Source organism: Polyodon spathula, chromosome 7, assembly GCF_017654505.1.
Source record: "Polyodon spathula isolate WHYD16114869_AA chromosome 7, ASM1765450v1, whole genome shotgun sequence".
NCBI lineage: Eukaryota > Metazoa > Chordata > Actinopteri > Acipenseriformes > Polyodontidae > Polyodon > Polyodon spathula.
In genome coordinates this window covers 44,390,260-44,445,467 of record NC_054540.1, presented here as the reverse complement: position 1 = coordinate 44,445,467, position 55,208 = coordinate 44,390,260, and the positions used below count along the sequence as shown (strand labels likewise).

Genomic DNA, 55,208 nt, shown 5'->3' with positions numbered 1-55,208 from the left:
ATGTACATTTCTCTTGTTATGGGCAAAAGATAGAAAACAGAATTTGCAAAGTATCAGTTTTGGATTAAACAGTTTTGATGATCAAGGAAGAAATTGCTGGCCTGGAACTCAACACTTATGTATTAAGTTAACATCTAACGCTATAATGATAAAGATCAAAAAACCAAAAAAACCAAAACAAAAACAACAGATTTTCTGCACGCCCTCTAAATATTTATATATATATATATATATATATATATATATATATTATATAATATATATATATATGTTATATATTATTTAAAATAAGACTTAGGTCAATATAACACATTTAAATAACTAAAATGTTACTTACTTTACATTCTAACACTCACAACGGAAACATCAGCTCATCCAGATTACAAATGACATCATCCCTTACCCCTCAGAACTCGGTCCTGGGGACTCTTGTAGTTCTGTTTACATGGGTTTTACAAATAATAGAAAAGCTGTCAGTCAAGTGCAGGTACACCATGACTGTACTGATTCCCTGTGATGATTATTCAATTACTGCCTCTTAATTCCTGCAGCAAAGATGGGAATCCACAGTTATGTGTTTTCCTGCAGCCTCAGTAGCACCTACCAGTCAAGCCTGTAGCTTGTACTGTCCTGTTAAGACTGATACTGACCTGAAACATTACTGATCAGAATTGATGTATTACAGAACAGAGGGCAATTCATGAGGAATTAGGCACACAAAGGTGTACTACATATGGCATGTTTTCTACACGCACAGCATACGGTGCAGCTGAATGACGTGAGGACCTACACTGAAATATCTTCTAAATATTTGTATGTATAAGATGCTTCCAGTTGACACAAGGTTTCCTTAATACCTTGAGAAGGATATCTGCTTTCTGCAATCACCTAATTCGTTGTGTAAAACTGCAGATTTTTCAATTCTACAATGGCTCGATCTGTTTGTGAACAAAAGCATGCACCTGTGTTGAGGTGGACTGAAGCATTACAAGATGCCATCGACAGGTTTAACTGAAATATTAACCATAAAAACTCAATGAATTAGTTAATTGGGAATTAAAATAGATCTTGTTACTACAAAATGTTTTTTGTAATGTGAATTAAGGCATACAGTACTGTACAGAGATTCACTTTGAGGTAATTGGCTTCCTAAATACAAGAAAAAAAAAAAAAAAGCTTGAACGCTTCCAGCCCCTGCTAAGGGTTCCCTTTGATTGAGAGATCTCACAGGACCTCTGTCAGAGGGGAGATATAGATTAAACTGGTCTTCAAGTACACTCCACGCTCCAGGTTTGTGTTTCATCCTTTTGTCGCACTACATTTTACACCAATCTTCACCAAATGTTTACCATACACTCCTACCCCCGCTGTTGAGGTTTGAACTGTGTTTTGCTACAGTCTCAGTTTTATACAAATACTAACCTTTCTGGTTCTGTTTGATTATTACACATTTAGAGGCTGTAGAGAAATCCCTGCAGCTACACACCGTTTAAAGCCAGAGGCTGGCTGTCGGTGCTGTTTTCTGGGCACTGGAAAGCAATGCATGTTTAAAATAAATATGTTACAAAAAGCTGTACAGTTACGGGTGCTCAAGGACCAGGGTTGAAAAGCACTGATTGAATAGACCTACAAGTGAACTAATTCCGTTGCAGTGCCAAGTAAGTCTCGGGTTCTTGATGAATTCACATTTTTTTTAATATTTATTTTTCTTCAGAAGAAAGGCACCCCAGTTTATCAACCGCCTTCTGCATACTGTACTGTACCTTGCTCACTCAAATCTGACATTACCACTTCCCAACATAACTACAGTAGATACAGGTTGGTGCTCAAAGTCCTGGCTTTAGATCAGATTGCAAATACCTGATGCAGGACCCATCAAAATCTGGCGCACATCTGCTCAAACTGGCAAAGGATTGTCATCCACATCATATTTAATGCATTGTCTCTACAGAGCTGGAAAATAACTTTTTTCTTTTTGCACAAAAACTAAGTAGCAGACAAAAAAAAACGTTTAAAATAACTGGGGCTACTGCACCCCTCGATGGAGTGTTGGCCCATTTCACAGTTTAACAAAAACTAAAAACTGCAGAGACCATTCTGAACAGCAACAATGATTTCCCTTAAAAAAGCAAACAGCAGCAAGTCATTCCAAGGCACATTAAAAAAAAAAAACAATACACCTTTCACTACCAAGAACAAACACCTGCTAACAAATGCATGCATCCCTCCCCTCCCCCTCCCTCAAAAAATAATCATCCCAGTGCCTGTGTTCTAGCACAGGCAGTGATGCATTGAGTTTCCTGGCCCTGAAATAAATGAGTTTAAATAAAAACACCCTAAATCTGTAAAGCAATACTCGGTAGTGAAATGGTTTGTTTTTTCTTTTCTAAATGAAAGTGTGGAAGCCAGCCAAGGCTCAGTGGATTTTTTTAGTTCTCAGTCTGACAGAGTCCAGAAGGTACTGGTAGGAGTGCACAGCGCAATAGAACAGCCCTGTCAGGATCTTCCCGTGGAGCAGCGTCAGGGTGGTCTGGTGTCCCGTCGCCCACACTCGGTACCAGGGCCCGTAGAAGGGGTCCGACACGGCCGGGCACAGCATGTTGTTCAGATTCACTTGGGTCACCTCAAAAGAAAGAGGAGGAATAGGGATTACCAACAGAACTGGACAAGAGTCATCCCACTAGGTCTGTTTAATCGTTTATTTTAAAACGCTAACCAAGTGTCTCTAACCATGTCGCAGTCATCTATACATTTTAAAATCGAGAAAATGCATTTCTGTCTATATTACACAGGTGCACCTTGTGCTGGGGACAATAAAAGGCCACTATAAAATGTGCAGTTTTGTCACACAACACAATGCCACAGATGTCTCAAGTTCTGAGGGAGCGTGCAATTGGCATGCTGACTGCAGGAATGTCCACCAGAGCTGTTGCCAGAGAATTGAATGTTCATTTCTCTACCATAAGCCGCCTCCAACGTCATTTTAGAGAATTTGGCAGTACGTCCAACCAGCCTTACAACCGCAAACCTGCGGGATCATCTGAGACCAGCCACCCGGACAGCTGATGAAACTGTGGGTCTGCAAAACCGAAGAATTTCTGCACAAACTGTCAGAAACCATCTCAGGGAAGCTCATCTGCGTACTTCTCATCATCACCAGGGTCTTGACCTGACTGCAGTTTGGCGTTGTAACCAACTTCAGTGGGCAAATGCTCACCTTCGATGGCCACTGGCACGCTGGAGAAGTGTGCTCTTCACGGATGAATCCTGGTTTCAACTGTCCCGGGCAGATGGCAGACAGCGTGTATGGCGTCATGTGGGCGAGCGGTTTGCTGATGTCAACATTGTGAATAGAGTGCCCCATGGTGGCGGTGGGGTTATGGTATGGGCAGGCATAAGCTACGGACAATGAACACAATTGCATTTTATCGATGGCAATTTCAATGCACAGAGATACCATGACGAGATCCTGAGGCTCATTGTTGTGCCATTCATCCGCCGCCGTCACCTCATGTTTCAGCATGATAATGCACGGCCCCATGTTGCAAGGATCTGTACACAATTCCTGGAAGCTGAAAATGTCCCAGTTCTTCCATGGCCTGCATACTCACCAGACATGTCACCCATTGAGCATGTTTGGGATGCTCTGGATCGACGTGTACGACAGCATGTTCCAGTTCCCGCCAATATCCAGCAACTTCGCACAGCCACTGAAGAGGAGTGGGAGAACATTCCACAGGCCACAATCAACAGCCTGATCAACTCTATCCGAAGGAGATGTGTCATGCTGTATGAGGCAAATGGTGGTCACACCAAATACTGACCACTGATCCTTGTCCCTACCTTTTTTTTTGTTTTTTTTTTTTAAGGTATCTGTGACCAACAGATGCATAGCTGTATTCCCAGTCATGCAAAATCCATAGATTAGGACCTAATGAATTTATTTCAACTGACTGATTTCCTTATATGAACTGTAACTGTAAATCTTTGAAATTGTTGTATGTGGAGTTTATTTTTTTGTTCAAAGTGTATATTTCTTCTGTATGGAAGTGCTCCCCACTTAGTTAGCAATGCCCCAAAAATATTGAATACTAAAAATATTCCTTAAATAAACTGTATGAATATTGTACTAATTGAATTTACAAGATGATATCTCCAAGTGTTTAAACTGGACATCCTTACTGTAACCAATGAAACTGTAATTCAAGGGAATCTATGAAACCATTATATTATATAAAGTTTTACCCCAATTGCAATACTACGGAAACAGAGAGCTAATAATGAATAGAACAGCTGCTAAAACACATCAATCAAAAACATGTATGCATGTATCTTGTCCTGGGGTGGACAGTGGAGTCCTTCTGTTCCTCTTACCAGTCCCAGGGTCTGCAGGAAGGTGAAGTGATAGAAGAACAGGAGTCCAGAGGAAAGCAGAGCCCACGAGAAATCCCCTAGAGGCTCTGCCATGTACACACCTGCAGAGGAAACAGACTTCAATACCACTGCTCACACCAAACGCTTTCGAAAAACAACCTCAACAATACATCTTGCCCCAGTGATTTGAACTGAAATAATCCCAACTGCATTTGATACACTTCCCTCGACTCACACTAGATGGCAGTACCAAACATTATGGCTAGTTTAGACCCAGACGTAGATGATTTTGCCAAGTTTCTCAACCCTACATTTCTGTAACTGTCACATAAGCTAACTTGTTTTTAGCATTTAAAAAATTGCTAAATACATTCAATAATTAAAGTATCAATCAATCAAATTTATTTTATATAGCCTTTCATGCCAAGGCATCCCAAAGCAATTCACATTACAAATACAGTGGCTCTCAAAAGTATTCACCCCCCCCCCCCTTGGACTTTTCCACATTTTACTGTGTTACAACATGGAATCAAAATGGATTTAATTAGAGTTTTTGCCACTGATCAGCACAAAAAAGTCCATAATGTCAAAGTGAATAACAAAATCTACAAATTGTTCTAAATTAATTACAAATACAAAACAGAAAATAACTGATTGCATAAGTATTCACCCCATTTGCTATGACACACCTAGATAAGCTCTGGTGCAACCAATTGTCTTTAGAAGTCACATAATTAGTTGAATGGAGTCCACTTTTATGCAATTCAGGTGTTTCACATGATTTCAGGTTAAATACACCTGTCTCTGGGAGGTCCCACAATTGGTTAGTACATTTCCTAACAAAAACTACATCATGAAGACGAAGGTACATTCAAAGCAAATCCGGAATAAGGTTCTTCAAAAACACGAATCAGGGGTAGGATATAAGAACATTTCCAAGGCACTAAATATCCCCCGGAGCACAGTAAAGTCCATTATTAAGAAATGGAGAGAACATGGCACAATTATGAATCTGTCTAGAACAGGCCGTCCTCAAAAACTGAGTATCCGGGCGAGAACAGCACTAGTCAGGGAGACCATCAATAGACCTATGGCAACTCTAATGGAGTTGCAGTCTTCCACGGCTGAGCTGGGAGACACTGTGCATACGGCAACAATAGCACAGGTGCTTCACAAAACTGGCCTTTATGGGAGAGTGGCAAAAAGAAAGCCATTGTTGAAAAAAACTCACATCAAATCTCGGCTAGAGTTTGCCAGAAGGCATGTGGGAGACTCTGAGACCAAGTGGAAGAAGATTCTATGGTCTGATGAGACCAAAATAGAGCTTTTTGGCCTCAACGCTAAGCGCTATGTTTGGCGCAAGCCTAACACCGCACATCATCCTGAGAACACCATCCCTACCATGAAGCATGGTGGTGGCAGCACCATGCTATGGGGATGCTTCTCTGCGTCAGGGCCTGGAAAGCTTGTGAAGATAAGAGGGCAAAATTGATGCAGCCAAGTACAGAGAAATCCTGCTGAAGCCTGCAAGAGACCTGGGACTTGGAAGAAGGTTCACCTTCCAGCAGGACAATGACCACAAACATAAAGCCAAAGCCACACTGGAGTGGCTTATAAAACAAGAAGGTCAATGTCCTGGAGTGGCCCAGTCAAAGCCCGGACCTCAATCCAATTGAGAATATGTGGAAAGAGTTGAAAATTGCTGTTCACCAAAGGTCCCCATCCAACTTGATGGAGCTTGAACAATTTTTCAAAGAATGCGTAAAAATTGCAGCGTCCAGATGTGCAAAGCTGGTAGAGACTTATCCAAATAGACTCATGGCTGTAATTTCCACCAAAGGTGCCTCTACCAAATATTGACTCAAGGGGGTGAGCAATCAATTATTTTCTGTTTTGTATTTGTAATTAATTTAGAACAATTTGTAGATTTTATTTTTCACTTTGACATTATGGACTTTTTTGTGTTGATCAATGGCAAAAACTCCTAATTAAATCCATTCTGATTCCATGTTGTAACACAATATAATGTGGAAAAGTCCAAGGGGACTGAATACTTTTGAGAGCCACTGTATTTGTAATGTGAAGTGCTTTGGGATGCCTTGGCATGAAAGGCTATACAAAATAAATTTGATTGATATATACTTTATTGAATGTATTTAGAAATGCTTAGGCTTTTTAAAATGCTAAAAATAATAGTTAGCTTATGTGACAGGTACAGAAACATAGGGTTGAGAAACTTGGCAAAATCATCTACTTTTGAGAGCCACTGTAAATATACTATACAATAATATAATATGACAAAATAAATATGTGTTTTAAGCTTTGGTTTAAATGCATTTATTGAGTCAGCTTTACGGATTTCAATTGGAATGGGAAGTAAATATAGTGGGCATGCTTTCCTTTTTTAAAATTAAGCTTCCCCAGTACAGTCCAAAGCTGTCCGAAGGGGCCAGGCGTCCCTCCCAGAAAGCGTGGCATGTGGTGAGCGAGTTCATGCCCACCGCAGGGAGAGCAGTGAGCAGGCTGGGAGGAATGCACAGGGGCTTTCACCCAGTACCCTCCACTTCCAAATGCAGTTGGCTCACCCTGTTACTGGCTAGCGTAGTTATGGGACAAGGTAGAGAAACAAACACAACCGTGTCCATGACTGCTTGTGGAAGTATGAAGCCTCCAGGAGAGGAAAGGCATTCAACCTGTATGAATCGGCCCGCTGCGCCGCCGAGCCCCATTCCAGCACTGCTTCCAAAACGTTCAGTAATTACTATCTCCCACAGTTACTGAGCCACAGAAAGGCCAATAATAAAATGTGTCATGAACTGCATTGTCTCCTTTCATTTAAATATCGGTTTCAAACACTGCTGTGGGGTAAAATAAAATGCAAATAGCTGAAGCCTCCCCGGCTCCCGCTGTCTCTTTATAGCGACGGCTTTGTTGTTAAGCAGAGGGCGGGTGATCTCATACCCTCAGGTCAAAGCATGGGTTGTATGTAAAGAACACAACTGAACCTGCACGAAGCCTGGGAAGGGTTACATATTTAAACAGCAAACTCTGAAAACCCACACAGTATTTTTCTAAAGGTTTACAGAAACGTCTTATGAGGATCTTCCAATTATTTTATGTACCGTAAACCCCTGTAATTGAATACTGTGAGTGGGAATAGAAGTAGAATACAAAAGTAAAATTCAAAGATGAAAATCAAGTAGGCCTTTTCACTGCATGAGTACTGTCTGTATTAAAGCAATTTAATATGTGGGGTTTTCAGATGTGTGTCCATACAGATGGACAAATATAAAAACAGACAGGCACCCCCATATACCCCAGACTCTAATACTCCCAATAACTTGATGCTAAACAATGTTAACACCAAGTTTCATCCCAAACGGAAAAGAGGTTTTCCAGATGTATGGAAGCATTTGAAGTGTGCGTGTGTGCTGCTCCACTGTGTGCATGTGAAGTGTGCATACGTGCTGCACCACTGTGCATGTGAAGTGTGCGTACCTTCTGCACCACTGTGGACATGTGGTGTGCGTATGTGCTACACCACTGTGTGCTTGTGAAGTGTGTGTGTGCGTGCTGCACCACTGTGCATGTGAAGTGTGTGTGCGTGCTGCACCACTGTGCATGTAAAGTGTGTGTGCGTGCTGCACCACTGTGTGCATGTGAAGTGTGTGTGCATGCTGCACCACTGTGTGCATGTGAAGTGTGTGTGCATGCTGCATTACTGTCGCCCTGCTGCAGGGAATCACTAGTTAGGGCTGGATTTTTTTTCACAGTATTATTATACAAAAAGTGTTCCTAAATATTTCTACTTGCCTGAAAAACAGTAAATGCTAAATTGTAGAATATTTCCTTTTTTATATCCACCTTTTAAATGTTTATCTACAGTGAATTATCAAACAAAATAAAAACATAAATAAATGTAAAAACAACAACACACATGTGAAATGTCTTCTTGTACTGGACAGATCGATCTTTATCAGAAATATTTCCGACCTTTGATGCGGCTGGTGTCTTTTTGTTGAAGACATTTTAAAAGGAATTGTGCAACCGTATGCAGTGTGTGTCCAATCATTTACCGGAAGGAAACCGGCTGCCAGGTTCCTAGATGCAGTGTAACAGGTAGTGTGTCAATAAGGCAAACGTTTGACAAGAAATATGTTTACTTACACTATTCTTTCAGAAATAGGAATTTTCATGGGGAAATATGTATTAACAGCAACGAGTACATTTCACAGAAATCGTGAAAAAAAACACAGCCTTAACTATAGTTTTAAAAAAGTACACAGCCATTTACACATGAGGTTTAAACTTCTTTTAAACACAGATTGACAGTCTTAAACAGGACCGCATTACATAATGAAAAAGAATAGCTAAATGTACATATTCAATTAAACAACCCAAGCCACTTAATGACCCACTCTGAATCCACCTCCTGACAATGTTTAAACTTGCAACTTTAAAGTCTGTTTCAAAGGTCTTTTCAAAATGGCCGCTCTAATGCACTAGGGGTTTGAGATTGGCCCTCTAGTCTAGGGTTTACCAGTCCTGGTCCAGGGGGACTCCTGTGTCTACTGGTTTTCAATCCAAATGAGTTCCCAATTACTTAATTGAACCCTTAATTGAACTATTCATTAGCTTAACTTGACCTTTTTAATTGTTTTCAACTTTTAAACAGCTGGAGATTTCAAGTTAACTATGCAGTTTTATATGTAACTTGAAATCGGCAACTTTTTAGGAGCCGAGAACAATTAAAAAGGTCTAATTAAGCAGATTATTAGTTAGGTTAAGGGTTCAAGTAAGTAATTGAGATCTCTGCTGGAATGAAAACCAGGAGAGACAGGGGTCCCTCCGGACCAGGATTTCAGGATTGGGAAACTCTGCATCACTGCAGGAAAAGCGATTCATTACAAAAAAAACAAAACAAAACAAAACATAGCAAGTGCTCTGTCTTTATTGCTGTGTTACCTGAATGACAATGTGGGCAATAATCTTTACACTATTAGTGCACTACTGCGCCCATTTTGAAAAGGGCTTTGAAACAGACTTTAAAGTTATATGTGTAAAAAGTTGTCAGGATGTTAACAATGAAAATAAAAATGCCAGGTACGTTATTTAAACAGTTGTAGAAACACGTGGGGATGTAGAACGCTACATATTTCGGAACCCTACTATGTGCCCTTTAATGTTCTGTTTTTCAAGATTCTTGCACTAACTCTCCCCAAACTAACTGTACCAGCTCTGCATGGCTGCTTCCTTCCCTGGACTGGTCGAGACAGGCTGGCATGAACATGACAAAGACTGATGTATCTTGTTTAATAAATGGGCCCAGCAAATGTTAATGCATTTTCATAAATGTAAAGTTATTTATGGTGCAACAGTGGCAAACATCCAATTCAATTATAATGTCTACTTCATAGACCATTCATTTCTAAGAAATATGTACAAGAAGTCGTCCAATGACATCCACTGACAGTTTATGTTTCTAAATTATATTTAATGCTGTTATGATTGATAGCTAATCACTACATTGGAGAAATAATGTATTTTATCATTTTATACAGATATGCTAATGATTTTATAACTTGCTCCGTGCACTTAACTACACAGCACCCTATACTCAGATACATATAATGCGGGTGTGACAAGCCTAATGGCTTTACAGAAGCAAGATCCAGTGCCATCTAGTGATCTGACACTTCAGGTGAAGCTTTTGTCATTGTTCCTGTTCATCAGATTAGTCGGACCGTCTCTGGTATTGTTCAAACCTGAAGATTAGGCTAAAAAATGGATATTAAAGGTTGGCATGCAGCTACCGACACAAACAACAAGGCACAAAACCCTGACCCACAAGCAGAACTGGAGGCATACATGGGAGCTGCTGTACATCAAGGTCAGTACAAAAGCCAAAAATGCTATCCCTCGTCCTTAATTATCTGGTATCCTTGCATGGAAAGATGCAGTACACATTCCCAACCTGACTGGGGCACTGCAGCCTGAAGTGCCCCTTTCCAGCTAGTGCCTTCCTTAGTTTCCCCGCTGGGAATGAAGTGGAGCAAGTCATGTATGTTACACTTCCCATTTTTCCATGTATCTGGAAAACTGCTGACCTAATTGTCATTTTATTATTTATCTCAAATTTCTGAGAATACCAGACTCTGGGAATATATGGAGGGTGTCTGTCAGTCCGTTCAGCCGGCTGTCTGTATGTCACACTTACATTAGGGTTAGTTTCCACAGTCATCAACAAGTTCATTTTACCACAAGATGGCAGCACCTCACCACCAATATTGCACTCTAAACCATGGCCGTAATCCCTGACAGACACCAAACTCTTTCTGAAATTAATACATTTCCAAAGAATAGAAATGCAAATAATATTTGACATGTAAAAGATATTTCATCTTCAAAATGCCACCCACTTCCAGAAAGCTGTTTCATTCTTTAAACTGTATCTTAATACACTTTTACATGTCATTCTGAGTACTGTGTTCTCGAAATATACTGAATTAAATCTCAGTTAAGTGCAGCATTTACTCTAATGCTAAATTACTGCTACTTTAATAAAAAACAAAATAAATGTAAAAGTAAAATTGCTTAAAATAGAAGAAGTGACTGGTCCCTCAAAAGCCATCAACTGACCTCCTTTCCTGAGCAGGTAGACTGTCACAACATACAGCATGATGTGCTGGATATAGTAGACCTCCATCTCAAAGGGAAGCTGTAGGGAGACAAGTAATGCAATCTCTTAGGCACTGCGTGTGTGTGAGATGACCAAACTATACAGGGGGAGAGAGATACATCAAAGCAATCTCTTAGGCACAGTGTGTGTGTGTGTGTGTGTGTGTGTGTGTGTGTGTGTGTGTGTGTGTGTGTGTGTGAGAGAGAGAGAGAGAAAGACATCAAAGCAATCTCTTAGGCACTGTGTGTGTGTGTGTGTGAGAAAGAGACATGACCAAACTATACAGGGGGTGAGAGACACATCAAAGCAATCTCTTAGGCACTATGTGTGTGTGTGTGTGTGTGTGTGTCATGGCCAAACTATACAGGGAAGAGGGGCACAGACAGAGTCAGCATGCTGCGACACACACTGCATCAGAACCAACGCTTCCTGGTACTCAGTCACTTTGAGTGCAGCAGGTCACATAGTTAGATTACTTCATAACTATACAAGTTAAACTGACCCGCAGCAAAGTGCTTACGTACCAGCAAGAGGCTACAACAGCTCATAGAGTTTTATTTGAAATAGTGATGGGCAAAACAGTCTACAGAAAGCAGGTTATCAATAATGTTTTTTAAACAGAAAATACTACTGTGCAAATAGGGTTTGTTTTTTAAATAGTGGACACCATGTTGTGATTGTGGTATAACCTTTTTTTTTTTTTTTTCCCATAACAATAAAGTGGAAATGTCACTGCTGCCTCAATCAACAAGCCTGTCAGTAACAAGACCCCAAAGCACGATTGCACATTCAAAATCCGAGCTCTCAGTATGAAGAAAAAACTGATGACCGGGAGATATAGAAACAGAATAATATAGAAGAATTACTATAAAAATGGAAAAGTTACCACTACTTTTATTTCATTTACTTTTAGTCTGGAATTAAAATGCATTAAAATAGTTTTTTTTGTTTTTTTTTCATTTATCTACACATCCTACCCCACAACTTCCAAGTGAAAAAAATATTCTAGAAATCTGTAGAAAATGTATTAAAAATAAAAACTGAAATAGCTTGGTTGGATGAGTGTCCACCCCCCTTGTAATAGCAATCTTAAATTAGCTCAGGTGTAACTAATCGCCTTCAAAATCACACACCAATTAAGTGGCCCCCATCTGTGTTAAACTGTAGTGATTCACATGGTTTCAGGATAAATTCAGCAGTTCCTGTACGTTCCCTCTGCTGGGTAGTGCATTTCAAAGCAAAGACTCAACTGTGAGCACCAAGGCGCTTTCAAAAGAACTCCGGGACAAAGTTGTTGAAAGGCTCAGATCAGGGGATGGGTATAAAAAAATGTCAAAGGCCTTGAATATCCCTTGGAGCACGGTCAAGACAAGTATTAAGAAGTGGAAGGTGTATGGCACCACCAAGACCTTGCCTAGATCAGGCCATCCCTCCTAACTGGATGACTGAGCAAGGAGGAGACTGATCAGGAGAGGTTACCAAGAGGCCAATGGCAACTTTGCAAGAGCTACAGGTTTTTACAACCAAGAATGGTCAAAGCGTGCATGTGACAACAATATCCCAATTACTCCACAAATCTGACCTGTATGGTAGTGTAGCAAGAAGGAAGCCATTACTCAAGAAAGCAAAAAGTTTTGTGGTCTGACGAAACTAAAACTGAACATTTTGGCCTAAATGCAAAACGTTATGTTTGGCGCAAACCCAACACAGCACATCACCCAAAGAACACTGTCCCTACTGTGAAGCAAGGTGGTGGCAGCATCATGTTGTGGGGATGTTTCTCATCGGCAGGGACTGGGGCACTTGTCAGGATAGAAGGGAAAATGAATGGAGCAAAGTACAGAGAAGTCGTTGAGGAAAGCTGAAACTGGGACGGAAGTTCACCTTTCAGCATGACAACGACCCAAAGCACACAGCCAAAGCTACACTGGAGTGGCTAAGGAACAAAAAGGTAAATGTCCTTGAGTGGTCCAGTCACAGACCGGACCTAAATCCAATTGAAAATTTGTGGCATGACTGGAAGATTGCTGTCCATCAATGCTCCAGAAGGAACGTGACAGAGCTTGAATAGTTTTGTAAAGAAGAATGGTCAAATATTGCCAAACCTAGGTGTGCAAAGTTGGTAGAGACCTATCCCAACAGACTCACAGCTGTAATTGCTGCCAAAGGTGGTTCTACCAAGTATTAACCCCAGGGGGGTGGAGACTTATCCAATTATTTAATCCTCATTTAAATGCATGAAACTCTGAGGCACTGACACAATAAAATGTGAAAAAAGTTCAAGGGGGTGTAGACTTTCTACAGACACTGTGTGTATGTATATAATATATCTATATATATCTATATATATATATATATATCTATATATATATATATATATATATCTATATATATATATATATTATACAGTGGTTTGCAGATAGTATTCACACCCCCTGCAAAGTTTTCACATTTTTTTGGCACCTGAGCGTACTCCATAACGCTTTCAAATTAGACTTTACATGTAGAAAACTACTCCAAGTTGATGGTTAAAAAATGCATATAGAATATAAACAAGTAAGATTTACAGAGAAAAACAAATTAATCTCAGTTGCATAAGTATTCAACCCCTTTGCTACTGCAGCCCTAAATCAGCTCAGGGGCAAATGATTTGGTTGAAAGGTCACAAAGTTAGTTAAGTGGAAGATGCATCACACCACCCAGACACTACCCAGATCAAACTGAGCAACCGGGCAAGCAGGAAACTGGTTTGGGAGCCAACAATGACCTTGAGAGATCTGCAAAGTTCTTGTCTGAAGTTCCGAGTCAGTGTTCACACATCAACAATAAGCCCGTCCCTAAACAAAGCTGGTCTCTATCGACACGTGGCAAAAAAGAAGCCATTACTCAAAAAGCCTCATCTTAAAGCATGTATGAAGTTTGCGAAAAAGCACGCAGATGATACTGCAGACATGTGGAAAAAGGTTTTGTGGTCAGACAAGACAAAAATTTAACTTTTCGGTCTAGATTCCAAGCGTTTCATCTGGTGCAAGCCCAACACTGCACATCAACCAGTCAACGCCATCCCAACTTTGTCAAGCACGGTGGTGGCAGCATCATGTTATGAGGGTGTGTCTCTTCAGCAGGGGATGAGAAGCTATCAGGATAGAGGGGAGAATGGAAGGTGCAAAATTCAGGCAAATCCTTGAGGAAAACCTGTTTGAGTCAGCTAAGACTCTGAAACTCGGGAGTATATTCACATCTCAGCATTGACAATGACACGAAGCACAAAGCCAAAGCCACACGGGAGTGGTTGAACAAGAAGAGAATTAATGTTTTGGAGCGGCCCAGTCAAAGTCCTGACTTGAATCTAATCAAAAATTTATGGCGAGACTTGAAGATTGCAGTCAATCGATGATCCACAACAAGCTTATCAGAACGGGAGCAATTTTCCACATGAAGAACGGGCAAAAATGTCACCATCCTACTGTGCAAAGCTAGTAGAGACCTATCCAAAGACTCGTAGCATTAATTGCTGCAAAAGGTGCTTAAGAGACTGAATACTTATGCAACTAGTAAATTTATTTAGTACATTTTCTTTGTAAGTTTTGCTGACATTTAACCTCCTCCTCAAATAAGTGTTCAGTTTAACCACTACAGCTTTGAAAAAAAAAGAAAGTTTGTTTGAAAAACTGCATAAATTATTTGTAATTCAACAAAATGTGACATTATTGGTAGGGGGTGAATACTTCTGCAAAGCACTGTGTGTGTGTGTGTGTGTGTATATATATACACTGAACAAAAATATAAACACAACATGCAACAATTTCAAAGATTTTACTGAGTCAATTGAAATAAATTCATTAGGACCTAATCTATGGATTTCACATGACTGGGAATACAGATATGCATCTGCTGGTCACAGATACCTTAAAAAAAAAAAAAAAAAAAAAAAAAAGGTAGAGGCGTGGTTCAAAAAACCACTCAGTATCTGGTGTGACCACCATTTGCCTCATGCAGCGCGACACATCTCCTTTGCATTTGATCAGGCTGTTGATTGTGGCCTGTGGAATGCTGTCCCACTCCTCTTCAATGGCTGTGCAAAGTTGCTGGATATTGGCGGGAACTGGAACACCCTGTCGTACACGTCGATCCAGAGCATCCCAAACATGCTCAATGGGTGACATGTCTGGTGAGTACACAGGCCATGGAAGAACTGGGACATTTTCAGCTTCCAATTTCAATATGATAATGCAGACACTAACTCTAGAAAAGTCTAGAAAATGCTAGATTGTAGGTGAACATTCTTAGAGAGTATAAAAGGGTTAGGCATAGGATGATTGCTGTCATTACCAATAAGTCAATATGGGAAAAAAGTAAAGAGCTATCTGAAGACCTTAGACAGAAACTTATTTATTGTCAAAGCTAGAAAAGGACACAAGAAAATTTCCAAGCATTTGAGTATCACAACTTCAACTATTGTTTCTATTATCAGGAAGTACAAGACTCATGGTACTGTGTCACCAAGACGGCTGTACTGGGTGACGTCAGATCATAACCAGGAACCAACAAATAAACAACAGAGAGGTGAAGTTTGGTGAAGCTGAGCGATTGTTTGAGCTCAGTATTTAATAATGAAACAGACAGAAAATAAACGGTTGTAAAGATAAACAAGACACAGGACAAGGCACTGGCAGCCAAAACAAAGAGACAAACAAAAACGAACTACACAAGCAAACACGGTGAGCTGCTATTATTATATACGTTACTTTTTTTACTTTCTCCTCTCCACACCCGTTCTCCACTCACCGAACACACAACCCCGAGTGAGTGAAAACACGCTGCTTTTATGCAGCTGTACCGAGACTCGATTGCTAATCAATCATTCAATTGGAGTCTCGGTACAACTGCACATAAATTAATAAAGTGCAATTCTCCGTGCTCACATATTATTACATGTGATTACTGTGCAATCCTTGTGCCTAAATACAATGACTATACACCAACATCAACACGCAACACGCAACACACAACACAGAAATACACAGGGGCGAGGCAACATGCCACACACTTGTCACAATGCTCCCTCGGTCTTGAAGAAAGAAGGTTTTCACCAAGAATAGGTAAAAGAATTGTAAGGAAAGTTAATAACAATCCAAGATTGACTGCTAAAGATATTCAAAGTGAACTGGCTGCAGGTGGGCCTGGGGTTTTCATTTCAGCCATAGGTTGAGCATTGCATGGTGAAGGTCTCAATTGTCACAGGCCAAGGAAAAAAACACTGTTAGGAAAACATCACAAAGACAATGACTTAATGTTTGCAAAAAGGCATTTGAATGATTGATATGAGTTCTGGTCAAAGGTTTTGTGGCGTGATGAAACAAAAATCAAGCTACTTGGTCATACTGATAGTTACGTTTGGAGAAAGTCTGGTGAGGCGTACAAAGAAATGAACACCATACCTACTATCAAGCATGGAGATGGTAACGCCCTTCTATGGGGCTGTTTCTCCTCTAAAGGCTCAGGAAATTTAGTTCCAATACATAGAAATATGGATTCCATAGCATACCAAAGCATTGGCTAATCATCTGAAACCCTCCGCTATAAAACTTGGTTTAAAGCGTAACTGGATGTTCCAACATGACAATGATCCAAAGCACACATCAAAATCTACTTCAGAATGGTAAACGAAGAATACAATCAAGGTTCCACAATGGGCTAGTCAATGTCCCGATCTAAAACTGATTGAGAATCTTTGGGATGAGTTGAAGAAGGCTGTGCACAAGAGAAGTCCTCGAAATTTGAATGAACTGGAACAATTTTGCGTTGAAGACAAAAGGACAGTAAACATACTTGCAAATGTGTGTTATATTTTTATTCAGACATAATGAAGTCCACTGGGTATAAAAAAAATTCAAAATAAAAAAAAAAATATTAGCAAAATAGTTTTCCATTCTCAAAAAGTATTTGAAATAGAAATAGTAAATACTATTTCTATTTTAAAATAGTTCTTTTGTGCATGGTAAAATATTTGTGTGCCCATTCCTGATTTGAAATATGTTGAATTAAAGGCTGTTGGAAAACTGCTTCCCGGGCATGGCGTTGAGAGGACGCACAGGCACACCTCTAGCAATCTCTCCCAAGCTTTGGAAATGCAGGAGAACACTTGCAGGCTGATTGTGCTTGGATTGCAACAGGTCACTATGGCAACACTGGTAAGAGGTTACTGGCACCAGGCTAGGGCTGTATGACTTGCACAATGGGTGGTTCAGGTAACTGTAACTGCAACTGAAGACACTGAGAAAGACATCTAGTCGAAACGTTTGGCATTGAATTTATTAAGTTACTTTTAGTATTTCGAAATTCAGGACAATTGAATGTTTAATAGTTATGGATGTTAACTAACTTACCAGCAGTAGTGCTTAGTATTTACTACAAGGCCACACCAACGTCATCTCCTCAACATTGAAAAGACTTTGAATAATAGACAAAGATAAGGTTATATTTTGCACTGCCACATTACTTCCGTTTCCAATCCAGTATTTGTTTTGAATGCTGCTGATGCTGAATTTACCAACAGCTCTGACACCAGTCTCCTTGGTTACCGGGTGCTTCTTTAAGGAAGTGATGAAATCATTAGTATTGCAGTAATATTATCTTGACATATTTAACTTGTGCTCAATTTACAGTACTGGCATTGCCATATAATCTACATGGATGTGGAAGCAGAACATTATTCACAGGAAAACAGGGACATTAGAGAACATAAGAGAGTTTACAAATGAGAGGAGGCCATTTGGCCCATCTTGCTCGTTTGGTTGTTAGTAGCTTATTGATCCAAGAATCTCATCAAGCAGCTTCTTGAAGGATCACAGGGGGTCAGCTTCAACAACATTACAGGGGAGTTGGTTTCAGACCCTCACAATTCTGTGTGTAAAAAGTGCCTCCTATTTTCTGTTCTGAATACCCCTTTCTCTAATCTCCATTTGTGACCCCTGCTCCTTGTTGCTTTTTCAGGTCGAAAAAGTCCCTTGGGTTGAGATTGTCAAGATCTTTTAGAATTATGAATGCTTGAATCAGATCACTGCGTAGTCTTCTTTGTTCAAGACTGAACAGATTCAATTCTTTAAGCCTGTCTGCACATGACATGCCTTTTAAACTCTGAATAATTCTGGTCACTCTTCTTTGTACTCTTTCTAGAGCAGCAATAATCTTGCAACCCTATTCACATTAGAGATGTAACCATTAATTAATTATCAATGACTGATCGTCACGGCTTTTATTTTGCCAGCCTCATTTAAACACTCATCATTTATGGTCCTGGTGCTGTTTGGTGCCTCACCTATCTATTATATTAGAGCACAGGCACGTTTCCAGTTGTAGTTGAAGGCTTTTGTTCAGTCTCTTTTTTTCTTCACAAAATGGTTAATATCCTGATACAATACCCATTACCCAGTGTACCCGAGTATAATGCCAGTTTCTCAAAGATAGACCTTTCAGCTCTTAAGTCAGGTCTAAGTATATAGCTTTTGAACAAAGACTTTTCATACCATAAAAAATATGGTGTAGGCATACCAAACGGTTTACAATAAACAGTTTTTGTTGTTTAGGAACACTGTGTTTATAAAGCTTTACAAAAACAGGAAAATGTAAATTATATTAAGTGGCAGCATTCAATAAGCCAGTTTCTAAATGACACTCCCAGATGGTTGAAGTCACAAGGCTGCCTGGACCTGCTCTCGTCTAAGCAGAAGAACAGATGTTATTTGCTTGTCGTAACTTCTGTGCTTTCAAATCCTCTTCAGGTTTTATAGACCTCAAAAATCCCACTTTCAGACTCTGAGGAAATGATTCAGCGGAAATCTGTTGAGACTCTTCCTTTCCTCATTGTTCTGAATCCTGTTGATGCAGGACTGCTGGCCTTGATGGAATGCCCACCCACACCAGCGAAACAGATCAAACACTCAGGAGCTTTACTGAAACACAGGCCTGAAGGGGCGCTCCAGACTTCATTACATTAGACACATTATACTCAAGGTTAGAAATCAGTGTTCTGACATTGCCAACTCATAACTGTGATATCATCGCAGTGGTTGATCTCTTACACAGCCATTGCGTGATGTCTCATCACTGGTTATTGCACATCTTATCTGCTACTGATATTACTGTACTTTATGATTGCTCTTACCAGTAATGTGATATTCTGCAATGTGGTATTTTATATGTGATACTTTGTACTGTGACATTTGTTACCTTTTGTAACAATTGTAAGTCGCGTCTGCTAAGAAATAAATAAATAATAAATGAACTGCTCTGGATCCCACAATCTTTAATAAGTTTAGGTCTATTTCTAATCTCTCCTTTCTATTTAAAGTTTTAGCAAGAGTGGTAGCTAACCAACTTAATACCTTCCTAGCAGTACATGATATATATAAGGTTTCCACCCTGGCCATTGTACTGAAAGCAAGTGGTAAATAATGTGCTATTGTCATCAGATAGAGACTCCCCCTCGGTTCTTATTGTTCTAGATCAAAGTGAAGAATGTGACACTACAGATCATCCTATTGTGATTGAACGTGTCAAGAGTCTTCTAGGATTCAGAATTCAGACAGGCTATAATATGTTCAAATTGAGGGAGATTCTTCCTTTCTTTCTGAAGTTACATGTGGCATCTCCCATCTGCTCTTGGGCCAATTTTGTTTTCCCTACACATGCTGCCCTTGGGAGATATTCAATTACAATCGAAGTGAGAAATCATTGAGGCTCTCTCTGTAGCTTTGCACCCAGCAAAAGGTGCCTGCATATTTAAGAATCAAGACAACAAACTGGTTCTTTCATGGTTCAAGAACCCTTTTGATCTCAGGCAGATGACCCTTGTATTTGCAGGAGTTGTTTTCTACTTAAAATGCTGATTTTAAATCACTGGTACAAACCACAATCAACCCAACTAAAACTGGTTGTAATCCACAAAAACCTTGGCTAAAGGTGTCGTCACAAAGCACTGGTTGGCATGCCTCCAAGAAAGGGGGGGGGGTCACTTTTTATTGGTGGGAGTAGAAGATTACTTTACCTGGGGGTGTAACCTGCCCTGTATATCCATGCCTGTAAACTGTATTTGTTTGGAATCCTGCATCTTTCCGAGACCTGTAGACTCACACCTAGAGTATTGGTCGCTTATTATTTTGCCATCTATAGAGACCTGTAGGTTTTTACCTGCAGCTTTGTCTGCTCCAAATTTCATCTGCTAAGACCTGTAACTGCACTTACAGTATTGTAGAGATTGCATTCTGTAAAGTCTCTGGATTGGCTTAGTTCCGGAATTAAACTCTTGATTTACGATTACCTGAAGAAGACTGACTTATTATTTTTATGAAGTAAACAAACCTTACAGCTGAAATGAGCAACTTGGGTGTAAATTTGGACCCAGATCTTTAATTCGAACTGCATATTAGGAATGTAGCCAAAGTGTCAATTTTTTCCCTTAGAAATATTGCTAAAGAAAGACGCTTTCTTTCTCTGCAAGATGCCGAGTTCCTCCTGGGCTCCACACACTCCTGCTGGAGAGGGGCACTGGGAACTCTGTGCTCACGTTCTATAAAAGCTCATGGTGAGACGGAAAGTAACGGGACTAGTAACCCTCCTCCAACTTTCTTTTCCGGGGGTTACTGGTGATTTTTAAAAGTTTATTAGTCTTTCTTTGATTTGGTAAACAAACAATTCTCCTACACAGTCACATCATGCTTTTTAAGCACTGGTGTGTGATTATTTTAAGCTGCACAAAATTAGGGCTTGTTACTGTATGTACATAACTAAAGGGCCAGAAGGTTGCCAGTGTGTGAAACTTTTAACTTTTTCAGTATGATCAGGATAGATGGATATACAGGATACATGTATGTTATGTAACTTGTGTCATTTTATAATATACTTACACTACCAGTCACAAGTTTTAGAACACCTCAATTTTTTCAGTTTTTATTGAAATTTACGCAGTTGAATGTCTCAATGTACTCTGAAATAAAAGCAGAGAACAAATAAACAATTGGAGATAAAAAAGAAATCATGGAATCGTTTTGTTTAACAAAATTTAGTCTGAATTTTGGACTCAAAGTAGCCACCTTTTGCAGATATAACAGCCGAACACACTCGTGGCATTCTTTCTACAATGGAAATCAAATATTGTTCAGAAAGTTCTTCCCAACACTGTTACAGAAGTTCCCACAAATGTGTTGCACTTGTAGGTTGCTTTGCTTTCACCCTTCTGTCCAGTTCATCCCAAACCAGCTCGATGGGGTTTAAGTCTGGAGACTGTGCTGGCCATTCCATGATTTGAAGCCTACCGTCTTGTTCTTTTCTTCTAAGGTAGTTCTGACATAGCCGGGAGGTTTGTTTTGGGTCATTATATTATTGTAGGATGAACCCCTGACCAACTAGGCGTATACCAGAGGGTACTGCATGGCGCTGCAAAATGCTGTGGTAGCTGTTTTGGTTCAGGGTGCCACTCGCTCTGTGCAAGTCACCGACTCTGGATCCAGCAAAAAAGCCCCAGACCATCACGCTTCCTCCTCCATGTTTGACAGTTGGTGTCACATACCGAGGAACCATCCTTTCACCTACTCGGCGGCGTACAAAAACCCTGCGTGATGAACCGAAGATTTCAAATTTTGATTCATCAGTCCATAAGACCTTCTTCCAGTCTTCAGTAGTCCATTGGTGGTGCTTCATGGCCCAGGCAAGCCTCTTTTTCTTATTTTGCCATCTTAGCAATGGCTTTCTTACAGCCACTCGACCTGTCAAACCTGCAGATCGAAGTCTTCTCTTCACAGTTGAAACTAAGACTTGCTTACTTAGACCAGTGTTAAGCTGTGCTTGAAGCTATTGTCCCGTGAGCCGCCTATCATGCAAGCTGTTGACTCTCAGAAACTTGTCTTGATTCTGTTGTGGCTTTGGGTCTGCCAGACCTCTTCCTATCAGAGTTTCCTCCAGTTTCCAAGTGCCTTTTGATGGTGTAGGAAACTGTATTCACTGACACCTTGGCTTTCTTTGCAATTTCTCTAAAAGGAAAGACCTACACTTTTAAGGGTTATAATGGTCTGTCTGTCTTCCTTTGTTAATTGCCTTTTTCTCGCCATTATGAAAGCAATACACTACTTCCTGCAGTACAATACTGTCCAAATAATGCTTAAGAGGGTGTAGTAACACGGTCTGTTCCAACACTGCTTTTATACAGACAAAGGGTTTGTAAGTAATCAACAAAAATTGGGACACCTGTAGGAACTGTTAGCATCGACTTTCAAGGCTTAATTTACTTCCATTGCTGCAGAACAGCTGTAAGTTGTTAACCCGTTACTTGTTCTCTGAAAAAGGCCTTTTTGTATAACTCTGAAATGCACATTATTTTTCAGTTTTTGGTAACCTAAACTTTTTTTTTTTTTTAACCTCTGGCAGTTTACCGCTTACCTTTGTACCATTTCAGGTTATTCACCAGACTTGAACTGCTTAAATTTCAATAAAAACAGAAAAATGGGGGTGTTCTAAAACTTTTGACCGGTAGTATAAGGCACTGACTGTACAAATATACATACATATATATGTATGTAGATTTAAAGTGTCCAAGCCTGCTGCAGAGTCGTTTACAGTTTAAGGATTAAACATATAATGTGCCAATGGCCCACTGACTTCATTTGCAATTCAAATAGGATTTTACTACTACTGTATGTTACTGCCTTTGTGCATTTAGCAGTAGCTAAATGATAACAGTCTACTGGAAGCCATAATAGTAGTACATTATTTCACATCAGATTACAAAATGTCACAGAAATTGTTAGTTCTTCATTAAGTATATGGAACAATACAAAGTTGTATGTAATTCAATATGTTAATGTAACGTTATTCAACAGGTTTCATTCGACTTTATGAAGCAAATTTAAAATTAGTTAATTTTATAGTGATGTTAAACTTTTGGCCATAGCTGTACTGGAAAAATGTATATTTTGTAGAAAAGAAAAATGCTAATGCTAACCCATTCTTTTCCGTATCTCTCCACACATCTGTGACTCCGAATCTTGCAATGATCAGCTACATCTTGTTCTGAACTGCAGCCACCTCCTCACCCCACAGCAGCACACTGTTTTTTTTTTTTTTTTTTTTATGGGGACCCTCCCTTTTCGTTCTTATTCAGTTCGGTGTCCGATACATCTTGGTAACAGTTGAAATTTATAGCGTACGCTCATCATGGTCATGCCAGGCTTTGGTTGAGTCGCTATATACAGCCTGTAGGAGCACAATGTCCTGTTGTCAAAGCTTTATATATTCATCCATGACTTTAAACATCATTTTTATTGTTTTGAAATGCCCAATTTGAATCCCCACCAAATGCTGCAACCCACAAATCAGAGTGACTCTAAATCAACAGACAGCCTCTGCTTCCAATGCATAACCAACTGTTTCTCTTCACAGTGGATGTTACCAAGCGACCTAACTCTGGTGGTGAGCGTTCTGTCTGGCCTGGTCTGATCCCTGACCAGCAGGGGTTGCTGTGGCGAACCACCCCCAGCTGTTTTTCCCTTATAGCACTGCAAAGGCCAATGCAGCTCTTTACACTGGTCCCCTGCCAATACTGCCAATTGACAGCATGACCCACCTCACACTCAACACTGCAGTGTCTTCTCTAGGCAAGCCACAGGGGACCACTCCAATTAGAAATGAAACGTATTACAAGTCAAGTAGAGAAACACTCTAGCTACTGTAAGTGACTGTGGGAAGCCAATAAGCATGTTGCAAACAGTGAATTTCAACTCTTTCAAAATGTTATTTTGCTATCAGCCAAGCAGACAAGACAGCCTCCTCCTCTGAAAACCAGATTCACAGGCCTGTTTGTCTGCAGAAGCACTCTGGATAAAAGACTGCCTGCCCCAGGGCCTAAATATGTTAAGGCTCTGGCCATAGGAAACTAGTGTTTTCCTAACTATTAGCCTAATAGGTTGATTGAAGAAGCTAGATGGAATAAGTAATTATTAGAAGACACACAGGCCGTTCAGCTAAGCTGATTGCTGATTCTTTGCACATGCTGACAAATGATTTGGTACCACAATGCATGCATTTAGACTATATGTGTCATATTCTGTGTTCATTCTTTATGCAAAAGGGGACACTAAAGGCTTGAGCTGTCAGTGTACAATTATGTTCATACCAGGGTGGGGCAATAAGGCACCCAACAAGAATTTAACAACAGAGCATTTTCACAGCTCCTGCTTGCAGCTGTGTGTTTATTATAGGATGGACCTGACTGAAGCGGGAGCTTTGCAGGACTTTTGTATCAGACCATACACCCTTAGGCTGGGTCCTTTGAAGTTGCCAAAAGGGCAATAGCGACAGTGTGTAATATTCATTTTATGTATTGAAATATATTTGTTGTCTGTTCTTTCTGATTAGTATTGTAGTTCTATTTTTTTCATTCCAAAATAGCAGCAGTAATGTGTTATACTTTCTTGGCATTTGTAGAAAACTAATTTAGGGAATACAGACTGTAAGGCATGACTTGTCTTCATAGTATTAATGAGACATTCCCATACATCACGTTACGGTCTCACATCTGGGTTTGATAAATGATGCGAGAAATCCTTGTTAATTAATACCAGCCCCTTAGAACACATTACATTGTTGCTAAGACCATGTGTAATTGGCTTTATATTGCCTCATTGATGAAAAACAATGAGGTTTTGAAACCTCAGCCCTTTGAGGTGCCTCATTTAAAGGTGTTGGGAGATACAACTAGCATTGTCCTTTATTAAATGTGGTGTTGCCTCTTCCTGTACAGCTGGCTGATTCATTCTCCCATGTGGTAGCGAGTCCGGTTCTTATTAACATGAATACACTTCCTTGTGCTGCAGCACCACGGATATTGCCAGCCTATATATGCCAATGCAGTGCTTACAGTAATGCTGCACAGTAGTTACTGAAAAGGTAGGCTACGTTATTATTGCATTGGATGTATGTGTTATACTATCAAGAGAATTCAGAATCCCATTCAGCAGCACTTAGCTGGAAGTAGAGGAAGTCAGACTGCAAGAAGTCATTTTACTAAATCCTGCTGGCTAATGGATTGATCTGCTGTGCCATCCAGTTTAAAATATTTTTTACACTTAAAGTTGTTTAAAACCAAACATTTTTTTTTAAAAAAAAAAAAAAAAAAAGCACAACACGCACACACCATACAGCTGCCCTGCCCTGTGCACTATGTTTGAATTACACCTCCTGAATGTACATTATTAAATGGAGCTCATGGCTATAATGTGCTGCAGCTTTAAGTTCCCTGTGTCAGTGGGCTGGAAGACACACTGGTGCCGTGGATCACAATGGCATGAAGTGTGTTGAAAAGCAGCTGGCAAGTGACAAACAGTATTACTCACCAGCCTGGTGTTGACAACAGGGAACAGAAGGGCCAACAGTGCTCCATTGAGCATGTGAATCTGCATCCTGGAGACAACAGGAAAGGACAAACATGAGCAGACAGGAAATCAGCAGCAAGCACCAGAACAAGGCTTTCATCAAGTGATATACCGCAGGACCAGGGACACGCATAACCAAATATAAAAAATAAGGAAAATATGATCATGGAATCCCATTTTAATCTGAATGTTTTGAGTCATGCCTCATTGTTACAGCACAGTGGGAGATAGTGCCCATTGTCCCATACAAACACATTTAAAAGCTATTAAAAACACATGTCCAAAAATAGACAGCAGATGCGGAGGTTGCCAATGTAACAAAAGGAAAAAAAACAATTGGGAATAAAATGAATAGTGCACTCATTTTTAAACATCTAGTAAACTATGAAAGAATTTAGAAATTAAACACCATACTTAGTATTTCACTATTCAGCTGAACCATTCTGTGATACACAGCAGATTTTATTCAGTGTTTCTAAGTCCGGAACTTTAGCCAAGATTCAATATATACTTTGGGGAGCCAGCCAGTCAAGACAAGCTTCGATTCTATTTGTAATACAAGTGTGCCTTTTTGAAATGCACTGACTGCGCAATCACCATTTCAAATACACTGAGCTAGTCAAGGCCGTCAACTGCCCACATATATTTATATTTTATACAGTTGTATTTTTGGGGGTTTATTTATGCAGCAAAGTATCATCTTATATAGACTCAGAAATGTGTATCACATTTAAACTAAAGGTTTTAATGCATTCATGAATAATCAATTAATCACACCTGTGGGCTTTAATCGATTAAAAAATAATTGATCAATTAATCTTGTCTACCCGAGTGTAGTCTCAAAAATCTTTAGGTTACTTCCAAAGAAATTCTAAATAATAGAAGATCTTTGGTATTTCTAAAGACCTTGGCAAAAGGACAACTGCAAAGCATCCTCAATATTTCACAACATAGAGAAAAAAAAAGACTACAACTTAAATTAGATTGCAAACTAATTTAACATGGTTTGCATTCCATGAGTGACCATGTGTAACATGTGTAATATCTTGCGATCCATGATCATTTACAGAGGTTCAGAGGCTGCAGCAAATCGGTTGATGAGCAAGGAATGGGGCAGAGATGAAAACTAATTCCACGTACTGATGAAATCGAAGGGGATTCTGCCAAACTGAACAAATCATTCTGGTCATTCCAAAGGGAAATCATTATTATACCCCATGTGATCAGCACAAAGGTGGCATTAAATAAGACCACAGGGGGAGGGTTAGGAATGAGAGCAGGCCGCTCCGCTCACCACACTCGCCTGGTTTGTTTGGAAATGTCAGGTGCACATGATGTTGCTGTACAACACTGTTCTTAGTGAGCCTGTGTTGGAGTTTTTAAAGCAACCTAGATTAAGTAAGAGGAAGGTTTTTTTTGTTTAGCATGGAATTTTAGCAACTATATCGCTACATATAAAACTCCTCCCCACAAAATCAAGACATTTGGAATCCCATGACTAGGCTTCTAATGCTTGCCATGATTTTCCATGAGTTTATATGAGCTGAACATACAAACCTTCATGACAACTCGTATGTGCTGAAAATGGTTTGGGTGTGGTACCATAGACCAAGCATGGGCAAGCATGTGAAATCTGAGCTGACCATGTTCATTTTGTGCAGCTTAGGCAAAATATGCAAATTTCTGGGAGGAACATGGCAGTATTCTTGTGGCTCAGTAACAAACGTTATTCTGAACAGCACTTTGACTGCAGTTGGTTTCAAGTATCCCAGGTTTGAACATCCCTAGGGCAGGATGAAAACACTACAAAGGGAAACCGTTAAGAGGATCAGCTGCAGATTTCAGATTATTGCAGATTAATTTTCTCCTCCAACAAGCAGCTCGCTATCCGAGCTACAGTTAGTGTTTATACAGCACACAGATAAGACTGTAAAAACAAATGCTGACCACAATCTCAATCAGATTTGATTGCAATGTTTGCAAGAAGCAGAGAATGTTTTTGCCTTTAAATACATTATTAAGCATTACAGTTGAAATACAGTAGTAAACATTACAATTTTCCCATGTTCTACCTGAAAATGCATGAGGGGATTGAACGGCTCTTTGAACACCAGCAAACCCACTACTGTGTGAAACAGCTGCTTTGTATTATAAATCTGACAGACACAACAAATTCATTCAGTTTTCAGCTTTTTTGGCATCCCTCATACAATGCAATCTTAAACTAAACAATCTAATGGCATGTTGCAAACCTTAAACAACATATGCTACCAAACATATGCTACTGTAACAAAATCATGTTGAAGGCACACACTTACAATGAAGAGTGTTAGCTGGTCCTGTACTGTACTGGTTATACAGTACAAGCTTAACATAAGGACACACCGATGAGACATATTTGGAGAACTGAAGTAGATTTTTAAGCAAGGCGAGACTTAACAAAACTGCAAGACTGCAGGGTTCCCTCAGGGGATGGATTCAGGTTCAGAGGAATTCCGTTGGAATGTTGCTAATTTAGCTACTCGGGATCAGGCCTTCTCTCTGATTATTTTGAGCTTTTGGCACATGGAGTCAGAACAGACAAAATAAATCAAATATACAGTGCTGCAGCCAGACAGCTGGCAAGATATTAAACAACTTCTAATAATTGTATAAAAATGTATTTACAAAATTGTAATTATTTCATTGGGGGGGGTATTTGTTTATGATATTGGACAGATACGCACCAGCAGGACAAATGAGTCACCCCAGAACACCCCCCCCCCTCCTCCAACATGGGCTACAATGAGAAAGGCCTCCAGATGTCAAAGCATGATTACCTACTGATTTAAACTGCTGTTTCTTTCACCCACACATGATTCCTGAAGTGGCTTGTTCTCACAGAGGAGCAATCTGGCAATACCACAGGGAATGCGCGCCTGCTCTTTTCCTCTAAGCACTCTTAATGGACTCAGTGTGGGAGGCTCACAATGCCACTGCTTCTGCTGAACCTCCTGGTGAAAGATCTGTGGAATATGGGACTTTGTGGGCTTTGATCGATTACGAAATTTCACACCTGCTGTATCGGCTCAGGGTGTGGCTCAGGCTATGATAATCTGGTCGAGTGCTGGGCTGGGCTGTGTGCAGCCAGTCCCTATGGAAAAGGCAGGCGTGGCTAATTAGACTAGCGAGAGATTTCTGCAGCGAGAACTTCCACAGTGACAGGGTGCTTGAGAACAAAGCCTATGAGCTGTCAACTACAGAACAAGATGAAACTCTCCTTCAAAACCATAAAAAAAGACAGGCTGTCAAGTAAACACCCCTATCAAACACTCACAGTATTCCAGAAAATAGTAAATAATTACTATTGGTACTGACGTAACAAAGTCACAACAAAATGAAATGGCAAAGTGAAAATGTTAAAAGTATAGTGGCAGTTACATTGCTTTTTCTGTCGAGCCACCTCAAAGCACTGTACATGCGAAATGGAAAACTACTGCATTTAAAACAGCAATACCCCAGCCCCCGTTGTAATCTGTCCCAATTCAGATTAAAGTTAAAAGGTATGGCCGCTTGCATCCGTGTGTAAAACTGAAACATTCAGACCTGCATTCTGTATAATTAAAACGTAAGGAAATGAGGGCTCTTGCTAATTTCAGGTCTTGGGTTTATTTCTCTACATAATAAACTCTGCAGAACTGCCAACAGGAGAGTCTAACACCCAGGCAAGGGTTCTGTTGAGTGTTAAAGAAGATGAGTCATCCTGCAAATTGTGTGTTGTAACGTCCGTATAGATAAGATAGAGGATAGCAGGAAGTTGTGTAAAGCAATTATAGCAGGAGGTTGCATAAAGCTAAGATATTGCAGTTGATGCAACATTACTTTTGACGCAAACCACCCCCCACCCCCCACCCCCGATTATCCACTTTTCACATCCCCAGACTTTATCTCACACCAACAGTTCATAATCTAAACTCCTGTCAGTGTGAGGTATTCAAGTAATCTTAGAGGGCGTCAACCACAGGTCATGGAGGCCTCTACTCAGAACCTGGTCAGCATGGTTTAGATTAACAGTACAAGGCAGTATTGGTGTCAGTACAGTACTTACCTAAAGACTATCGTTGCTAGTCTGCCTGGAGGACAAACAAGGAGGAAAATCTGTAAAACAAAAGATGAGAACACACCATGAAAGACTGTCCAGTGATCCCAATAACAGAGGCCCAGGTGCCAGTGCTACAGCATCCTTTGTGCTGGGCTGGCAGCGATGATTAAAGTTACAGTACAGTATGAGAAAAACTTTAATTTGAAATGTTTGGGGAATTAAAGCATAGCCATGTTCCCAGACAGTCCCGCAGTTACGGTACCAATGTGGCTGTAAATACACTTTCAGTGAGGACAATAGCTGCCATGGAGTACCTGTTTACTGCATCAGGTCACAGATGAATACAGCAATTTTTGTTAATCTGAACCATGCATCTGTAGAAACCATATCAGAATTCTGTGCCGAGTGTGGAAAACATGTACAGCAGTGTTGGTACTGTTTATCCAAATAGTTATTTATAAATAAAATAAAATAAAATAAAATAAAAAATAATAATAATATATGCTGACTTTGGCAAAAGCCTGAAATAGAAATTAAAATAACTTATTACTTCGGGCTTTGCCCGGGCAAACCCACTGCTTCTCAGGAAGAGTCCGAATCACTCGCTCTGTTCTTTCATTCCTGTTCTGAGTGACAGACAGGCCTTTGGAACAATATATTAACATAAGAAACCCCACTGACACGTGCACATAAAAAGGACAGCGTTATTAATAATGTAATAACAATCAATAATAATAATAATAATAATAATAATAATAATAATAATAATAATAATAATAGTTGTATGAACTGTCCAATCAGAGAGATGGATGCAGTTACTGGGTGGAACATCAATGACTAGCTAGCTGATTCATGTTTGACAATGAATATGACAAGCAATCTAAGAGGTGGATACAGTACAATACAATAGAAATACATGGCTTGATCTGTAGTTACCAGAACATGCTCCTATAACTCAGTGTTTACTGTGTGAGTCATAGAAAGAAGCTTAATAAAACAGACAGTTTTGGTTATAACTTATGGCAAATAAGGAATTCTGGAAGCATGCAGGAATTCACAAGTGAACCAAGATTAAGGATAGTGTAAAGAACACACTTTACTAGATGAGATCCTCCGGGCCGGATGAGCTGGATGAGATCCTCCTAATAGTACTCAAAGAAATGAAAGAAGTCATTTACAAACCGCTAACCAAGATCATGCAGCAGTCTCTTGACACAGGGGTGGTACCAACAGACTGGAAAACGTAATACCGATCCACAAAAAGGGAAACAAAACTGAACCAGGTAACTACAGACCAGTAAGCCTGACTTCTATTATATGCAAACTTATGGAAACTATAATAAGATCCAAAATGGAAGACAGTCAACATGGTTTTAGGAAAGGGAGATCGTGTCTAACTAACTTGCTTGATTTTTTTCAGGATGCAACATCGATAATGGATAATTGCAAAGCATATGACATGGTTTATTTAGATTTCCAGAAAGCTTTTGACAAAGTCCCGCACAAAAGATTAATTCTCAAACTGAACGCAGTTGGGATTCAAGGAAACGCATGTACATGGATTAGGGAGTGGTTAACATGTAGAAAACAGAAAGTACTGATTAGAGGAAAAACCTCAGAATGGAGTGTGGTAACCAGTGATGTACCACAGGGATCAGTATTAGGTCCTCTGCTATTCCTAATCTACATTAATGATTTAGATTCTGGTATAGTAAGCAAACTTGTTAAATTTGCAGACGACACAAAAATAGGAGGAGTGGTAAACACTGTTGCAGCAGCAAAGGTCATTCAAAATGATCTAGACAAGATTCAAAACTTTGCAGACATATGACAAATGACATTTAATAGAGAAAAGTGTAAGGCACTGCACGCCGGAAATAAAAATGTACATTATAAATACCATATGGGAGATACTGAAATTAAAGAGGGAATCTATGAAAAAAACCTAGGCGTTTTTGTTGACTCAGAAATGTCTTCATTTAGACAATGTGTCGAAGCTATAAAAAAGGCTAACAAGGTGTTTGGATACATTGTGAAAAGTGTTGAACTTAAATCAAGGGAAGTAATGTTAAAACTGTACAATGCACTAGTAAGACCTCATCTTGAATATTGTGTTCAGTTCTGGTCACCTCGCTATAAAAAAGATATTGCTGCTCTAGAAAGAGTGCAAAGAAGAGCGACCAGAATTATTCTGGGCTTAAAAGGCATGTCATATGCAGACAGGCTAAAAGAATTGAATCTGTTCATCCTTGAACAAAGAAGACTACGCGGCGACCTAATTCAAGCATTCAAAATTCTAAAAGGTATTGACAATGTCGACCCAAGGGACTTTTTTGACCTGAAAAAAGAAACAAGGACCAGGGGTCACAAATGGAGATTAGACAAAGGGGCATTCGGAACAGAAAATAGGAGGCACTTTTTTACACAGAGAATTGTGAGGGTCTGGAATCAACTCCCCAGTAATGTTGTTGAAGCTGACACCCTGGGATCCTTCAAGAAGCTGCTTGATGAGATTCTGGGATCAATAAGCTACTAACAACCAAACGAGCAAGATAGGACGAATGGCCTCCTCTCCTTTGTAAACGTTCTTATGTTCTTATGTTCTAATATTTAGGTCTGCAACTGTTAAGATCAATTGAATAGACCCCAGTATGTTTATGCTCCTATCAAAGTCTATTTTGGAGTGGTTTCTCATGACTAATTCAGATTCAATACAGTAAAACAACCCCTAAATGATGAATTCCTCTAGTACTCACACTTGCTGTGCTCAGCATTGCCCACAATGCAGGTAAAGTGCAGTAGGTGTGTGTCACTTCTAGGAATGTAAGCTTCTCATGATAATAGGACAGAGACAGACTAAGGGAACACAGTCACACCCAGACTGTGTGTGTGATGGGCCGAATGGCTTCCTCTCGTTTCTAAACTTTCTTATGTTCTTAAATATTTATACTGCATTAGCGCTGCCACCATATTGCATACCAGGCTATACATCCTGTACAGCACATGCAGAGCACATGGGAGCCACAGTGTGACGCAGCAAAGAGAATGCAGAGTGAAAGTGGCCCCTGCAGAGTGGGGTTCATACAGTCTTCAGCCTGGCAAAAGCAGTACCACTCGTTTCCTGATTTCAGGCCCTTCTCATAAAACTGTACTATTTTAAATAAAGTCACATTTTGAATAATTAAATCATGTTTGCAGGTGACAAAAACAATGGTAACTATTTTAAAGTTGGTTAGACGTGTATTCTTTGATTCCAAAGAACTGTTCAACCTGAAAAAATATAGTTCAAAAACACGCACTTATATAAACAGACAAAAAAAAAATATATATATAGTCCAAAAACACGCACTTCCGTAAATAGGCGGCTTTTCTCCGCAATCAACAACTTTGCTTTTACCTGTTCTGTCAAATACATTTTTACAAGAGATCATGTGTATCTGCTTTGTTTCTTTATCAGTTTTTACTGAAGTTACAGGTATTTCCAATTGAAAGCAATCTTCTATCACAGATGACTACAGATAAAGGCACACACGTTCAATCCAACACAATAATTTGTTACACCAACATCTTTAACCTTTGAGATCTTTCAACAAAACAAAAACTGTAGTGTATTTTAAGTAACTTAATGGAGAATTTCATTCAAAATGCTTTTTATATCAATGGGCTGTTTCTCCTGAATGGGATCACAATTCAATGATTATTTTATAGGGAGAAAATGGGTTTCAGATGTGCATGTAATACAGTACACAGGTTGTGAATATTGAAATACAAATACCACTTAATATAATGAGGTTATTATATCCAAGTCACTGGATTCACACCACATAATCATGATAGTAATCACCCAGATTCCAGACTTTTGAATTGTGATCAATTTCAATTAAAAAATATTTTTTAAACAACACCATTACACTGTTCTTCCTGTTTTTTTCTCTGCTCACCATGATTCACATTTTGTTATCTCGTTGTTACTTTTATTAATTCGTTAACATTATTTACCAACCCAGGAAAAAAAAATTAAAAAAATCGATAGTTATTACCACTGACTCAGATTTAGCACGCTGCATGTCGACATTGCTTTTTTCACTACTTTAATGTGATTAATAAAATGTACCGGTAATTTTATTTTAAATATATGGTGCTTCCTTGTAACTTACTGTACCGAGCGCAGCAACAGTCTCAGGTCCAAACCATCAGTCCAGTGTAGATATATATATATATATACACTATTTACATCCTGGCTATGTGGCCTTAATTATACAACTAAATACTGATTTAAAATAAACTGCTGCTGATGTTGGCTCGTACAGCTCTATGCAAAGCAACATTTATTTATTTATTTTTAAAATAAAGAACCAAGATTTAAATTAACATTTGCAATTGAAACAAAACTGAAACTTTGATGCACTTTTTTTTTTGGGGGGGGGGGGGGGGGGGGGGGGGGGGGGGGGCGAGATTGGGCTGTGTTCTTCAATGAATAGGATATAGCCAGAATACTGGATACTAGGGTACTGTACTTGTAATTCTACTTTTATTCACAATCTCATTATTATTATTATTATTATTATTATTATTATTATTATTATTATTATTATTGCTAGTAGTAGTGACAAATACTGTAATAATAATCAAAAAATAAAATAGTACTAATATTATTAATAGTTTAGCTAATGCCTTTATCCAAAGTGACTTCCTTAACTTACACCAGCAGCTTATATTGTTTGTTTTGGATTGTCCTTTTAGTACAAGGCTTTGGACCCAAACAGGGTTGTTATAGCGAGGGTGCATTGTATTAAGTATTTGACTTATGTGTTTAATAGACGACACTTGCACATTTTAAGATAATGCGTGCACATTTGTTATTTCATTTTTGTTATTTTTCACGACCCATAGAGTTCAACATTTAACAGAGGGTATAAAGAAGTTTGGCTCACAATCCAATATCATCCCTTACAAAAAGTAACATACTGCAAGTATACTTGTGCCAAAATTGTCTGGTTTTAGTATACTATTGATACCATTATACTATCCTATTTTGGCACTTGCAGTATACAACTTTGTATATTCTTTTTGAAATAATGCAACACAGTTCTCAAATATTGGACATATCTTAGATTGTATCTTACTTCTCTTTTGCATGCCTGCATTACCTCTTGCAAGATATTCACCTCCAGATTCTGACAAATACTTTTAGAAAACCAGACGCAACTTCTGCTCTGGATGAAAAAGCTATAATGCACTGTGGCTGCCCGCCTATGTGGATAACTAATGAAAAACTAGTAGAAACTAACTAAAACACAAGTCTGGTAAAAACAAATGGAAATCTGGAAAAAGTATGGAATTTTGATGTTGAAAAAGTATATAATAACATAAGAAAGTTTACAAACGAGAGGAGACCGTTGCTAGTAGCTTATTGATCCCAGAATCTCATCAAGCAGCTTCTTGAAGGATCCCAGGGTGTCAGCTTCAACAACATTACTGGGGAGTTGATTCCAAACCCTCACAATTCTCTGTGTAAAAAAAGTGCCTTCTATTTTCTGTTCTAAATGCACCTTTGTCTAATCTCCATTTGTGGCCCCTGGTCCTTGTTTATTTTTTCAGGTCAAAAAAGTCCCTTGGGTCGACATTGTCAATACCTTTTAGAATTTTGAATGCTTGAATCAGGTCACTGCGTAGTCTTCTTTGTTCAAGACTGAACAGATTCAATTCTTTTAGCCTGTCTGCATATGACATGCCTTTTAAACCCAGAATAATCCTGGTAACTCTTCTTTGCACTCTTTCTACAACAGCAATATCCTTTTTATAGCGAGGTGACCAGAACTGCACACAATATTCAAGACGAGGTCTTACTAGTGCATTGTACAGTTTTAAAATTACTTCCCTTGATTTAAATTCAACTTTTTTTTTTTTTTTTTTTTCACAATATATCCGAGCATCTTGTTGGCCTATTTTATAACTTCCCCACATTGTCTCGATGAAGACATTTCTGAGTCAATAAAAACTCCTAGGCCTTCAATTTCAGTATCTACCATATAATATTTATAACGCACAGTAACTTACACTTTTCTCTATTAAATGTCATTGCCATGTGTCTGCCCAGTTCTGAATCTTGTCTAGATCATTTTGAATGACCTTTGCTGCTGCAACATTGTTTGCCACTCCTCCTATTTTTGTGTCTACAAATTTAACAAGTTTGCTTACTATACCAAATACCTAATACTGATCTCTATGGTACTCCACTGGTTACCTAACTCCATTCTGAGGTTTTTCCTCTAATCAGTACTTTCTGTTTTCTACATGCTAACCACTCCCTACTCCATGTACATGCATTTCCTTGGCATAAGATACCCTTAGATACTGTACCTATATTGAGTACAGTGTACTTTGTACAAATCACATTCCATAGGTCAATTATGGGCAACCTGACATTTTTTTTGGACAACCAAATGTCAACAATAGACTGCCCAAAGGGCAAGTACCATTACCAAAAGCGAGCCCTGCAGTACCTGTCATTGTCATGAGATAATCCAATAGCAGAGAGTACAGCAGTGAGAACTGAGACAACATAGGACACAAACGGGAGGCATTAAGCCAAACAAACTTGAAATGGGAGTTTCTGTGAACAAAATCAAAGCATCCCTGGTGGCCTGGTGGAAATGTTTATAACAAGTCAAATGGATACGTGAAAAGGAACTGTATCATGAATACTGTATTTCCAAAGATGAGGCTGTGAAATGGTGAATTTCAACAAGACATGACCTGTAATACAGCTTAATTGAGAGAATCATAGAACAGAGATTTGTACCAACTGTTAAGACACTGAAAGTGTATGGACTGCATTATTAACATGGCCAGAGAAACAATGTGGCACTGAAATGGTTAATATACATAAAATACCACCTGTTATGAAAATGTATTAAGAGTCACAAGACCGCCACACGATAGCCATCTTACAGAACGTCACAGGTGAAAGTAATGGGATGCCGCTAGATTCTGGCCAAGCTCAGCTTATATTTTTTTGAAGATGCGGCAGATTTGCAAACTCACACCTTCAAGTTTAGTTTTGTTTGAGATCCAGTACTTTACAAAAACCTGCCCATTTCTTCCTGAAAACCTGCCCAATCAGGAACATAATTTGTGACATCACAGTAATTATTTTGTGTTTTATGTGCTTCATTACCAGGTGTCCTAGGAATCTATTTGCTGCAGAATAACACGGAAAAATACGGATTGTCTATGCTGTCTGAGAATTTTTAGTTTTATATTTGCAAAAAACATAAAAGGCTTTTTTTGGTTGTTTGATAACCAAATAAATACACTTATCACATCTAATCATGAACACAGGCAATTCTGCTTTAAATAAACATACTTGTTCTATAAAACTGCTTCTGGTGAGCGAGGCGCACTGTCAGTGTCACATTCATGCTGAAACGTAGATTACTTCAGTAACCAGCGCATTTTTATTACTCAACAAGCTGTTTAAAAATGCTGAAAACGATACAAATCGCCTCCAAATATCAGATCAATTTTAGCCTTTTATTTGAATTGAGGAATGACACTTTCTTTTTAGTTTTATTTTTTTTTTTTTAAAATCAGCGAATTTCTGTTTTGTTTTTGTTTTTTAATTGTGAAAAACTAGGATTTCTGTTAATTACTAAACATTCACCTGAAACATGAATCAATCACTTCTTTTCTTTAATCAAATAAAACCCTTGAGAACATATTTTCATTTGCAATAACGCCCGTTTCCAGACGCACGTCATAGCCACAGATATTGACGCGTGTTATTTTTACAATGTTTAGCAACAGTGATGTAAACATTAAAGGTTGTGTATCATATAGCTTAGTATTTTGCTTAAAAATATTGTTAATACTTTAAAACTATTCAAAATATATCCAAATGTAATGCCCGCAAAAATGCTCAAAACTAGGCCAAAAATTAGGAACCCGTCTAAAGCCACTTTTTCACGCACAATACAAAAAATAGAAGCCCAACTGGGCATGAAGCCGCCCAATATGGCAACAGTGGCACTGTATACTGTGTGAATGGTTCAACAGCCTCTCGCAAAATATATTCCATGTTGTGTTAACACGAAGTGTATTTGAACAGAGTGGAGAAACACTTCCATGTCATAATCAAGACTTTAGCATATGTATGCTTTTGTTTTGTGTTTGGTACACCATCTGTGACACTGCGATCTGTACAATATTTGCCAGTTGATAGTATCTGGTTGATAGTATCATATACAGTGTGCCACAGATTCTAACATAGGAAATGACGGCAGCAACTCAATGTAATAATTATGCACATTTTGCAAACTGGATATACAGCTGCCTGTGCTCAAGTGCATCAAACGTAACACTGCAGTGTGTTAATGAGTAACAGATCAGCACATTATCACACTGCTTGTAGACAGAAATTTACATTAAAGTCAGACATTGTGTGTGCAAATAAAATATACCTTTTTAAAAATACATAAGATACAATGTGTAGAGCAGTGGTCCTCAACCCTCTTGCATTTCACAAGTGATTTCTTCAGAACTGCTGTCTTAAGACACAAACAATTACTTGCATTTCACAAATTATTTTTTCATTTTTCTACAATTTTTTTTTTTCTCCCCAATTTAGTCTTGTCCAATTATTATAATTTCTTCTAGGCTCAGCTCAGCTCACCACTACCACCTCTGCGCTGACTCGGGAGGGGCAAAGACTAACACACGCAGTTCTCCAAAGCATGTGCCGTTAGCCACCCGCATCTTTGCACACTGCAGATTCACCATGCAGCCACCCAGAGCGACAGTGTCAGAGGACAACGCAGCCCTGGGCAGTTTACAGGCAAGCACGCAGACGCCTGGCAGACCACAGGGGTTGCTTTTGCGCAGTGAGCTGAGGACACCTTGGCCGACCAACTGGATATATCAAATTGTGAGAAAAACGGGGTAAAATCAATTGATGCCCATTTTTAACATAATCGCATCTTCAAAATCTGTTCAGGAACTGTGCATTTGCTCAAAGCACATTTTGCAATTTGACTATATCGCTTTATTCAGAAAGAAAATAAGCTGTCTGTTCTTTTTTGTTTCATTCTTTGCTTGTGTGGTATTTTCCATTTTGCAATTTGAGCAAAATAGTTTGCTCAAAGACCAAAATAACATTTTCTTCTTTGATAATTTGTAAATACTCAAATCGCAAAACAATTATTTGTATCGTGAATGACTGAAAAAAATGTTTTTTTTTTTTGTTTTGTTTTTTTAAGAGACGGGCACCATTTTCACCTAAAGAGGTTGTATAACAAATCAGAAAAGCCATCCTGAGAAGGCCTTAATCCCGCATGTGGAAGCATGTATGTGTACAGCATTTAGCTTTAGATGGAAAATACAGACTGTGAAATACATAGAAGATAACAAATGATCATTCGTGGTATATCTTTTTTATTCCCCCATGGGAGGATAAAAAATGGCCAATAAAAATCACATATCACAAATGATCATTCAATATCATGTTTGTATCACAAGTATTATTTTTAAAATAAAGAGCAATCAAATTTGTACATTTTTTATATTAAATCAATTAATTCAGGCATTTGGCTCTGTCATAGTTTAGATCAGTTGTCTAGAAGATCCCACATTTATTATCTTTCAATGGTATGGAATTTCAGCTTAAAATATAATTACTTGATATCCATTTATTGCATTCTTCTGTAGCTTGACCTTGTGTGCACTCCCCTTTCTAACAATGCAAGTTTCCCTCGGATCCTGCTTGACATCACATTATTACTTTGCGAGACAAATATAAACGACTTATACAACTCTCAAAACATGAAGTCCGCATCTATAGTGGTCTCTGAATACAAATCTTTGCAAAATCACTGACAAACGGTTAAATTTGACACAAAGAATCACAGAGTACAGTTGTGTACCAAATATGAAGCCAATATCTCAAAATGATAGGTTGTCAAAAAAACAAGAACATTTCCACAGCCCTGAAAATTAGCAGATAACTTAGCAATACAGACTGATTAATACAATAAGCTCCTTCACTGGGATACTTCCTTATCAGGGCATTGTTAAGAAAGTACTGTACTGTGTATTAACAAGGTTTTTAGTAAATATTGACAAGACAATCAAATTGTGTTATACAGTGCACACATTTGTGTTTACAATTTCTACTGTAATTATCCTCTTAATCACTGAGCGCAGGTGAGTTAACACTCAAAGGACCAGAGATTTACTCACAACTAGAAGCCCCGCAGCAGTCTTTCTGACGGCTGTATTCAAAACACTGTAAATAGTATAACAAAAAGGAGAAACAGTCGGACGTAATTAATTAATTTATTTTTTTAAATACGTGTGACACAAATATGATGAGTACTGGTTGTAAATTTCCCTTCCGACCTGTGAGGGCACCAAGAAGCATTTCCAGGGTCCTGAAGTCGGTCAGTCTGGAAGAAGGTGAGACTCCGTTGCAGGAGCGTATTGACCCGGAAGATAAACGATGTGGCAGCTGCAGGCAATAGAGACAGCTGCAATCGTTTACCAAGAGGCATCATGCGTGATAGCATAAAGGGGCCTGAGAATCGTAAATCTTTTCCTTTGCTTTATTTACAACATATAACCCAGGAGGACCAGTGCAGTAAATAGTACAATATCGCGATACCCATGTTTACTGTTTAGGGCTGCAAATCCCTGTTAATGTCCTCTGTGTTTTATGCATCACTGTGTATAACCAGAGCTTTTTATTTGATTGCCAGACCAGAATTACAAACAATAAAATACACATTTTCATTCCAGATTACAAATCTGTCTGCTTTATTCCTGCACTGCATCACCTCGACACCTGTTAATAATCAGCAGCCACTTTGCCACAATATGTCACATAAACATCTGGACAACCGAAGCCTATATCTATATATATATATATATATATATATATATATATATATATATATATATATATATATGAACAGTCTAAGGCTGTTCACAATCAACACAGATAATGCGCTTCTGCACGCCGCCTTTCTGCACAGGGCACAGCTGTCCGTAGTTTTATTTTTATTGCACTTGCCCAACCTGGCATTGGCGTCTCTTGTGGCTCTCAGCAGGGTTGCCAGCTTCAGCTGTGGGTACACGCTTGGCAGTCTCCCACTGTTCCAAATGCTTCTTGCAAAGTTCCTGTGCTAACTGTAAAATATATTATCTCCTTGGTAAATTCTTCTCTGTGCATTCTTTGTAAAGTACCCAGGAGCTGATGGCTGCTAGGTCCAACACATTGTAAAACACCTGAACAGACCACCGTCGGGAGACAGCGTTCACGGAATACTTCAGTGCCATCTGATCCAAAACATCAACTCCATATTTTGTTGGGTTGTAAAACTTCACGGTCTCTTATTTATTTTCACAAATCCCGATGCTAATTGACTGACCAAAGCAGCGCAAATAAAAGTAGAATATTGTTCTGTATAATCAAAATACAATTGTTTTCTGTGTGGCCGTCAATGTGGCTGCTCCTGGGGCTTTTAGGTATAATGTAATATATTTCCTTTATTTCTGCACTCCCACGTTTCATGCTTTGTGAGAATATTTAATACATATGGACAGAAAGGTACATAAACGCACAGCCCCATATGTGTTACATGACTGGAGAAAATTACATTTTAAAACCAAAAACCGCCAAAATGACTGCTGCGGGGCTTTTAGTGTTAATGGACAAGTAATGGACTGTATGTCAACCACGCCACCCCCTAAACCCAAGTAGATACCCTGGTACTATGCTAAATACTAAAAGAAACGTGACAAACACTGAAGACACTGAAAGACTTCTAGTCAAAATGTTTGTCAAGTGTTACGTTTCTTTTAGTATCTCAACTTAGCTCTATTGAGTGTTAGTAGTTACGGATGATGTGACAGGCTGGAGTTGCTGTGACGTCAGGCCAAATGCAGGAAAAATAACACGCGCAAGGAACTACAGGGCAAAAGACACGCTGTGAGCCGTTTATTCAAATACAAAAATAAATAAAAGGTTCCAACAAAAAACACTGCTCACAGAGCAAAATAAATGGTCAAACAAAAACAAATCTCACACACAAAACACAGGTCCAGCTGGGCAGTAGCCTTCATGGATCCTCTATATTTTTAACATTCTCCTCTTGCTCTCCCATTCCTCCTCTGAACAAACACACGGAGTGCAGAGAGCTGCTTGGCTGTATACAGTGGCCAAGGGGTTTAACTAGCTAGTAATTATTCTATTACCCCTCGGGAACAATCTGCACGAGTTTATTAAATTACTTCCGGAAAAACATGTTTCAAAATAAAAACAATAACAAAAACACACGGCGCTTCGACCGTCACATATAAATGCAACAAATCATAATAAATAAACACAAATATGACAAAGGGGCAGGGGGGGGGGGGGGATGACCCTGTTCTAAAAATAAACAAACAATACATTTAAACAGCAGAGCTTTCCTACTGCCCTGCTACAGATGACCTAATAAAATCAGTGGGGTACAGGTTGATCAAATCAACCACACAGCAAGTGAACCAAACCAAAATGCCAAACAAACCAGCACTGCTATACCTCTTTCAGACAGACTCTGTCTGGTTGGTTTGCCAAGTAAACTGTGTTGATCACACACTAGCCTAAATGTGGATCAAAACACACTCATTGGGACCATTAATAGGAGTTGTCATGCAGTTAAAAGGGATGAAGAATGGGATTGAATGCTCAAGCTCCAGATCATTCCAATAATATACTACAGGCCTACAGTACTTGCTTCAGTGTGTTTTGAAAGCCATTCTTACTGGTTCCCTGATCATGCTATTGTCTCTCCGTTCTCCCTTCCAGTGTGCAGGAGAACCCTAATCCCAGAAACCACAACAGAGTGTAACTTGATACACATCTTTCACAATACAAAGAAAACATTGCAATTCCAATATTCTCTCCGAGCCGCAGCTATTGTTGCTTTAATCCACTCGTCAAACGTAACAAACATTAATTAGTTAGAAAAAAGTGGCAAGTTACTTCTTGGCTAAGATGCATTAAATCCAGCCCTTGTGGCATGTTTCCGAGTCTGGAACTCAGATCCCTCTCGACTGCTCCCGCGCCATGCTGGGGATCCTGATCGGGGCTGATCGGGGCCGGCAGTGCCACAATCCCCTTGATAAAGCAGTTCTGATAAAGGTTACACTCTGAAAGGGCCACTCTGGATTATGTGTCATATCCTTCCTGAACTTCAACAACAAACACATACTGTACTGCTGCTGAAAAAGCCCTCCCCTGGCTCTCCTAAAGAAATATTTCTGAATGGGTGCATTGAAACACAACAAAATTAAATAACTGGACATGGGGCCCTGCTTGGCAGGCACTGTACTGCAATAAGAATGAATATATGACTCACAGACAAATCAAAAACAGGATTTATAAACACACTTTAAATCTTATTTTGTGTTGTTCATCTTGTTTACTGTACAGAGTAAATTATGAGGATACTGTCTAACCCATGGTCCCATTGCTGACTTTGACCGTTATAGCAATATTTTGTTCTAAATACCATGTGTGAATTGACTAACAGCACTTGTCTTCCTTCTGAGTCAGTGTGACTAACCTCTCCCCTTTGAAATTGTACTCTGTTTACAGTCAACGACAGCTAATGCTCTTGTAAATAGAGTGGAGGCACTGGCAGGCAAATACATGCAGTGGAGCAACATGTACCCTCGACACGTGTCGATAGAGCGGCAGTGTCCATCTCTGGTTGATAAGACGACAAATGCTAACTAGGGTCATGAAAGCACTGCTTGACCTTCATCATACATACATTCTCACCAGTACCTCCATTCTCAGCCACTGCTCTTTTTGTTTCCTGGAAAGTAACCTGGACAATTGACAGGGGCATGCATTCATTTATTTCGAATGATTGGCTGATCAAACATTCAGGAAACAATCAAGTCTGTGGATGATGACACAGTTCGCACTTAAGCAGAACTCCCTGTCTGTCATTGTACTAATCCTGTGATTAAAGAGCTACCTGTTAATGTGGATTAAATTGGAATACAGCTGATCTTATACTGACATTATTGGAATGGAACTTGCATTTAGCCTCTTTCTTCCACACAGAATGTGTTACTCAGCTGGTTATCCTGATCTCTTAAGGATCAAAGTAATGCCACAGGAAATGCCAGGATTGTGGGGCGCTACCCAGAGATTCACCCTCCCATCCTGTCTCTTTTGCCAAACCTGGGGAAAGGTGGGATGGGATGTATATAGATCTGTGTTCTACACTTACTTGCTATTACATTCTGTTATAAATTATAAAAACTGTACAGCATGTATAACCAATGAGAAATTTCAGGCAATCTTTATAAAGCATGTCGTTCAAACAACAACACTAGTGTACCAGTGGCAAACTGAAGTGTACTGCATTCACAAGGCGAATGAATGCCTCCTTGTCCAAAAACGTGCATAGATTTTTTTTTTTTTTTATAGACAGAGAATTGACTCAAATCACACATACCTGCAACATTGTGACAACATGGCAAGGGTTCAGCAGGTAGATCAAAGTCTTCGTGGCAAACTTGAACCCGAGTTCCACGCCGAATGTGAGACACAGCGCTACCAGCAACAGGTTCTTCCCGAAGCTTTCCTCTTTCTTGTGTTCACACGCCGCCTTTGTCATTTCTTTCAGTTCTTTACTCTGCTGGATTTTCCTCAGTGCTATTACGATTTCTATGGCGGATGCGAAGATGATAAAAATACTCTCGACAAGCCGCTGTTTGAAGGGGAGAAACGCCGCGCACTCGGGCCCCCCATTTCCCTCGAACTTGGGGTCTACGCCCCCGTAGACCCAATCCAACAGGCTGTAGATGGAATACCTGCTCATGTTCCGCTTCTCGTCTTGAAGATGTGCACAAGACAGCAGGGACGCTATTTCATTAACTTCCTGGCGAATCATCAACTGCAAAATTGAACTTTTTTTGTTTTGTTTTGTTTTTTATTATTCCGGTATGGTGGTAAAAAACAGGCATACACTAACGGTTTGAATTAAGATAGACCATTTAAATTGGACTGTCCAAACTTATATTTTGACGGTGGGGAAAAAGACAGTTGTACAAAACACACACAAAACATGTTTTGTAAAGCCTTCACAATCAACACAAATATATTATATATATATATAGTTTAATATATATATAATATATATATATATATATATAAAATATATTCAAGTTCGCTCCCTAAGTAATATAATTATTGCACGAGAAGAACTGTGGTCTCCACGTTATCAAAAATGTACAAATAATACTGGATCAATACAATTCATAAATAATAAATATAAGTAGTGACAGCACGATCTAGCATAACGTGGCTGACGTAAATCAAGTTCAAACCACAAAGTGAAGAAATGGTAACTGAAAAAGGCCCTAGATTTGAAATCCGACCTTAATTAACGCAATGCTGTGGTGCACAACACAAATGCTAGAAAGCCCACTTCAGCGCGTTTAATGATACTGACAAATCCGTGGTCCGTATTAATATATATAAGTACACCGCCACCATCATCTCGCTACTTTCTCACCAGTCTGTCCTACCGGAAGTAAATACGAATTGTTCAGTTTATTCCCACATGCATATTCATACACCTCTTGCCGAAATGGACAAACGACAACCTGATTGGATGACTGCGGTTACTGAGCCCGCCTCTTCCACATGTTAACTGTTTGACTACTGGCTATTTTGGCTGCTGTATTACGTTGGACTATTGCGTTAATATGCTTCTTAGAATTCGATGCGGAACGCCTCGTCGTTTAAATTGACTAGGAGAGTATGACACCGTTTATTTAAATAATTGATTCGAGATTTCCACATTTTCATAAGGAAGTTTAGCTTCCCTGTGCTCTAGAAGTTTGTAGTAAATTAGTCATATATTGTGCCTCTGACTGTGAGAGAACTTTTTTTTTCGGTATGAAGAACATATTATTAAATGCCCGGTGTACCTCAAATAGGACAGCACTATAGTATTGTGCTTATGGGAAATGGGAAGTTTGGGTGTATATACTGTATATACAAATTCTTTTCAACAAGACTAAGGCTGGGGATTGTATTGTCCGTAGGGTTGCCACCTGACCCCATAATTCTGGAACACTGAGACAGAACAGGATTTTGAAGTTGTCTTTAAACTGAAGGAAATCAACATGTGAATTGAGCCCTAAACCTTTGCTAAATTGATTCTGGCGATTAACTATCTCGAGGCAGCATGACAATACAATAATAGCTTTCAACAAATGAAATAAATAAGTACATCATCAATATTTATTTTATTAATAATTTTAAAAATATATATTTTAAAGTTTCTTTATAATTTCTAATAGTATATCACCTTCTCCCACTGAAATCATTAATACTGAGCAGGTGTTCGCTATTTCTGACACCAGACAGCGTGAACACTGGATCAGTGTTGTTATTTAATTGGGAGAGTCGATATAAATTAGGGTTATATATTACTAATTAATAGGATATAAATAGCATCTTTTAAATATTGAGAACTGCAATATCATTTTGTACAAAATAAAAATAAATATCTTGAATAAACCTACACACGTTTATTCAAGATGCTTTTAAAAAAAGATTGTCCTGAGTTGTAAGAGTCAAGACTGGTACAATATTCAAGGCAGTGTTGTCATTGGCAGTCCTGAGTAAACATGTTTTTGAAGTGAAGTGGAAATGTCATATCCAGTCATCCAGCAGTGGTAGTAAGTGGATCATATGTTGGGTACCACATTTCCTGTGGGACAGACTGCTCATTAAAACCTTTTGCACATTTTTTTAAGAGGAAACGACTTTCTAGTAACGAGAAATACACTCTCCACCCCAGTCTTGCCCTAAACCATTTGTTGTTGCATCTATTGTGTCACTTTCGAAAATCATGCTGCCTGCAGTTGCGTTTATGGCAGTAAAGTAATCAATACAGTAATCAATACTTAACGTTTCTGAAACTGAGCTAAAATTGTGGAAATCATAGCATTTACCCAGCTCTAACAGTACGGTTATATTATGTAAAGAAAATAATAACTGCACCCACAGCAGCACCCCCTGGAGGTTACTCTAAACAACACCTCTCTGTGTAAACATTCAGGGTGTTTCTCTCCATTTCTTTAGTTGAGAGCAGTCTGACCCGCCCTCGTGTGGCTATTGGTTTGATTGAAGGCAGTCTACCTCGCCCTCGTGTGCCCATGGGTTTGGTTGAAAGCAGTCTGTCCCGCCCCCGTGTGGATTACTGATCATGCAGATTTTTTGCCATACTGTTTTTTTTTTTGTTTATTATTTAGATGTCAACCAGCAGTTTAGTAACTAATTAACTACTGTATGTTATTCATTGTGTATGCTTTTCATTTCAGTGGGCAATGAGATGTCATATGAAAGCTCACTGAAATGAATAGCACGACCGTCCTTTAAACGTATTATTCTTGTTTTAAATTTGAAATGACCTCATATAGCCATTGTTTAATCACCTGTTGTGCTAGATTGCTTAAATAGCAATGTAGAGGTATACACAACAAAACCGCGTCTTACTACATTAACATCTTTAAAAAGGTGCTTTTAAACCCATTTCAGTGATCGTCATTGAGTTGATAATAACTGGAGCTGCGATGTTTGATGAACATTTCTTGTTGACTTTTTTTTTTTTTATTAGTTAAGAAATAGGTTACTGCATATTAAATAGCCATTTAAAAAAAATGCATAATTTGTTTTCATGTTAAATCTTATTCCTGGTTAAAGAGCATTATTATTATTATTATTATTATTATTATTATTATTATTATTATTATTATTACACAATTTACTGGAGAGTTGAGCTTTGGCGCCCCCTATTGGTAATGATTATTAAAAATGTAATATTGTAGTTTAGCGCAGACAACGCGAGATTTTGAGCAAGGTTTTTCACTCCTGTAATTGGTAAAAATTGATTTTTAATTAAATTGTTTTTCACTGAAAGAGTCCCCCATCGTTATCCTTTATTGTTCAATCTAATTTGTTGAAAGACAAGCTAAAAGAGGACACTAAGTAGACACTACACTATTTAAGAGCACATATAAAATGGTGCTCAGCTAGTCCCCATTGTGTCTTGTTCAAAGCCATTTTGGTAGCATGTGATAAAAGACACTTATTTTACACATAAAAAACAGCCAAGTGGAAACATGATACCGGAGCTTACATCAGTTCCCTTTCAAGTGGAATGACAACCATTACTGAATAGGAAGAGCTCTCTCTGACTGTCAATCACTGAGCACATATAAAAAAAAAACTGCCCTATCAGGGCCCTGGTGTGAGGAGGAAGTCCCTCCCACCTCCTGCTGAAGAAGGTCATCCTCACAGTAGCATATCGCCATTTTCTCTCTCACTCCACTGAGACAGGTCACAGATTGCATCATGCTTTCTTTGTTCTGGAAATGGTTTCGAGCTCACAAATCCATACACACAATAAGCTACACTTTTGAGTGTTTTCAGATTGCTCATTGCCTGAGTCTGATGTCAGTAGTTTCTACTGATTAGAGTTGGTTTCGACCTTTCTATTGAGATTGGCAAGCAGCCATTATTCTATTTCACTAGCTTGTTTAGTTAAAATTACCATTGATAGACCTATTGTGGTGCTGTAGGCTGACCACGTGGGCTCGCAGCGCCGTCCTCTATGCCGATTTACTCGGCCTCAGCTACCTTCCAGCTTGGGCCTATGTGCCCCTCTCAAGCCTCAGGCTCTCCTAGCACAGCCGCGCTTCCCTTCGACGCCGACGGCGATTGACTCAGCTACATCAACATGGCATCGACCACGCTCTCCTCGGCGCCTACCCTGACGTTGATTAAACTCGGCACCGGTCAGAACAGTTCGGCACCGACTGCTCTCTTCCTCAGCACCTAACTCGGTGCCGATTGACTCGGCACCAACTGCTTGGCACCGACTGCGCTCTTCCTCAGCGGCGACGCCGATACACTCAGTATGGAATGACAGTGCTTTGCTCGGCACCGACACTGATCGGTGCACCCACGACGCCGACACCGCCCTGCTCCATGTCAGTGCGCTCTGCTGGGTTCCAACAGTGTGACCAGTGCGGCAAAGCTCCCCAGGCAAGATGAACATTCCTCCAGTGTCAGATGCCTAGGGCCAGGCCACGCAGCCAGAGTGCTGGTGGGTGAGTTGGACTGCTCTTCCTGCCGAAAGTTCTCTAAACGAACAAAGGGCAGCCTTCTCCCCAGCGGATTCTCTCTTCTCGGGGCAGGGGAGAATGAGATCGGTGGTTCAAGGCCCTTCCCAAAGGTCCTCTAGAACCCCGCCTGCCACTGTGACCAGGGAGCTCCTCGATATCCCTGGGTCACCCTCACCCTCCCCACCACCGGTGCAGAGGCGTAGGCATCCCTCCGTGGAGGCGAGATGGTCGCCGCCTAGGCAACACCGCTTGAGGGGGTGTTCCCCAGGAGGTAGGCAGTCACCGAAGAGGTACCGCTTTCCTTCCCCACTTAGGCACAGGCGCTCTCCATCTCAGTCGCCACAAAGACGCCAAAGTTCGGCTGAACGGCAGCTCTAAGAGCTTGCAGAGATGGTGAGGGCCCAGCAGACCATACTGTGTGTCTATATATATATATATATATATATATATATATATATATATATATATATATATATATATATATTTATAATAATATATACTCGAACGTACGTTTCAACGTTCTATACAATACGTTCTATTTTTTTTTTTTTTTCTTAAAAATATTTCCCAACATAAAACCAATGTCACCTTACAATAATTGATTTTGAGTTTAAGTTTTTTAAAATAAAATATCGAACAGAACGAAATTTCAATATATCATTTGTAATTCAGTAATATGAGAGAATTGGTCAGGGGTCTGAACACTTTTGCAAGGCAATATATAGCGAGAGAGAGAGAGAGAGAGAGAGAGCGAGAGCCTATAGAAAATCTAGACCCCCTTTCAAAATTTTTACCTTTTGTTGCGTTATAGCCTGGAATTAAAATGCATTAAAATAGTTTTTAATTTTCATTTATCTACACATCCTACCCCACAACTTCCAAGTGAAAAAAAAAAAAAAACTGAAACAGCTTGGTTGGATAAGTGTCCATCCCCCTTGTAATAGCAATCCTGAATTAGCTCAGGTGTAACCAATCACCTTCAAAATCACACACCAAGTTAAGTGGCTTCCACCTGTGTTAAATTGTAGTGATTCACATTATTTCAGGATACATTCAGTAGTCCCTGTAGGTTTCCCCTGCTGAGTAGTGCATTTCAAAGCAAAGACTCCACCATGAGCACCAAGCGCTTGCAAAAGAACTCTGGGACAAGGTTGTTGAAAGGCACAGATCAGGGGATGGGTATAAAAAAATATCTGTTCACAAGTTTTGGGAGACTGTTAAAAACTGAATGCAAATAATTGTCAAATTTGCAGACAAAAATAGGAGGAGTGGCAAACATCATTGCAGCAGCAAAGGTCATTCAAAATGATCTCGACAGCATTCAGAACTGGGCAGACATATGGCAAATGACATTTAATATAGAAAAGTGTAAGGTATTGCATGCAGGCAATACAAATGTCCTTTATAAATACCATATGGGTGATACTGAAATTGAAGAAGGAATCTATGAAAAAGATCTAGGAGTTTATGTCTATGGCCAACAAAATACTCGAATATATATTGAAAAGTGTTGAATTTAAATCAAGTGAAGTAATATTTAAACTTTACAATGCATTAGTAAGACTTCATCTAGAATATTGTGTTCAGTTCTGGTCACCTCGCTACAAAAAGGATATTGCTGTTTTAGAAGGAGTGCAGAGAAGAGCGACCAGAATTATTCCTGGTTTAAAAGGCATGTCATGTGTAGATAGGCTAAAGTAATTGAATATATTCAGTCTTGAACATCGACAACGCCAACCCAGGGGACTTTTTCGATCTGAAAAAAGAAACAAGGACCAGGGTTCACAAATAGAGATCAGATAAAGGGGCATTCAGAAGAAAAATTGGAGGCACCTTTTTACACAGAGAATTGTGAGGGTCTGGAATCAACTCCCCAGTAATGTTGTTGAAGCTGACACCCTGGGATCCTTCAAGAAGCTGCTTGATGAGATTCTGGGATCAATAAGCTACTAGCAGCCAAATAAGCAAGATAGGCTGAATGGCCTCCTCTCGTTTGTAAACTTTATCATGTTCTTATAAGATGGGTTGGAGGGTTCACTAAGCAGTCTCTATTCAGCAGGGCGGTGTGCCATCAGTTTTATCTACACTTTTCCTTTTCCAGTAATGCACATACACTGCCTGTTTATCACAGTAGGGCACAGTGCCCAGACCAGACATCCTCCCTCCCCAACAGGGATTAGCAGCAGGTCTTGAGGAACAGTTCTGCTCATATTTACAAGCCTTACATTTATAGAAGGGCAAAAGGATAATCGCAGAAACAAAACTACAGTTTATAAATCACGTGAAACTCAAATGAATTGGACTTGAAATGCGGGTTTCTAATATTTGAAGACATGTACGATTTCCTAGTGTTGTATTAGAGCACCTGTATACAGAAATATCACTTCCTTTAGTAATCTAATGCAGCGCTCTGATTGGTGTACGTAATGACGACAGCATCACTTATTACGTACTGTACAATGCTACCTGGTACCTAATCATGTCCTGTGCTGTATGTTTAAATACTGAAATTGTGAAATTGACCAGTAACCAGGAAGCAGTTGCAGCATTGGTTAATCTAAAGTGTTGTATTAGAAATCCCAGTAAGAAAACGAGAGACCGTTAATAATGCTGTAACCAGTGGTGATGAGAGGTACGAACATGGACTTAAAGCCTTTGTTAGCTCTTTTTAAAAGCAAAACAGATAAAACATAACCCTGGTTCCCTGAAAGACAATGACAACCATTACCGAATGGGAAGAGCCTCTCTGCCTGTCAATCACTGAGCATATATAAAAAAGCTGCCCTATCAGGGCCCTGCTGTGAGGGGGAAGTCCCTCCTACCTCCTGTTGAAGAGGGACATCCTCACAGTAGCACATCACCATTTTCTTTCGAAAACAGAGGTCAGCTGGGGACACAACGTCAAAGGGAAATTAATGGTTGTCATTCTCTTTCAGGAAACCAGGGTTATGGTAATAACCTAACGTTTCCTTTCAATTCGAATGAATTGAAAAGTACCAAAGCTGTCGTGGCTCCAGATTACCGATAGTACAGCCCCACGGCAATAGCATCAGAGCCCACATGACACCTAAGGGCATGCCACCTGCAAAACTCTAGAGCTCAGAGAGGGTCTCGCTCGGTTTGTAACATCAAGGCGGTAAAAACGCACAAATGCCTGACTACCTGTCCATGTAGCAGCATTGCATAACTCATCTAAGGAGGCGCCATGAAGGAAATCCCACGAAGTTGCCTGGCCCCTGTTAGAATGGGCCGTAATGTCTCCCGGTAGCGGGGAGTCCGTCTGTTCATACGCCAAGTGTATCGCATCTGTCACCCAGTACGCTAGACGTTGCTTCAATAGGACCTGACCTCTAGAGCGGGACCCGTAGCAGACAAACAGCTGGTTGGACTGTCTCCAGGACGCCGTCCTAGCCAAATAACAGTGCAGAGCCCGAAATGGGCATAGCATGTGTTGTCTACAGTCCTCCTCTGACTCGTGCGGGGGAGGTCTGAAAGTTTCCAAAACTTTCCAAAAATGTTATCCACAAGTAATTCCAGTGACATGGCATACTGATATTGCTGCCAGGTATACCTTCAAAGTGGATGCTGATTTTCCTGTGTCAAACAAGTGTTGTAAGAAGGTTAATATCATCTCACTTGGGCAAGTCACAGGATCGTGACCTTTAGTAAGGCACCAGTCTTGATAAAATTTTCATTTATATGAGTACTGGGCTCTAGAGCTCGACGTCCTAGCAGACTGTAGTGTCTCTACTAATGCATCTGGCAAACCTCATCTAAATAGACGGCTCCGTTCAACGGCCAGACCCGGAGCTGGGTTGGGTTCGGGTGCCTCCCTCTGCTTGGCTCAGGAGGTCCGTGCACAGCGGGAGCTGCCACGGCTGATCCGACAACATGTTGGAGAGGAGAGCAAACCAGGGGCGACTCGGCCATCTGGGTGCAACCAGCAAAACCTGTGCTCTCTCCACCCTGATCCTCTCTAGTGTCAGGGGTAATAATGGTAGCGCAGGGAACGCATACATGAGCCCCTGTGCCCAGGGGTGAGCTAGCACGTCTACTCCCAGGGGGCCCCTGTCTCTCTCCATGGAGAACCATAGAGGGCAATGAGTGGACTCGGCTGTTGCAAAGAGGTCGACTCGTGCCTGTCGAAACCTCTCCCAAATCTGTTTCACCACTTGAGGATTCATCCATTACTCCAAACTGTCTGGAGCTCTCCTGGACAGGAGGTCTGTTGCCTTGTTGTCCACATCGGGGATGTGAACTGCCCTGATGGAATGCAAGTTTGTGTGCGTCCAGGACAGGAGTCTGTGTGCTGCATGGTGAAGGCCTGGTGAGCGCAGGCAGCCTTGGTTGGCAACTGTTGGCAAAAATGAGACAACACCAGGTTCACTGCTTGCAGCTCTTGGGCATTTATATGTGCTTGTTGCCAATGTCCCTTCCACTGACCTCTTATTCCTCTCCCATTTCAAACCGCTCCCCAGCCCGGGCTGGAGGCATCTGTACTGATTACTTCCCTTCTGTGAGAGGATCCAAGGGGAGACCTGAGGCGTAGATTGCCAGGACGGAGCTACCACTCCAGTGTCTTCTGGCATTGTCTGGACACTCGCACCAGCCGGTACCGATCTCAGACTGGGTGCACCTTGAGCATATTTAACCAGGCTTGAAGCAGGTGCATTCTCAATAGTCCTAGTGGAAGGATTCTTGAGGCGGCTGCCATCAGCCCCAACAACCTTTGATATAACTTGACCTGTAGGAGAGCGTCCTCTCTGAATAGGGAGAGTGTGGCCTCCAATGACCGAATCCTGTCTTCCGACAGTGAGGCAAGCATTCTTCCAGAAGACTGTGGACTGAGACGGTATGAAGTTGCTCTTCTGTTGATGTATTGAGAGCCTTAACTTCGTCACATGATCTATGACCTGTTTTGTGTGCATCTCTGTGTGTGCTTTTGAATGCGTGCAAACTAGCCAATCGTCCAGATAGTTCAGGATCTCTAGGATATAGTTCAGTAACTCTTTCCTGCAGCCTCTCTGTCAACTGGTTCTGGTAGGGCACCAGTATGGCCATGGCATTTGCTGCTCGGATCGACAGCGCTGCCGATGTGTAAGCCTTTTTGAGCATTGCATCCGTTGTCCTGCAAGTTTGGACGGACAGGTTGGGTCCTTATCCCCCTTGGTGAAGGTGGAACCTTGCACCAAAACCGTGACCGTGTCCCCGATAGTGGGGAATGTGCCTAGGCTTGCTTCTTGGGCTCCTGCAGTATGAAGCAGAGACTCTCCTGTTGTGGAAGCTGAGGGTGCAGATGCTGGGTTGCTCCAGGAGGAGCACACCAATTCCAGGAAGTCCTGGCATAAAGGGAGGGCATGCTGTGGCTGCCCTTTCTGTTGGAGGAAGCAGTTCCCCTTTCCCTCTTGTTCTGCCAGACAGGGAACGTCCGTGGCTGCAGCTGCACGCTGCATTATTAGGAACTCTTCCCTCTGCGACACATGCGGCAAGGTCGGTAAGTAGCCCCCACTGTGGCCTGCCCGATGGAGGTGGCTGGGTCTGAGATGTCAGATCTGGATACCGTGAAGGACAGCTCACCTGGGCTAGGGGGTCTAGGCAGAGGGGATGGAGATCGAGACTGTGGGGGCTGTGGCTGCCCGGTGGTAGGGGGCAGCCTGCCCTGTGACTTTATTAGGGTCTCCAGCATGGTCTGCTGAGCCCTTACAGTCTCTGCTAGTTCCACGAAGCGCCACTCAGCCGAGCTTGGGTGCCTTTGAGGCGACTGTGACGGGAATCATCTGCGCCTGCGTGGAGAAGGGGAGCGGTGCCTGAGCGGTGACTGCCTGTCCTCTGGTGAGCATCCCCTTGAGCGGTACCGCCTTGGCAGTGACCATCTCACCTCCCCTGAGAGGTGTCTGCACCTCTGTACCGGTGGTGGGGAAGGGGAGGGTTACCCAGATGAGCTTGAGAGCTCCCTGGTCACAGTATCAGGGGGGATCCTGGATGACCTCTGTGGAGGCTCTTGGACCACTGATCTCATTCTCCCATGGCTGGAGGAGAGATACTCTGCTGGGGAGAGGGCTACTCTCCGTTGCTTAGTTCTCCTCGAGAACTTCTCACAGGGAGAGCAGTCCATCTCACCTGCCAGTGCTTTGGCCGTGTGTTCTGGCCCTATGCATCTGGTGCAGGACCGGTGCTCATCTTGCTTTGTCAGCTTTGCTGCGCACAAGTTACACTGTTGGAACCCAGTGAAGGACCTAGCTGACTGGACCGACATGGCTTTGCAGGTGAAGCTGCTGTGCTCAGTGCCGAGAGTAGGCGGTCGGTGCCAGGCTGTAGATGCTTTAGAGCGGTTCATCGGTGCCGAATTAGTCGGTGCTGGGATCAGCATTGAGGCAAGTGCTGTCGGTGCCGAATCAATCACCACTGAGGTCGGTGCCGACGTGTAGCGCAGTCGGTGCCGGGCTGTAGA

General features: G+C 40.3%; 1 protein-coding gene across 1 annotated transcript; it reads right to left on the bottom strand.

The window, feature by feature from the left end:
• Positions 1-295: 295 nt before the first annotated feature.
• LOC121318646 (transmembrane protein 164-like) lies at positions 296-44,666 on the bottom strand. Its single transcript, XM_041255544.1, has 6 exons — positions 44,071-44,666; positions 29,567-29,616; positions 25,441-25,507; positions 11,014-11,092; positions 4,375-4,475; positions 296-2,623 (listed from the first exon to the last, which is right to left on the bottom strand). The coding sequence occupies exons 1-6, from the start codon at positions 44,506-44,508 to the stop codon at positions 2,417-2,419; spliced, it is 942 nt and encodes a 313-aa protein (XP_041111478.1). The 5' UTR covers positions 44,509-44,666; the 3' UTR covers positions 296-2,416.
• Between the last annotated feature and the right edge of the window lie 10,542 nt (positions 44,667-55,208).

Bases quoted from the DNA above. Each gene is read 5' to 3' on its own strand.
- LOC121318646 (XM_041255544.1), bottom strand. From the start codon at position 44,508: ATGATTCGCCAGGAAGTTAATGAAATAGCGTCCCTGCTGTCTTGTGCA. The intron at 4,476-11,013 runs GTCAGTTGATGG...TTTCCTCTGCAG, and splicing joins CTACCTGCTCAGGAAAGGAG to GTGTGTACATGGCAGAGCCT. The intron at 2,624-4,374 runs GTAAGAGGAACA...CTTTCTTTTGAG, and splicing joins TCCTGCAGACCCTGGGACTG to GTGACCCAAGTGAATCTGAA.